Source organism: Canis lupus, chromosome X (assembly GCF_003254725.2).
Source record: "Canis lupus dingo isolate Sandy chromosome X, ASM325472v2, whole genome shotgun sequence".
In the NCBI taxonomy this organism is placed as follows: Eukaryota; Metazoa; Chordata; class Mammalia; order Carnivora; family Canidae; genus Canis; species Canis lupus.
In genome coordinates this window covers 91,602,066-91,673,408 of record NC_064281.1, presented here as the reverse complement: position 1 = coordinate 91,673,408, position 71,343 = coordinate 91,602,066, and the positions used below count along the sequence as shown (strand labels likewise).

The 71,343-nt window shown below is 45.5% G+C and overlaps 1 protein-coding gene across 7 annotated transcripts; it reads left to right on the top strand.

Moving 5' to 3' along the window:
* Positions 1-11,577: 11,577 nt before the first annotated feature.
* On the top strand, positions 11,578-70,244 carry KIAA1210 (KIAA1210 ortholog). 7 transcript variants are annotated; one of them, XM_035712082.2, is made up of 12 exons: positions 11,578-11,732; positions 33,029-33,099; positions 38,637-38,805; positions 42,393-42,519; positions 42,836-42,973; positions 46,428-46,583; positions 55,131-55,334; positions 57,981-58,089; positions 59,089-63,918; positions 65,089-65,147; positions 66,456-66,564; positions 68,265-70,244. In XM_035712082.2, the coding sequence occupies exons 1-12, from the start codon at positions 11,698-11,700 to the stop codon at positions 68,435-68,437; spliced, it is 6,180 nt and encodes a 2,059-aa protein (XP_035567975.1). In that variant the 5' UTR covers positions 11,578-11,697; the 3' UTR covers positions 68,438-70,244. The 7 variants fall into 7 exon arrangements, with proteins under 7 accessions (XP_035567975.1, XP_035567974.1, XP_025287286.1 ...); XM_035712081.2 differs by having other exon boundaries at positions 11,579-11,732; positions 65,089-65,279; XM_025431501.3 differs by having other exon boundaries at positions 11,579-11,732; positions 59,089-64,065.
* The last annotated feature ends 1,099 nt before the right edge of the window (positions 70,245-71,343 follow it).

Below are 71,343 nucleotides of genomic sequence, written 5' to 3'. Positions count from 1 at the left end.
GGGTCCTTGGCTAGGACCATTGCTCTGAGGGTCAGGACCCCAGCATTTAGATCCCTCTCTAAGTCAACACTGCCTCTCCCAGGAGATGCAACGACTCTGTGAAAGAGGGCCTAAGGACGTTATTGCTTCCACCTAAGAGATGTGGAAACTGAGGCCCAGGGAGGGTAAGTAACATGCCTAAGGTCATGTAGCTAATAAGTGCTACAGTATCTGGTTTCAATATCAATATTTTTATCACTACATCAAGCTACCAAGCTGCCAAAATGCCCTCCTTGGTGTGTGTGTGTGTGTGTGTGTGCGTGTGTGTGTGCAACTTAACCATCAAAGTGCAGTATCACAATGCAGTTGGGGACAGTTCAGGTGTGCCAGTATAGACATTCTGGGAAGCCCTGGCCAATGGCAGGGAGCATGCTGGAGTGGGCAGCTGGCTATGTGCTATGGCATTGAGGGAACAAATGAAGCTGACCCAAATGAGAACCAGAAGAGGCTATTGACTTTGAGCTTTCTATACAAGAGAAGCAGCCACCATCACTTGGCTTTGGCAGAGACTCAAAGGCAGGTGGGGGATTGGGAAAGCTTCACAGTGAAAGGAGGGAAGACTTCAAGTGGAATCTGATTGGAGGCCTTTGGCATGGGGAAGTTGGCGGTGGGCTATCTAGAAGCAAGGAATCCTATATGATTGGTTGGTGAAGCCTATTTGGCTTCCTCTGGCTATTCCTGAATTAGGAGAAGGATGGATAGTGGCAAAAAATAGGGAATCTTTGATCCCTGGGTGGCTCAGTGGTTTGGTGCCTGCCTTCGGCTCAGGGTGTGATCCTGGAGTCCCGGGATTGAGTCCCACATTGGGCTCCCTGCATGGAGCCTGCTTCTCCCTCTGCCTGTGTCTCTGCCTCATTTCTCTCTGATCTCTCGTGAATAAATGAATAAAGTCTTTTTAAAAAATAGGGAAGGAATCTGGGGGTGATCACTGAGAGATTGGAGTTTGACTTCCTTGTTGGCTGCTGTAGAGGCATGGGTCAGAGTTCTACTGTCATATATGGTCTGGCTATTGTCCATTTGTAGATGCACTCTCTCAAAATGAAGGAGTGAAAAAATTGTCTCCAAATGGAAAAAATCTATTGCAGTGGTTGCAATGTCCATTATCAGAATTAAAAAGAATGAAAACAATTTCCTAAGGTTGTTAAAAATATAATTTTTAACAATTTATAATGTAATTGTAATTACATTAAAATTTTTATTAATTTTATTTATAATGTAATTTCCCACAGGCTTAAGGTACTATGATGATGGAGATTTTTAATACCAACCTTAACAAAGTTTGCATTCTTTGATTGACTTTGATTAACCCTTATGTGCCTGTCACTGTCCTGCATCACAAAGCAATTTCCTGTGCATAGAAGAAGAGATTTCAGATAAAAGATTGTGTTTGATGAGGGGGTTTGGGGGTAGTATCTGGGCTCCTGGAGCTCTGCTCAGTCTATTGAGACTAGGCTGGGGATTGAAGGAGGGCACTCAGGAATGAGCACTCCCGAATTAAGAGGGATGGGCATGAAGGAGACTCCAGACTCCATTTGGCTTTTCCAGAATGTTACCTAGTTGGAATTGTACATTACATGTAGCCTTTTCAGATTGGCCTCTGCCTTAGTTCATTTGGGCTACTATAACAAAATGCCATGCGAGTGGCTGATGAACCCCAAACATTTCTCACATTTTTCAGCTGGGACTGAAACCATTCAGAACAACTTTATAGCAAATAAATTCTTTTCATTCCTCCATGCCATGCCTCCTGGTGACTTTTTTCCCACTTACTTAAATTAACTTTTATAAAGACTTCAGTTTTTTTAGAGCAGTGTTAGGCTCATAGCAAGATAAAGAGGAAGGTACAGAGATTTCCTATATACTTCCTGTCCTCACACCTGCATAGCTTCCCGGATTATCAACATCCCCCATCAGAGTGGTACATTCATCACAACTGATGAACCCACACTGACACATCATCAGCACCCAAAGTCCATAGTTTACCTGAGGGTTCACTCTTGGTGTTGGACATTCCATGAATTTGGACAAATGTATAATGACATGTATCCATCATTATACTGTCATATAGAGGACTTTCATTGCCTTAAAAATTCACTGTGCTCTGCCTATTCATCCGTCCCCTGCCTAAATCCTCACAACCACTGATTTTTTTTGTCTTCTTTAAAGATTTTCTTTATTCATGAGTGACACAGAGAGAGACGCAGAGACATAGGCAGAGGGAGAAGCAGGCTCCATGCAGGGAGCCCGACGTGGGACTTGATCCCGGGACTCCAAGATCACGCCCTGAGCAGAAGGCAGACACGCTCAACCACTGAGCCACTGAGCCACCCAGGTGTCCCACAACCACTGATCTTTATACTGTTTCCACACTTTTGGCTTTTCCAGAATGTTACCTAGTTGGAATTGTACATTACATGTAGCCTTTTCAGATTGGCCTCTGCCTTAGTTCATTTGGGCTACTATAATAAAATGCCATGCGAGTGGCTGATGAACCCCAAACATTTCTCACAGTTCTGGAGGCTGGAGCTTCAAGATCGGGGTACCAGTATGGTCAAGTGAAGCCCCTCTTCTGGGTTCTGGGTTGTAGAATGTTGACTTCTCAGTGTGTTATCAGTGAGGTGGGAGGACTGGGCTAGCCCTGGAGCCTCTTTAATAAGGACCCTAGCCCCATTCATGAGGGCTCTGTTCTCATGATCTAATCACCTCCAAAATGCCCCACCTCCTAATACCATCACCTTGAGCATTTAGGTTTTCAACATATGGATTTTAGGGGGATATAAGCATTCAGACTACAGCAGCTTCTTTCATTTAGCAATATTAATTCAAGGATCTTACATTCTTTTTATATCTTGGTAGCTCATTTCATTTTAGTGCTGAATAATATCTCATTGGCTATACCACAGTTTATCCATTCACTTATTGAAGGACATCTTGGTTTCTTCCAAGTTTTGGCAATTACAAATAAAGCTGCTATAAACATGTGAATGTACGTTTTTGTGTGGGCATATGATGTAGAATATCTTTTCATATGTTTCTTTGCCATCTGTGTGTCTCCTCTGGTGAGTTGTCTGTGAAGATCTTGGGCCCATTTTTAAATAAGGTTGTCTGTTTCCTTACCACTGAGTTTTCAGAGTTCTTTGTATATTTTGGATAATTGTCCTTCATCAGATGTGTCTTTTGCACATATTTTCTCCCAGTCTGTAGCTTGTCTTCTTGTTCTCTTGATGTTGTCTTTCACGGAGCAGAAATTTTTAATTTTAATGAAGTTTAGTGTACGAATTATTTCTTCCATAGATTGTGCCTTTGGTGTTGTATCTGAAAGGTCATTGCCATACCTATGTCATGCCATGGTCATCTAGGTTCTTTCCTATGTTATCTTCTAGGAGTTTTACAGTTTTTGTATTTTATATTTACGTCTATGATTTATTTTGAGTTAATTTTTGTGAAGGGTGTAAAATCTATGTCTATATTCTTTTTTTAAATTTTTATTTATTTATTTGAAAGAGAGCGAGAGCTTGAGCAGGGGGAGGGGCAGACAGAGAGGGACAAGTAGACTCACTGAACGGGGAGCTGGACACAGAGCTCAATCCCAGGAACCCGGGACCACGACCTGGGCTGAAGGCAGATGCTCAACCTACTGAGCCACCCAGGAGCCCCTATTTTTTCTTTTAAAAGATTTTATTTATTTATTTTGAGGGGGGGTGAAAGAGACTCCTCACTGAGCAGACAGTCCAATGTGGGCCTCCACCCCAGGACCTAGAGATCATGATCTGAGCTGAAAGCAGACGCTTAACCAACTGGACAACACAGGTGCCATTAGATTTATTTTTTCATATGTGGCTGTCCAGTTGTTCCTGTTCCATTTGTTAAAAAGACTATCTTTGCTCCATTTTATTGCCTTTATTTCTTTGTCAAAGATCACTTGAGTATATTTATGTGAATCTGTTTCTAGGCTTTCCATTCTGTTCCATTGATCTAGGTGTATTCTTTACCAATACCACACTTTCTTGATTAGTGTAGCTTTATAGTAAAACTTAAAGTCAAGTAGTGTCAGTTATTCAACTTTGTTTTTCTCCTTCAATATTGTGTTGGCTATTCTAGGTCTGTTGCCTCTCCATATCAGCTTTAGAATCACTTTGTCGATAGCCACAAAATAACTTGTTGGGATTTTTATTGGGATTGCATTGACTATAAATCAAGGTAGGAAGAACTGATATTTTGGTAATATTGAGTCTTTCTAACCATGAACATGGGATATCTATCTATTTAGATCTTTGTATCCTGCAACTTTGCTATAATTGCTTATCAGTAGTCTTTTTATTACTTCAGATTTTCTACATAGATAATCACATTATCTGGGAATAAAGACAGTTTTGTTTTTTCCTTTCCAATCTATACACCTTTACTTCCTTTATTGTCTTACTGCATTAGCTACTATTTCCAGTATGACGTTGAAAAAAAAGTGGTGAGAGGGGACATCTCGCCTTGTTTCTGATCTTAGTGGGAAGCCTTCAAGTTTCTCATCAAGAATGATGAGAAATGTAAGTTTTTTTGAACATTATCAAGTTGGGAAAGTGGTTTTTTTATTCCTAGTTTATTGAAAGTTTTTTTTTATCATGAATGGGTGTTGGATTTTGTGAAATGCTTTTTTTAGATCTATTGATATGATCATGTGATTTTTCCTTTTTAGCCTGCTTATGTAATGGATTATGTTAATTGATTTTTGAATATTGAACCAGCCCTGAATACCTACCATTTGCTGTGGAATAAATATCATTTGTTTATATGTTGTTGGATTCAATTTGATAATATTTTGTTGAGGATTTTTACATCTATGTTCTTGAGAGATATTGTTCTGTAGTTTTCTTGTAATTTGTTGGGTTTTGGTATTAGGATAATGCTGACCTCATAGAATGAGTTAAGAAATAGTCCCTCTGTCTTCATATTTTGATAGAGATTGTAGAGGAGTAGTATAATTTCTTACTTAAATGCTTGGTAGAATTCGTCAGTGAACCCATCTGGGCCCATTGCTTTCTGTTTTGGAAGGTTATTATGTAAATAAGTAATTTAAATAGTGAATTTCTGTAATAGATACAGGCCTATTTAAACAGTCTATTTCTTTTTTTAAAAAAATATTTTATTTATTAGAGAGAGAGAGAGAGAGAGAGAGAGAGAGAGAGAGAGAGAATAAACCAGAGGGATAAGCAGACTCTCAACATGGGGCTTGATCTCAGGACCCTGGGATCATGACCTGAGCTGAAGGCAGACAGACGTTTAACTGACTGAGCCACCCAGGTGCCCCTAAATTGTCTATTTCTTGGAGAGAAAATGAGTGGGAAATATCAGTGAGGATGAATGAACATGAGAGACTCCTAACTCTGGGAAATGAACCAGGGGTGGTGGAAAGGGAGGCGGGCAGGGGGTTGGGGTGACTGGGTCACAGGCACTGAGGAGACCACTTGACAGGATGGGCACTGGGTGTTATGCTATATGTTGGCAAATTGAACTCAGATAAATAAATAAATAAATAAATAGTCTATTTCTTGTGTGAATTTGGCAAATTGTGGCTTTCAAGGAATTGGCCCACTTCATCTAGGTTATCAAATTTGTGGGCTTAGAGTTGTCCATAGTATTCCTTTAGTACCTTTTTAATGTTCATAGGATTGGTAGTGATTTCCCTTCTTTCATTTCTGATGTGAATAATTTGTGTCCTTTCTTTCTTTTCCTTAGTTGGCCTTGCTAGTTTTTAACTCTCAGAGTTGGCCACATTGAGACGCCATCATTTTGTTAGTTACAGTTCAGATTTTATTTTTTTCACTCAGGCACCCTTTCCTGTGGCAATTTCTGCTAGTGAATCTTAGCTTTGGGAAGTCATGTCTCCCGGAATTTGCTTGTCTGTCTCTCCAAGCTTGGGGGCAACGGTTTGTCTTAAGTCCTCCCCTCTCTTATAAATCCAAGAGGAGTTGTTGTTGATTTTGTTCAGTCTGTTCAGGTTTTAATTGTTAGGATGGAGTGGTGACTTCAATATATATATATATATATGAATGTATATAGATATAGGAATAGATATAGATATAGATATAAATGATTGCCACAATAAAGTTAGTTAACACATTCATCACATCACGTAATTATATATTTTTTGTGGTGAAGGTATGTAAAATTTACTCTCTTAACAGCTTTCAAGTATAGAATACAGTCTTGTTAACTATAGTCATCATAACTGATGTGCAGTTAGTAAAGAATGAGGGACACTTTTTTGGCCTGGGAGGAAGAGATTGTCAAGATAGCTAGGTAGAACAAAAGCAAATACAAGAGCAGTGTAGAGCATGATTTGTTTGTTTCATTTTTGTTTTTGTAAATAAATAAAAACCCCAAATATGTATACACACATGCACACACATACACACACACATATATGTTTATACATTCAACTTTTTTCTTTCCTGAAAGGAAGCCAAAAAGTAGGGTATGGACTTTGGGAGATGAAGGTTGGAGAGGGGCTTTCATCTTTCATTATTTTATACCTTTGGGTGCCATTAGAATTTTTTAACCATTTTTTTTCTTTTTTGGGGAGTTAGAGGCCAGCTGCCCTGGCTACATGCCTTTACTTGTCCCACTGACTCGTCATTCAACTCGGGATGCCAAAGGCCTGGGAGGAAGGACTAGGAACTCCCTCTTCAGGATGTTAAGTAATGGAGGAAATAAAATGACAGCAGGAGGCTGTTTGGGTAGGCTAGTGTGAATCACTGATTCCAGCCCAGGGAGGTCGCTTCCCTCTCAGCTGCCTGGGTGAGGAATCCAGAACGGGTTCTGTGTCTGGCTAGGTGGTAAAAAAACCATTTACCAAGTGAGTCTCCCTCCTCCAGTGGAGGTGGCATTCCTGGCTGAGCCTGTGCTCCTTGGGCTGATGGTTAGATGGAGGGGAGCATGCAAGCTTTGGATGGTGCTGCCCTTAGGGGAAGTGATGCTTGGCAGGGTCTCTGACCAGGAGATGGCAGCTGTGGGGCTCCCACTGCCTCATACCTCCAAGCTCTGGGCTAAGTGAAGTGTGAGTGATAAATGTATGTGCTTTCTCTTTCCTGGTGATTTGCAGGTTGGAGATCATTAGTTTGGCTGTCACTGGAGGTGAGGGAAAAGAACGTGGGTTCCTCCTCCTTCCTGAGCTCTGTCCCACCCCCAGGCTCTTGAGGGCCAGGGAGAAGGAGAATGGGGAGGGGATCATTGTGGAGCTTTCCCCTGGCCAGGGGAAAGGAAATGAATGCATCCAGCAAGGAACTGGCAAGGACCTTTCACATCCTTGCACCTTCACTCCCAACATCATTGGCTTCAACTGAGCTCCAGTTTCCACTTGAGAAAGGGAAAAAAATCTGAAAACGGGCCAATCTAACAGGCTGGTGGACGGATGGGTGTGTGTTTAGAAACATTCCACGACATCTATTTACAAACTCTTCTCTTGTCTGTTTAGTCAGGTCCACACCTGGAGCCAAGTTTGTGTTATTGGATATATAGCCTGAGAGTAATAAAACTACATTCTAAACATTCTATATGACACAGACTTCCTCCAAATATGATTGCTCTTCCCCACTGCAAGGACCAGCCTAGAGCGTAGCAAGTGATGGTAACTTTCATGGTTGTACCCTCTCCTCCCTGATCCAAGGTGTCCAGGCAGAAGGAGATACATAATGACTCTGAAAACTACCTGATGGAGGGGGAGGGGGATGGGGAGGAAGTAGACAGGACTGAGAACTAGTCTTAGCAAATGCCTGCTACGTAAGCATTCCGCCTTTTATCCTTCCAGCCCCTCCAGAGTATCTTACCAGGTTCCCCCTCCCCATTCCTACCTCCTCCCCCCTGAATGCCAATTTACATCAGACTTGGCATGTTTATAAATGTTGGGGGTTGGGGAGAGGTCCCTGCCCCACCTGAGCATAGTTTTCCCCAGTCCAGCTCCTTAGAGATGATCCTGGCTCTGTTGGTCTTTCATTCCTGAATCCCACTGGCCTGTGGACTCCCCAGGGTGTTGTGAGGGCAGATATTCTGAAGGCACGCTGAGAAGTCTGCATGAATGGCTCTGTGGAAGCCATAAGCCAGTTCTCTAGCTTATCCTCCCAGGCTTTGTGAGATGTCACTCCATCTGGGATGCTGCAATCAGCAGGGTCACATGGATACAGACACTAAACTGCTTTGTCTCTCTCATTTCTAACCCCTGAGCCCACTGCTTCTTTGCCAGCCTTTAGCAGGAAGGGAATTGGTTCAGCGCGCCTCAGGAGCTAGGACCGAGGGGAGATGGAAAGAAGAAGGAAGGAGACAGAAGCCAAAAGGAAAGGGAGGAGAGAGAAACAGGGACTGAGAAGAACCTTCTGGAATGGTTTACATCTGCTCAGGAGTGAAGAAGTCTCACCGTTCTCCATTTCAGGCTCCAGTGCTTGCAGAGATTTTTTTCAAGACCTAGATGTTTAAAGGCCCTGGCAGGATTTTTGAAGTTGGTCTTGAAGGTTTCAGTTGAATTTATCCTGCATGTTTGAGACTCACTGGGATCAACGGTTGGAGCCAGGAAGACCACATTCCTTCTGCAAGCGGTGGAGGCATTTATCCAAGAACTGGGGTGGGGGTGTGGTCACTCACAGTGTCTGTGCTCTCTCCTGTGTTGGGAGGGAGTAGCTATACCTTGCCACTCCTGGAAATCTATTTTGTTGGCCTGGAATCCCAAGGATGCGCTCAACTTGCTTAGTAGAGGTCGTCCTCATCCTGCGAGCCAAGCAGTGGAACAGAAGCCCTCCTGGGATTTAAAAAAGGTGGGCGCTCTTTCCAAAAGTCTGGCTGTGCATGAAGGTATATATTATCTTCAATCTGAAGAATTTACGAAACCGATTCCCCAGTAATTGCCTTGGTAGTCCGCCTTCTCACCCAGCACCCACCTTCCGTGTGATGCAAACATTCTCTTCTACCCATCTGTCATCAGTAACGCTGGCCCTTGGGCACGTGATCATTTTCAAGGCAACGCCACAGGAGTACAGATTTCACAGAACAGTGACATCAGAGTTAACTCAACAAGGTGCACTGTTCACTAGCTCTGATTTACACCGTGCCCGGCCAGCTTCTATGGTAGAGACAAGAAAATGTGGAAGTAATGTAGTTTGCCCTCTGGAGGCTTAAAATCAGAGTGCAGGATATAGGATACCTGTGTATGAAACACGAGAGGACAGTAAGAGACAGTATATAATCACATGTTAAGTGGCAATGGCATGATAATAGCAATTGCTAGTAGTTATGGAGGCCTTCCTCAGGGACAGGCACCATGTTAAAGGCATGACATTTGTTCACTCAATTAAGTCCCCATAAACAATCCTACAAGGGAGGTTCTTCATACATCCATTTTCAAGCCGAGGGAATTCAAATTTACAAGGAGTAATTTGCTGCTAACACAGTTGATCAGGGCAGGCAGAACTAAAATTTTATTTCCCACTTCTAATTTTGAAAATACTTCCAAACTACAGGGAAGTTGAAAGAAGAGTAAAATGAAGTCCCATATAGGCTCACCTAACAGTCACCGAATGTCAGCATCTTACTGCATGTGCCCCATCATTCCATTCTCTGTCTCTCTCTCTCCACACAAACACATCCCTACCCATTTCTTCCCCCTGACTTACTTGAGCATAAATTGCAGACAGTATTACACTTCACCTCTAAATACTTCAGCATGGACCTTCAAAGAACATTTTCTCACAAAATCCTGATTCAGCTATCACATGGCAGAAACTTAGGCAGCATTTGAACCCAGCTCTGGTTCCAGAGCCCTGACCACAAGCGATGCCAGAGTTTAGGAGAAGGAGCCATCAGTGAAGTCTGGGAATTCCAGGATGGATTTTCTGTGGACCCTCCACTCCTGATTCTTCATAGCAATGGAAGAAAGTAATTGGCCAAATGATCACAAAGTATGCAAAAAAAGTAGTAAAAAAAAAAAAAAAACCAACCAGAATTCTGTGGTTTTCAGTGTGTGTTCAATTTGAGAGGAGAATAGTACGAATTTGCCTTCCTAATTAGCTTCTTCTTTGGCCAGTATTAAAACTGGTCTTTCCTAATAATAGCAATAGTAAAAATAATAAAATTGGTCTTTCCTAACCACCCACTGACATGACAACTAGGGTAGACAGCAGTCATGCTTTGATTAACCATAATTGCAGAAAATCCACTAAGTGGGTAAGCCACATATGAATCTTAGAGAACTGATCATAAATTCTAGCTAGAAAGGAATTCTTGCCAGAAGTCTTAGCCACAGGTGAGGATTCAGCACGTACAGTGTAAATCTAGTCCTTGGACAGTTATGCTCCCCCTTCACCCCACCAACTTATGAAGAGAGGGGCCCATGCACTGCCCTGCTCCAGAGAGCCCAGTCTACTCACCCAGTGAAATTTCAGCAGCAGGGTGTTGCCTATTGCAGACTGAAGGGGAAAGAAGGTCCCCTGCTACAGACTGGCTAAGACCATCCTGAGGGGCTGGGACCTGGTTTTCTTCTTCTTTCTAATCCAAGGTAGTCAGATTTAAAAAGGCCATCAGGTTAGGCTCAGTCATGCAGTGTTTAATGATCCCTGCTGAATGCACACACAGGAGAAATCTTGACTTTTAAAAAAACCCTTGATTTTTCACAGTAATTTTAAAAAGCCAAAGCCCGCATCCACATTTGCCTTGCTTTTCACACTGTCACCAGACACTTCAAAAATCAAAACAATTGCAAAATATTGCAAAATCAAATATTGCCTCCAAATTTCAGATGCTAGGAAGGGATGCCTTTTTAGTGAACTGGGGTTGGGAAAGATGCCCCTACTGGGTCTTTCAGGCAGCAACCATTAGGTGGCACTTCTGCTCTTTCTCTAGTTCTTTTCGGGTTTTCTGCAGACACAATCTGATCAGCAGTATATCTGAATCCATGTAATGTAAATCATGTTATAATAGGGATCCACTGTGTATGCACAGTCTTTGCTGGGAACCTCAATCTGAAGGGCATTGAAATTTCACAACTTTAAGGACATTCGTGCTTCTTTTTCTTCTCCCTCCCCTCCCCTCCCCTCCCCTCCCCTCCTCTCCCCTCCCCTCCCCTCCCCTCCCCTCCTCTCCTCTCCTCTCCTCTCCTCTCCTCTCCTCTCCTCTCCTCTCTCTTCTCCCCTCTGCCCCCCCATTCTCTAGCCTGCAGAAGCTAAAATGCCAAAAAGTGACTTATTCACATTACCTCCCCAAAGCTGTTGAGTGTTCCTCCCTGCCCAGGTAAAGGTCTCGGCTAAGCCCCGAGGGCTTCCCCTCCTAAAGATCTCTCCCCCCCCGCCCCCCCCGCCCCGGACACTTGTTAGCTTTGCGGGGATACAGACAGCCTAAGACAGAGCATCTGGTATTTTGCACCAAGGATGCTGTGGTCGTGTGAAGCCGGAGGCAGAGGGGAAAAAGGGGAGTTAACAGTTCCTGGCCTTGTAAGGAACAAGCCCAGCCTTTTTTGGACCCGATTCAGAAGACAACAAGAGGTCTCGGAGCAGAAACTTTATCTGGATTAGTGCATCGGCCCGCAGACGTGGGCTGCATGCGTGTGACCGCCCGGCTGCAGAGCTGTCCGGTCCGCACGCCCGCTGCGCTCGCCCCTGGGCAGTGTGGCGCTTCCGAAGCACCATGGCTGGCTTCTACAGCTGCCTGAGGGCTCCAGAGTAAGTGGCGGGCGCAGGCAGGGCTCCGACTAGCTCCCCGCAGCCGAGGGCGGCGGAGCTCTAGGTCGCCGCCGCGGGGGGTCTCTCTACTCCCAGACCTGGCGCTCGCCGCCCACCGGGCCCGCGCGGAGCCGACCGGGGCCGGGGCTCGAACCCTCCGCTTGGGGACAGCACGCGCCGGTAGTCTCCGGCAGGTGGGCGTGGGAAAGCGGCGCCGGCCTGCTTGGGGTGGCGGTGGGGGGAAGCGTGGGCGCGGCGGACTCTCTGTCCCTTGAGGCCGGCCACACCTGGCTCACCTGCGTCCCCGTGGGGAGGCGCGGGCCGGGCCGAGGAGGCGGGACGTCCCGCCGGGGCCGCTGAGGTCATTGATTGGTCTCCTCGCAGAGGCTAGGAGCGCCGCACCGTAGGGCAGAGGCGGCGAGGGGCGGAGATGGCCCGGGAGTCCCGCTATTCCCGGGGACTCCTTCCCCGCGCAGCGCGCCGCCCCACCTCCCTCTCCCGGGCGGGGGACGCTGGAGCGTGCGAGGAGTGGCTCGAGGGTCTGAGAAGGGACAGCTGCACCACCAGGATGTTCCTATCACAGGCGGGCCAGGAGAGAGACAGACGAAGGCAGAGCTACAGGTTCCGATGTGCACTTGTCGCTAAACCTAGCCCATGTCCTCTGAAAATAAAGCACCGCACAGCCCTGGATTTTACAAGGCTAAATTTCGTGGACTGAGAGCACCACTGAAGTCACCTTCGCAGTAATTGTTCGGTGAAATAATGAATGGGTTTCAGGGACGCCAAGCGTTTTGATGTGGTCAAAACCTACCTAGGTAAAAAACATACATAGTCAGCAGCCAGTGGGGCTGCCAATACAGATATTGGGGGTGCGGAGATGCGGGGGGGGGGTTGGCGAGCAAGGAGTGAGAGACACAGGACAAAGACAGAGATGGAGAGAGAGAGAGAGAAGAAGAGAGAGGAAGAGGACAAAGGAGGACAAGAGGGATGAAAGAGCAGAATTTGGATGAGTGGAGAAAATCTCTTTAACATTTCTGAGTTGCCTTAATTTTCTAAAGTTGGTGTCAGCCCTAGGAACTGTGTGCTCCTAGTTACTGGGCAGGGGTGGAAGGTCAGCACCGAGTCCTTTACTGTCCCTGTGCACCTATGGGGGTGCCTTGGGATGTCGTGTGTGCCTATTGCCGGCAGTGACAATAAGATCCTCAGCAAAATGGATCCAGGCCCATGGCTCATTAATGGGTCTGCGAGTATATAGGATTATTTTTCTAGTTTCTTCTGTGAGGCTGTCACAATCTGGAATCACAGCCAGAAATTCACCTCACTCTCACTGTAGACCTCCAGCAGCACCTGCCCCCTCTCCCCCCACGGAAAAGCACTGATTAGCCTCTGGCCTTCAAGGCCCCAAGTGGCCTTCCATGTGATTTCCGCTCGGGCTCCCTTTGGAGTGCTGACAGGAGGTGGTTAGGGCAGGGAGGTGTGGGGAGATCCACCGTCCCTTCTGCTGCTGCTGGGAAACTGACACCGCAGCCCGCTCCTGCTCTTGATGGTGAATGAGTGGGCCTGGAGTCTGGGCCTGTGAAGTGTCCTGGCAGCTCTTTGAAAACCCCCACTCCAGGGCTCCCCTGAGTGTCTTGCCCTCCACCACCTTGGAAACCATCCAAGGCTTTCTCTGCGTAATTCCTTATAGCCACCAGATTGCAGAGAGGTTGGTCTGGAGGCCTTGGGAGGCAAGGGTGATAACACCACTGCCATGAGAGGTGACAATGATAATGTTATCACTCCCAGGTGAGTGTCCTGCCCTTCTTCCCTGGTGTACAGTGCTGCCCCCTTTATATTAGATTCTCCTGCTTGCAGATAATAGAGGGGGCCTTTCTCTGGGCCCTTCATCCTGATGTCTGTCTTCCATGGCAGGGGTGGGGGGTGGGGGGGCTGGTGATCCGGGGCAGTCTGAGATCTTTGGGGTGGAGAAGACACACTCAGGGGGCTGATGGCTATTCCTGTAGCCACAGTTGAAGGCCTGAGCTCATCTGACCATTTATTGAATATAGGCTGAAGGAATGGGAGAAGTGATAAGGAGGCATTTGAGATTAAGGAGCCCCAGCCTCTATTAGTAAGTGGCTTAAAGTCCCTTGAAGGACCTAACAGGTATAGGTAGGTCATTGAAAAGTATTGTGTACCTGCTCTGGAGCAAGTTTTGTGCTCAACACCTTCCGGGGGGAAATGCGTGCTTTCCTTGCCTGGAGCCAAGAGAGCATGGTGCCTGGCACGAGCGTTTGTGTAACGCATGTTGTCGACTGAACCAAGATACCCTCGAGAAGCTTGCCTTCTTATGGAGCGCCCGGTAAACAGCAGTTTGCCAGAGGTGGGGTGGGAGTTCTGTAGAAGCTCAGTCAGAGAGAATGTAAAGGAGGATGGAGGAGCCGGCCCGAAATGGGAGAGCCTGGGGGAATGAGACAGAAAGGGCAAGCGAGAGTGGAATTTGAGGTGAATGGAGAAAACACCTTACATTTACTGAATCATCTTAAGTTTTCTAAATTTCTTCAAAGATGTACAAGATACAGCCTCTCAGTTACCGGATGTGGCGTCAGGGTCCTCTTCTGTGAGCCTTTCCCAGGCCTGCTGCAAGTCACGGCAATCGTGCTGCTCGTTCACTGCCTGCCCGGGAAGACTTTGATTCTCTCCCACCCTCCATCCTCCCAACAACCCCCTGCCCAATAAGAGGGTTTCCCAGAATCATAGCTTGGCCATATAGGGAGGGTTGTACCCTTTCAAGGAACCCCAGGAGGCAGGCCTTGGGAGTTGAAATGCAGGGTGGAAACACAGGCTTAGCTCAGTTCCTCTCCAGCTCACACTTGCAGTGTAGATTTTATCTATAGGTGCGTGCGTTTATTTTATGGGTTGGAGATATTTGAGGTGTTTGGCCCGTGGTGGAAATGGGTATATATTCAGAGCCACCCATACCCTTGTAGGCCTTGACTCCCTGCCACCAGCCTCATTGATACCTTGCTCTGCTCCAGCCACTCAGGGACCAGTTCTGGTGTTAGAGTTCTGAACTGGTTATTGTAGGTATAGTCCTATAGTTGTTTGAGGTAACTAGCTATCAAGTCCTGTTATTTTCACAGATGCGGTATGACAGCAGGGGACTGGAATTTATCAAGGGATTAGTGAATATGCTTATGGGTAGAAAGGAGAACATACTAGTAGTCTTGAATTATGTGTCCTGATGTCTCCCTTCCCCAGAAGCAGTATGGACTCTATTGGAGACCAGAGGCCACAAATACTGACTTTTTAGGAGTTCTAGTTGCAGGTATTCAGGGGACCCGTGCATTCCTTCTTCATCCTGCAGAGGCTCCTGACACCCAGATGCTGGAAGAGGTCTCACCTCATAGATTTGATCAGTAGCCTGTTCTGCTGAATACAAAGCCAGGCCCCGTGTGAGCTTCCAGCTGGGGAAGGCAAACATAAGCTACCTAAAAGCACCATAAATGTGTAGCTGCTACTACTCAGCCTCCCAGCTCAGACCCACCTTCCCACCTTCCACTCCTCACTGCAATTAAGCACTTGAGAAGGTCATTAGAGATCCCTGTGACGCTTTGCTTCCTTCTCATTTTCTCTTCTTCCCAGTGTTTTTCTTTCTTTTTTCTTTTCTCCTCCTCCTCCTTCTCCTTCTAGTTTTAGAAGAAAAGCTCTTAAGTCCAGTTCCCTGGCAAGGGACCCCGACTGGGTATTGCATTTTGCTAACCTGCATTTACCCGTGACATCTTATCAGAGGCACTTTCCATTCATGAGAGCCATAGGAGAGCTGGTGAAGTAGCAGGTGCCCACCATGGGGAGCACTGTCCCAGGTCCCCAGCCTCACCCGGGGACCTTTCTCAAATAAACTACCTGACATATCTACCAGTTTACCAAAAGTTTGCCTTTTTGGACTATTTGTAAGATAGCTAAACTTGTTAAATCTGTAAAAATTCATTAGGAGGAGATGGTTTTAAAAGCTTAAAGCTTTTGGAGGGGCTCCTGGGTGGCTCAGTCTGCTAAGCATCTGCTTTCAGCTGAGGTCATGATCTCAAGGTTCTGGGATTGATTGAGCCCTGCGTTGAGCCCTGCATCGGGGTCCCTGCTCAGTAGGGAGTCTGCTTGTCCTTACCCCTAGACCCCTGCTCATGATCTCTATCTCAAATTAATAAATAAATCTTAAAAAAAAAAAGCTTTTGGAGATTTCTCTGGAGACATAGTTGGTGGGTTATATTTGGTCTCTAGCAGCATCCTGAGTGTTCCATTTGCTGCAGGGAGGTTTCATTTCCTTGGGAATATATTTAAAATGTGGAAACATACATTATTTCATCAGTAACCAAAATTTCAGCATTTTATATGAGAATATTTATACTAGTTTCATTTGAAGCCTTTGAAAGCCTGTTTTCTGTTGGGCCAACTTTAGCATTTGGGGGATTCTTTTGCTAATTTCTCAAGTGGCACAATTTCTGTTGTTTGTTATTTTTGGAGATCAGTAGCCAAATGTAGTATGCCATATGGCTTCTCCTGTCATTTCCTAATTGATTTTCTCCCTAACATTCTTCTAGCTTTTAAAAAATAATCCATTTTGTATCTTTCCTTTTTTTTGTATCTTTCCTTTATAAACTCATAGTTATTGTTGGTGGCTAGGAAATTTGAGGAACTAATCATACAGGACATTACAGTAATCCCCTCTTGGCATCTTCACTCATGTGCTGCTGCTTTAAATGCCTTTATTCTTTTCATGAAATCTCCGATAGCTATTAAAACCACACATTCAATGCAAATTGCTATAAATCATGATTCAGTAGGAGAAATGAATTTGGGTGAAACAGCTTGTTTTCAGAAGGCCAAGTTAAGGTAGTGAAAGATTGGCCATTTACTTCACTTATTATTTTAAATACATTGCTAACCTTAACCCAGAGATTCTCAGCAGAGACGTGGGAAGTGGTTTTTGCTCCCCAGGGGACATGTGGCAATGTCTGGAGACACTTAGCTGTGACAACTAGGGGGAAGGTATTCTACTGACATCTAGTGGGTAGAGGCTAGGGATGCCGCTAAAAATCCTGCAGTGCTCAGGAAAAGCCACCTCCTTCCCCTTACCACCTCTCTACCCCCCCTCCACACCCCCCCCGCCCCCCCGCAACAAAGAATTTTTCAGTCCCAAATGTCAGTAGTGTCAAGATTGAGAAACCCTGCCTGAAACTAATAACATTTTACCAAAGTAGATGTCCGAAGAGGAGCACCCTAAGTGTTTAGACCAGCATTATCCAATAGAAGCTTCTGTGGTGATGGAAGTTTCTGGGGTGTTCTCTATCTGTTCTGTCCAGTAATGAGAACCATCAGCCATGTGTAGCTAATGAGCATTTGCCGTGTGGCTAGCATGACCGGGTAACTGAATTTTTATTTTATTTCACTAAAATAAATTTAGACTGAAATAGCCACATGTGCTGAGTGGTTTCCATATTAGACTCAACTTTAGCAGCACGGCGGCCCTAGTGGAGTGTGGCTCTGGGACCAGAGAGTCTTAGGTCTGTGTTCTTGGACCACCACTGTCTAGCTTGACAGTCTTGAGTCACCTAAGCCTTCTGAGCCTCAGTATCCTTATCTGTAATATGATGGTAATAACGGGACCTCCTCCTTGGAAAATTATGAATATCCAATCCAATAATTCATGAGCTATAAAGTATGTAATGCGTTGCCTAGAGCAGTAAGCGTTTGAAAGATGTTAATTATTGCCAGGGATCTGTGGTCAGTATAGTAATTATCGTCATGTAAGTGGGGCTTCCGCAGGGCTTCTAAACAAGACCTCCTCTGCAATATTTTTGAAAGGCCACCTCCCAGGCAGAGCCCTGACTCTTGGTCCTCACTGCACGGCCACAGGCGTGCCTCTTTGGGCTTTGCTTTTCTCATCTGTAAAATGGGAATAATAAAAATGATAAGCACAGCAATGCTACTTCCCTTGCTGTCAATGCCACAGAATTGCTGGGAGGGCCAAATGGCTCTGAGAGTGGTTTGAAGACGACAAAGCCCTCCATAAGCGCAAGGCTTATGTTCTGAGTTTGCACGCAGGGGTGCTTTTGTTTAGATTCGGCACAGAAGTTCTGCTTTGGTGGAACTATCGTACATTCGAAATGAGAGTTCCCGAACCGGGACAGTTGTATTGGAGAGTAGCGGGAAACCAGGAGGTCTTCACAATGTCAGGTCCTTCTCCCTCTGTCGCCCAGCCAAACATGTGCCGGGAGAGTCCAGGAACCACTTGAAGGATATATGGAAGCTCTGCATTTGGAGTTGGGGAATCAGAGCAGTGTAGGGGCAGGCTGGCTCCCAGGCTGCTAATGAAGGAGCAAGGCATCTGGCCCGGGGGGCCCGGGAGGGCCTCACAGCAGCTCACGGTGTGCCATCAAGGCCATGTCCTCCAAGGGCTCGGCCACCTAGCACAGTGTCTGGCCTGAGAGGCACACATGCTGAAAATCATGGGCACCCTATAGTGGAAGGTGCATGATGCCTTGGGGTTAGACATGGTTTTGAATCCTCGCGGTGTTACTTACTAGCTGTATGGCCATGGGTGAATGAAGGCCTTAAGCCCGCCTGACCCTTACTTGTCTCCTCTATAAAATGGGTATAACGATTCCTACCTCCAGGGGTTGTCATCAGCAGTAAGTCAGGTAACTGATGGGCACGTGGCTAAGCCCTCAGTAAACATGAGTTCCCTCACCACCTGACGAGCAACTTTTAGCCACTTAATTAGTCAGAATCCCACTTCTCTTCCTCTGGGATGGAAATGGCAATGAAGGTATTGGCTGATGGTGTGGGAAAGCTGTTTAGGTCTTTCTTGAGAGGAGGAAAGGGGGACAGGAGTCTCTTTGCCAGGAGCCAGGAGCCTTGCCAAGCCCAGAAGAGCAGTCCAAACCATTTAGGGACAGAGGAGGACAAAGGATAAAGCAAAGGCCTCTGAGTTAGTCACAACTACAGTGTTCATGAGGAGCCTGGGCAGCCTTGCCTGAACTGGGGAGCACCCTGAAAGAAGTCATCATGCTCCATGTGCCCAGAGAGAGGCTTTCTGGGGACAGTGGGTTTCCCAGGCATCAGGAATTTAAACTCAAGCCATATCTGTGGCTGGAGGATCCTAATGAGCAAAGGGCACAGGTTGGATCCTGCTGGCTTTCGCTCATGTAGCCATGGGTCCCAGCCCTCAATGCAGATGGCCATTTTACGCAGCAGGCCACCAGGGGGCCACCGGAGACAGTATGGCTAAAGGCAGAAAGTTTTATCCCTTACTTTTGGGATAGCAGAGAGGAAGAACAGGGGACCTAGGTCCTCAACACCATGGGGTGAGAATGATGATGAGAATAGCCAGCACGTCCTGAGGGCTTACTATGTGTTATGCCACACGCCCAGAGCATTCTATGAGCTAGTTCATCAACTGCCTGCAACACCAGGACGCTTTTTCTTTTCTGATCTTAAGCAAGAGCCAAGATCCAAACCTGGATTTGTCCAGCTCCATAGCTTAACCCTTTTGCAACCATATTATGCTTCCTCTTCAGAAAAACAAGGTGCCAGATTTCTCTTTCTGCAATAAAGGAATGTCAGCTCAGACACTACTGGGTCACAGAATCAAGAGCACCACAGAAAGACATGATATTGTGACCTCCATACCTCCATCCTACCTCCTGCCTCCACGTACCACATTCTGTCTGCAGGCAGATTCGTTTCATGGATAAAGAAACTGAGGCACGAATAAATTATATGACTTGTCCTGGGTCACATAGGATGTAGCTCTTCATTAGTTTGAGTTTCTATCCTTAAAAGACACAGAGGCTGAGAAGGAGAGGAAGAGTTTCATCTATTAGGGCCAAGGCTAAACGGGGGAAAAAATTAACAAAGGGTTCCATATTGTTAAAGCAGCTGACTTGAAGTTTTTTCTGAAAGTAGAAACATAAAACATTTTATTCATCTAATTTGAACACTTGAAGCTGTATCCGTTGTTACAAACACAGCAAGATTATAACAATTTAATTCATTTGTCCGCTATAACATATAAGGGAGATGTCCAAAACAAGGAATGGAAACAAGAGGGGAGAAAAAGAAGAGATACAGGGCATGAGAACATCTAGATATGGATAAGGAAAGAGCAACAACTGGTAGGCACTGTATCTCACAGAAGACTGCTACTGAGGATTGCTGAAGCCATGTTGCATTTTTATACCAACAAGGTCATTTCTCTTATTTTCTGTCCCGTGGACCTCAAAGGCCAAAGACCAGCCCATCCTATAAGCTGTGGGTCATGTTACTTCCCCACCCTGCTTCAGATCTTGCTGCTTTGATCTCTCCTTTCCCTAGGCCCAAGCGTTCTGGAAAAATGGGGAGAATAGTAAGTCAAAGGGGGACTCGTCTGATGTCCATGGGGTTGGGGAGCCCAGGCACATCTGCCTCTCCACATGTTCAGCAGAGCTCAGAAGAGAAGGCAGAGGAAGTCTGCTCTCCCTGAATTTGCATAAAGCACATGGACAGAGGTTTCTGTGTTAGTTCACTATTCATGTGTGATACTTAGAGGGGGTCTCTAGAAGCCCTCTAAAGGAATGAAGTGAGGGGAGATTCCCACTAAACCTCCATCACCTGTTTTTGAAGAAGCTAATTTTTCTTTGATGTGTGAGGAATGTTGGTTTCTTTTTTTTTTAATTTTTATTTATTTATGATAGTCACACACACAGAGAGAGAGAGAGAGAGAGAGGCAGAGACATAGGCAGAGGGAGAAACAGGCTCCATGCCCTGGGAGCCCGACGTGGGATTCGATCCCGGGTCTCCAGGATCGCGCCCTGGGCCAAAGGCAGGCGCTAAACCACTGCGCCACCCAGGGATCCCGGAATGTTGGTTTCTTCTGTGCCTATGGCTCCAGAAGCCAAATGTCAAAGATCCAAGACCTTATTTCATGCTGAGAAGGCCTGTGTTCACTCTTTCAGACTTGGAGGAAGCAGGAAGCTCTTTGGGATGAGGTAGTTAGCTCCCTAATAGTGATGGATTCCTGATTTGAAAGGTCTTAAAAATATTTTTTTAAAGGGGCGGAAAGAATAAGTGGGGAAGCTTAAGTCAAATCTCCTGCAACCCTGTGCAATTATTTTGTTATTTTTTTAAGTCAAAGTATAATTAACATACGGTGTTATGTCAATTTCAGGGGTATAATATAGTGATTGCACAATTCTGTATATTACTCAGGGATCATCATGACAAGTGTACTCTGAATCCCCTTTATCTACTTCCCCACCTACCTCCCTTCTGGCAACCACCAGTTTGTTCTCTGTATTTAATAGCCTGATTTTCTTGGTCTCGTTTTTTTCTTTGTTTATTTGTTTGCTTTGTTCCTTAAATCCTACATATGAGTGAAGTCATGTGGTATTTGTCTTTCTCTGACTGACTTATTTCACTTGGCATTATATCCTGTAGGTCCATCCATGCTATTGCATATGGCAAGATTTCATTTTTTTGATGGCTGAGTAATATTCCATTATATATCAATCGATCGATATATCACATCTTCTTTATCCATTCATCTATTGATGGACACTTGGGCTGTCCCCATATCTTGGCTATTATAAATAATGCTGCAATAAACATAGGGGTGCATACAGCTTTACAAATTAGCGTTTTTGTTTTATGTGGGTAAATATCAGTAATATTCCAGTAATGGAACTACTAGATCATATGGTAATCCTATTGCTATTTTTTTAAGGAAACTCCATACTGTTTTCCACAGCCTCTGCATTTTTAAAATGGAAAAAAAAAAACCCAGCTTAGGTTTCTAAACAATCTGCAAGTAGGAGAGTTTGCTGAAAATATCGACAGGCTTCTGAAGGGTCTGCTCTGAAGGATGGTCCCCTCTTGGCCAATGCAAGCAGGGCTTGTGGTGGGCCTCTCTGGCCTTTCTGGGGATGAACTGGGAATTTAGGTAGATTGTCTCAATGAATCATAAAATCCTAGAATGCCCGGGCTAAAAGGAATCCTAGACTCCAAGTCTAATTGGATTCCTTAGTCCTTAGGTGAGGAAACAGGCCCAGAGAAGGCATTTGGCGTGATCAGGCCTCATGGCTAATTAATAGCAGAGCTGGGAGGTCAACTCTCCAAAAGTTTCTGTGGGCCTCATCGGAGGCTCAAATTTTAGAGATGTTTATTAGAAAAACAAAATACCTTCCTTCACGGTCACAGTTCTCTCTAGACATCACTCAGATTGTTTTTTCTATGCCATTGGGCCTTGCCGTTTACTTCTTATGGCTTCCCACTCCAGCTTTTCTGTCTTGGCCATGTGCACTGTCCAACATGATTCATAGCAGGATTTCTTCCAAGTGGGGCGCCTGGCCCCTCTACCTCAGGATTGCCCGGGAGCCTGTCAAACAAGCAGATCTCTGGGCCTGTCACCATTGAGGAATCAGAGTCCCCTCACCCATGAGTCTGTGTTTGGTAGACAAGATGTAGACTTCTGCCTCCAACCCATTTCTCATGCCCTCGTCTCTGTCTGCTGTAGTTGTTTCAAAAATCCCACTATTCAGTGAGCCCTTTCTTTGTACTGGGCTCTTTTTCATGCACTATCTCCTTTATTCCTTGGACGCCAGCTGTATACTTCCCCGTCACTCTCAAGTATCCATGGGGGGGAGGATGTGGGGGGAAAGTGTCGGTACCTCCCACCCTCACTGAAGCACTCCTCCCAGGCCCTCCTCCCAGTGTGTCCTTTTCTTCTTATCCCAGGCCATTCTGACTAAAGTTTAAGGAAGCCTGGTAGACTTCTACTCTGCAAGTTCTCCCTGCCACTCTTCTTTTCCTCTGAGCTGGTGATCCCATTGGGAAGAGCTCGGCACCCATCACTTACTTCTTCCAAGTGGCAATCCAACTCCTTTCTCTGCCAGAGAGTGGCCTGGGCTGAGTGAGAGTGTGAGTGGGGGTGAGAATGCTTGACAGAGACTGCGCTTGGGGATCCTTTCTGCTTCTGTGGTCAGCAGCGAACATAGGGAGAAGGGTACCGGGAATCTTCGTTCTGCCCTTGGCCATCTTTCTCTTCTCCCTAGGCTAGCTGCCTTCTAGCCTGGCCTGGCTCCAGGCCCTCCTTCCGGAGGTCCCTCCTTCTCTGGTCTAGCGCTCCATTTTTCCAAATCAGTTGTTGTCCTGTGTCCCCCGGGCCTACAGCCTCCTTCCTGTGGCCTGTCAGGATTGTTCCAGGAGCTTCTGGCTTCTTTTCCAGGCCCTGGACCACCAAAGAGGTATGAGAGTCAGGTGTGAGACCAGACCAGAGCCAAGAGAAGAGGGATGGAAGGGAGGCCAGCCCCACCTGTGCCCTAGCATATCCTTGGGGGCCAGAGTCCTTGGGCTCTTCCCCATCACCCAGGGTCTGTGGCTGTCATCTGCCTTCTCTGTCCCCACCCCCACCCCGACTCACCTACGCTGACTTTTAAGTGCCTCAGTGCTTAAGCTGTCAGTAAATGTTTCTGCCCAGCAGATGGCCCCTTTTGACGTGGGCCTCATCTGTCAGGCCTTTCATGATTACTCCAGCCTGTGCGGCTAGGTCCCTCTTTGTCCCTTGTACTGCTTTAAATGGAGCTACCCACAAAATCACCCTCTAGAACTTTCTGTGGTCACACGCCTCCCATTCCCCGATTCTTCCACCTGCTCTTCCCCATCACTCTCCCCTTTCCTTGTTCTTTTACTTGGAGATCTTAGCTCTCTGGCTTGGCTTGGTGATGTATTTTGGACACACTTCTCTGGCCTAATCTTGGCCCCTGGCATCCTTTCCGCCCTCTGCCCCCCCCTCCCCCGTACTGCACGTACAAGCCACGCATATTCCGGCTTCCTGTTCCAAGACTCCTGGGGCCTACAGACCCCTTCTATATGCAGTCAATACCCTAGAGTTTAGCTTTTGGGTCCTTGTCATAAAATGCCATAAGAGAACACGTGATAATTTAGTCTCACCTCCTGATGTGACAAATGTGGGAACTGAGGTCCAGTATGGAGGAGGTATGACTTTGTGGCCAGGCCCCAAAGATAATCTGTTGGAAGGGCAAAATTAGGACCCAAGCCTTCTGGTTCCTAATCAAATACTGCTCTCAAATTCTTCACGTGGGTTTATTTCTTGCCAGCAAGGGTCATTTTATGTAGCACCTATGGGCCCTGGAATCAGACTCTCTCGCCTTGCCTGTGGACTTGTGTGTGACCCTAGGTTGTTACTTAGCCTTTTGGGCTCCCTCATCTACAGAATGGGGAGGACCAAGAATAAATGGTACTAGCCTCATAGGATTGTTCCGAGGATCGAATGAGATGATGCATGCCCATATTAGCTGTCCAGCAAGTGTTAACTGCCATATTTTGTCATTGCAGGTCTGAGCCTGTAGTAGGTCTGCATAAAGACCTTGGGGTAGCAAAGAGGAATCTTAGCTTTCTGGCTAGGAGAGGCCTTGGGAAAGACTGTTCTGACTTTGTTGCCTGGTTCAGAGGGAGTGATTCCAATGATGGGTATCCGAGGCCACATGGAAAGAGAGGAACAGTGCCATGGATAGGGGAAGGGGAGAGATTTGTGGATCAGGGAACCTTTGGGTCTCTGCCTGCCTGCAGGGATGTCTGTGGGGTTAAGAGTTAAGGAAATCTGGGGCCTTAGGCTCTCAATATCACCTTGACCAAGAATGGCCAGGGCTCTTAGATTTGTATGCATTATTTCAAGGGGCACGTGCCCATTGCAGGCAGCTTCCCCCCACCCCCTGCCTTGCCCATCCATCCCCTCCATGTTAAGGCACAGTGCACTCTGGGACCTCTGTTCTGGGAACTGGGAGGCTGAGGGCTATTTATCATAACCAGGAGGTAAAACTGAGATTGCCTGCCCCAACCCCCACCCCGCGGGTTTAAGATGAAACTAAAAAGCTACAAGTTGCCTTTGTAAAAGACACGAGGCTTGGCATGGGGGCAACATTCCAGTGGCTGGATTTTCTCCCTCCTTTATCTCCTCTACCACCCCTGCCAGAAGACGAATCCCCATGTCTCCTCTTCTAGGGGTGTTTCAAATTCAAAGGTCAGGAAGCATCCATGTTGTGGCCCACAGAGTCCAACCAGCCATATGGAACTCATGTCCTCACCAGCACCACCACCCTCTTTCTCCTTTTGCCCTTCCTCCCGCCTTGGAGATTTTTCACACAATCCTCCACCTCCAAACTGATGGATTATTGACTGCTAGGAGCTGTAATAACAGCAACCTCAACAAATATCTCATACAATCAAAAGCCACAGACACACTCTGCTTGGGGTACACTTGAGCTCAGGCAGAGAGTTGGGGACCAGAGCTCTTGGCACCCGACACACACACCCAAAGGTGTGAATTCCATCCTCAGGGCCCCTTGACTCAATTCTGGCTCTACCTTGAGCCCCCCAGGGTCCACATGCTTCTTTCTCCCCCAGCTGGTACCCTACCTCAGCCTGGCTGCCCCAGGGGCCCATGTGATGGATCATTGCAATATGTGTGTCTAGTGAGCCATTTGGGGCAATATTCTTCATTGTTAAAATGGCCAATGAATCTTGTCAAGATGGTAGGGGCTGAGAGTGACCTGGCTAGTTGTCCTATTTTGCCCATCCTGTCATAGGCCAGTATGTGAGATTCTTTGGGGGCAGGAGAGGGTGAGCATTTAATGCTCACCAGATTTTGCTGACTATAGACTGTAGTTGTAGAATCATTGGCTCTGAAATCCTCCAGAACTGGAGGTGAGTTCTAGGTCTGTTATATACTATGTGTGCAACCTTGCGCAGCTTACCTCATTTCAGTGAGACTCAGTTTCCTCATTTGGGAAATGGGGATGAAAACAATAATGCCCACCTCATAGGGCTTTTGTGAGGGTTCAGTGAAGAATGCATGTAAAACCAGGGGTTTTTCTTTTGCTTTTAGATTTTATTTATTTATTTGAGAGAGAGGGTGAGAGAGATGGAGCAGGAATGTCAGAGGCAGAGGGAGAAGCAGACTCCCCACTGAGCAGGGAGTCCGACATGGGGCTCAATCCCAGGACCCTGGGATCATGACCTGAGCCAAAGGTAGATGCCCAATCGACTGAGTCACCCCGACACCCCTAAAATCAGTTTTCACGGTGCTTGCCTGGCACAGAGTAGGGGCTCCACAGTTTTGTTATTGTATTAATTGGGTAATATTTTTTAAGATTTTATTTATGTATTCATGAGATACACACAGAGAAGCAGAGACATAGGCAGAGGAAGAAGCAAGCTCCCTGTGGGGAGCCTGATGTGTGTGGGACTTGATCCTAGGACCCTGAGATCACGACATGAGCCAAAGGCAAATGCTCAACCACTGAGCCACCCAGGTGCCTCTTAATTGGGTAATATTAATCACCCTTGACAGCAAGAACAGAAACTTTATCATAGGATATGTGGGCTGACAAGACAGAATGGGACTCCCCATCAGCTAGGCTTCGAGGCCACTGGAGAAATGGCAGAAAGAAGCTTTTAGGCCAGGTTCTTTGCTTTCCCTAGAGTGTGCTGAGGCATTTGCTGGATGGTTCTGGTGGTCAGACACCCACAGGTGAGGCTGTGGAGTGTAGAGAAGTGACCGTCTATCCCTCTTGCCTGCCTTCCTCCTGACACCCATGGGCATTCGGGGTTGTGGCTTTGCGGAAGTCACTGAAGATGTCACTTCATATAAGGTGGCCCCCAAGCCATGTGGCACTTTCTGCTTTGGGCAGCTGTCTACCCAAGGACTCTCAGACCAGGATGAATGACCATCAAGATTGTTTTCCTCCACCCAGGATGCCACGAGGGGGCTCAACTCTGCTCCTGGGAGTGTAAGCCAGAAGTTCTAGAACTACCCTGGCTGGGGGAAGGGAACAATAATCCCCTCAAGGGCTATTTACCAAGTTCTGGGTTTCAGCTGACATGACTCCAAACCCTACCCCATTTCTGCCTTCTTCCTCAACTAGAGCTGGCGCCCCTCGGGCTCGTGTTCATTTTCTATTGCTCTGTAGCCAGTGACATTTTGGTGTCTCACACAGTATAGATTTCCTCCCTCTCAGTGTCCGTGAGGCAGGAGCTTGGGCTCTCGCAAGGCTGCACTCAGCGGATCAGCTGTGGCTGGGGGCTCATCTGAGGCTCAAGGTTTTATTCCAAATGGACTGGTTGGAGGCTGCATTCAGGTTTATGAGATTGTGAAGGTGGACTGAGGTCCCCACTTTCTGGCTGGCTGTCAACTAAGGCTTGTTTGCCTATACCGGAGGCCACCTGCCATTCCCTGACATGTGGTCCTTACTCACCACGACATAGCAGGGGGTTCCTTCAAGCCCAACAAGAGAGTATCTGCGTGGCTTCAAATCTCTCTGACTTCTGTATCCAACCTCTGGACATGCTTTTAAAGAGAGCTTACCTGATTAGGCTAGGCCCACCCATACTCAAGGGGAGGGGATTTGCAGGATAGGCACGCTTAGAATTCTTCCCACCACAGACTCTATGAAAAAGCACCTTGGCCTATCAGATTATTTTCTAAACACCGAGGCCAGCTGCTTTCCATTAGCATTCCCCACTCTGGGAAGGCGGCTAAGCTGTCAAGCAAAATCTTCTGAATCCTTGAACCTGAACCTGGCTGTGGTTAAGACATTTCAACAGCCTCAGAAGACAGACCTTATTCTCGTGTTGTTTCTCTTTTTCCCCCTTGTTCAGCCCTCAAGTCAGATATTTTGAGAAGCAGAAGGTAGCTGTGAGGCCTATGTGTCTAGGGTTGGCCGAGAGAGAGCAAGCAAGCCTTGAAATGCTGACCCATAATGGAACTTTATGCCTCTGCTGGGCCAGGCTTCCTGATGACCATTATTACATGACTTTATGCTCCCTGGAAGTGCTTCTGAAGGCCTCTCATTTACAGGATAAAAACATACATTACCTCCTCTTTCCTTACTCAGCTTGACAGCTTTTTCATGGATTTCGTGCGGAGGGGATTTTTACTGAAAGCCTGTCTCATATTGTCTCCATGTGTTTAAAAAAGGGGACCATGTAAAAAAAAAGGGGGGGGGACCATGTTTCCCACCGATTTCCTATTTGTTACTGCAGTTCCTCCCCTACTCCCTGCTCCTGCGTTCATCCATCCATAAAAAATTGCAGCGAGCACCTTCTGTGTGCCTGGTACTGTGCTAGGTGCTGGTGACATCCAGATAGGCAAGATGTGGTCCCTGTCTTCAAGGTGATATAAGCTATGAGAGAGGCATGTGCAAAGGTCCGAGGGCGTGGGACATGGGTGGTGACCTTTGAGCTGGATCTTGAGGAACATGTAGGATTTAAAGGATGTGGGGATCAGGGGGTCAATGTTCTAGGCCAAGTGGACAGCCCACACAGAGCACTAAACGTAAGAGAACATGGTGTGTTTGAGGAATGACTGGTAATTCTGGCCATGAGGGTATGAGTGGGGGTGGACTTCTGGTTCACTGGAGGGGAGCAGGGGAGACCAGGTTGCAGAGGGCCTTGGATGTCAAGAACTTGCCTCCCATCCTGCCAGCAGTGGGAAGTTGATAAACTAGTTTAAGCAGGGGAGGGTCTGAGTCAAGCTGGTATTTGAGACCAAACATTGTGACTTTTTTGAGATATCAGTGAGCTGACAAAGAGTTTTTGCTAAATATCATATACAAAAGTAGAGGCCAGATGAGGTGGTCGAAAGGCCACTCTGAAAGAGCCCTGCTGTAACAAAGGAACAAGGTCACTTTAGATTTCTATTAGCCACAATGAGACACATGAAAGAAATACAATGATGTCCCTATGAGAAGCCAAGTTCTGGTCAATAAAGTTAGTCCGGGGCGGGGGCGGGGGCAACCGAAAAGAAGTTTTGCCAGTGGGAGAGTAGGAGGAGGCAAGGTGCCCATTCCTGAAGCCTCCTCCGTGAGGTTCTGGGTCCAGCCTAGTGTAGTGGGGCTCTCTACTAGGATGCTGGTGGCTGGGACACCTAGGAGTGGATTCTCTACACCGAGGACAGGGGGGACCCAAATGTGCTTGGTTCTGGATGGCGAATAACCTACGAGTGGGGCCCACCTGGCTAGGAGTGAAGTGAGGCCTCAAAAAGGTGGGAATCAGGGGGTCCCTCCCCCAGGCCAAGTGTTCCTCTGCCTCCAACAGTATGCCTCTACTTCTAAGAAATTTCTGTCCACAACGATGGCTCTTACATTCCCTGTCCTTCTTTTATTGAATTTAGGCATTCGGGCAGCAATCATTTATTGAGTGCCTGCTGTGTGCTAGGTACCATTCTAGGGGCTGGGAAATCCAGTGATGTACAAAATACACAAGCCCCTCGACCTTATGGAATTTACACTCCAGCAGAGAAGACAGATGAGAAACAAGTAAATTAATATAAAATATAATTTCAAGTAGCACTGAGGGCTATAAAGATGTTCAGAAAGGGTCATGTGATGGAGAGAGACTGGGGGCTCTAACTAGGGTGGTCATGGAGGTCTTCTCTGGGAGCAAACAACTGAGCTGACCTGAAAGCTACAAAAGAGTCAACCATGTAGCTAGCTGGGGGAAGAGCCTTCTGGGCAAAGGGAGCAGCAAGTGCAAAGATCCTGAGACTGAAAGGGCCTGGTGCAGTCAATGAGGCTGCAGCAGAGGGAGAAAGGGTGGGGGGAGGGAGCAGAATTGGTAGTCAGGAGGCTTAGTGTCAGATCACATAAGGCCCCAGGTGTAAGGAGCTGGGACTTTGCTCTGAGCATGGTGGCAAGCCACTAGGGGGTTTTTAGCAGGGGGTACATGTGACTGATTTGGCCACCGTGTGGAGAATAGGGAGGCAAAAATGGAAGCCGGGACACAAGCTAGATCATTGCTGTGATGCAGCAACAAGACAATGACAGCTCAGACGAGGACAGAGATGGTCAAATTATAGAAATATGTGCAAAGAGGACTCATAGGATTTACTGTCAGATTAGATGTGGCATACATACAATGGAAAGAGAGGAATCAAGAGCTCCTAAATTTCAATCTGAAGTTTTTCAGAGCTAGGGAAAACTGCAGAGGATGGGTATGAGGCAAAGCAAGAGTTCCATGCACTGTTAGTTGGAGGTGTCGACCAGGCAGTTGGTTATAGGGCTCTGGAGTACAGAGGAGACATCCAGGCTAGAGAGAGATACCATGGAGTCCAGTATATAGATGGTACTTCCAGTCTGAATGAGACCACTTAGGACGTGGTAGCCACTAGCCACACGTGACCCTGAGCCCTTGAAATTGGCCAGCTCTAATTGAGATGTGCTGTATGTGTGAAATGCAAACCCGATTTCAAAGACTTAGCGTGAAAAAATGTCAAATGTCCCCTTGATATTCGTTTTGTAATGATTACACATTGAAAGGCTCCTATTTTGGTTCTGTTGAGTTAAATAAAATAGGATAATGTTTCGGCTCTACCCAACGTCACTGATTTCTTTTTGCTTTTTTAAACGGGGCTACTAGAAGCAAGCTACACAGTGGCTTGCTGTTGTGGCTCATGGTCATGTATCTACTGAAGGGCCCCGGTTGAGGAAGCAGGAATAGATACAGAGGGCCAAGGACAGTGCCTTTAGGAGCAACAATATTTCGGATCCAGGGAGAGGTGAAAGATCCAAGTGAAGGAGTTTGAGGAGGAACAGCCAATGAGATCGGAGGAAAATGAGGGGAGTGCAATGTTCAAAAAGGCAGAGCAATGAAGTTATTCAAATAAGGAGGGAGTGGCTGATGTCACAGGGAAATCAAAGCACCCGTGGCCTCATTTAACAAGAATCAGTTTGGTCGAGGGCTTTGTAGGCACTTTGGGTCTGGAGCCCGAAGAGAGCGAGCCCAGGAGAATAAGCGAAGACAGAAGGATAGTAAGTATGGATGACATGCCTCTTGTAAGCTCTGCTTGAAAGAGATGCGGAGACGTGGAGTGGTAAGAGAATTTCAAATCAAGAGGAGGTGTGTGTGTTTCCCTGTGGTTTTCGGTTGGTTGATGGAGACAGGGAGACAGCGCAGCTGATGGCGGTGCCTTCTTCAAGGCATTTGGGATTTGCTTGGGAGGATGAGGCAGGTGTGCCTTGCAGAATCGGAGACAGTCTACACTCAAGAGTTAGTCAACTTGAGTGACTCTAGTAAGTGCCCTAAGGGATTCAGATGCTGCCAAGATGTCCTCTTTGTTCTCCCTGTTGGCTTCTGTATTTTTCTCTTTGACTGTTGCTTACCTTTCTTCTAGCCCTGACAGTGTTGGATGGGTTAAGGACAATATTAGCCTACTGTGGCCCGGTATTTTGGAAGGCAGACTCCCTTTCTACGGACTTCTCCAAAGCTCAGAGACAGTTTATTTCCCCAGTGTCGAAAAAGCCTTCCTTAGTATTGGGTGTGGGAGTGCTGCCATGTTTATGAAGGTGGCCCAGGATCTCACCCGTGATGTGAATTGCTCCTGGCCCAAGGAATTCTCCTATCCTCCCTTGGAATTTCTGAGGGGCCTCTGAACTTTACTATCCCTTTGCTCCTCCCAAATCTCCAGGTAGAACTTTTGTGTGTGTGCATGCGTGTATGCGTGTGACCATTAGTGAGGATTGTGTGGGCTTGGGATTAAGTCATTTTCACGCAGAATTGTGATTCTAGCTCATAGAACTTGAGTGACTTGAACGAATGTCAATACCTTTCAGCCAAAGCCCACCAGGATCACACCCGTCGTCAAACGAGTTGTGTTTATTACTCATCACGATAAGAAAGAACACACACTGTAGGAAATATTAGGACTTCTTGCTAAGAGGGTCTGAAGCCACCTTAGAGCCTACAGGCATCCCTCTCTACCTCTGGAGATGTATCAGGGGCTTATGGCTGGAGGGCTGGACCACACGGGCCTGGAGTCCATCCACGAAATAGCAATGGCAGTTTAACTATGTCTGGGAGCAGAGCAGATCTGGGGTGGGGAGGGAGGCTCCAGAACCTACTTAACCCTGCTGCTTGATGGTACTTCAGTCAGATCAAGACCCTAGGGGGAGCTCTTATGAGGCCCATCTCTGCCCGCCTTTCTTTCTTTTTTTTTTTTTTAATTTTTATTTATTTATGATAGTCACACAGAGAGAGAGAGAGGCAGAGACATAGGCACAGGGAGAAGCAGGCTCCATGCACCGGGAGCCCGACATGGGACTCGATCCCGGGTCTCCAGGATCGCGCCCTGGGCCAAAGGCAGGCGCCAAACCACTGCGCCACCCAGGGATCCCCTCTGCCCGCTTTTCTACAGCTTCCAAGCTGTGTATGAATATAGAGCAGGCTTTCTCTGGGTTAGGGTACTGATCAGGTCCCCCTCCTGACCCCACACAAACTCCCATAAAAAATGTCAGCATTGATTTATAAATATTGGATTATCCACAGACACGTTTCCCTAGGCCTGTCGACCCTAGCTTTTGCTAGAAGGCTAGATTAAATGGAAAATTTACAGTTGATGCTCAATCGATGATCTGTACTGATGGAGAAAAGCACAAGGACAGGTGATTCTCCCATGACATAGAATAAGAGTCATGGGAGAATTAGCCTTTTAATGGCCATTTGGATTGTTTCCCATTTTTGGTTATTTTAAAACAATGCGGTGATAAAAATTTTTGCATGTATGTTTCTGTGTACAAGTGTGAATATATCTACAGTGTAAAGTTCTAGCAGCAATGGTACTGGATCAAAAGGTATGTGCATTTTAAGGACTCTTGATTCTGCGAAACTGTTCTTCACAGAGCAGTTTACACTCCATAGTGTATGGGAGTGTTTATGTTTCTTATCCTTGTCGGCAATGGACCATCATTAGAATTAGAATGTCAAACTTTTTTGACAATCTGATAGGTGGAAATATTAACCTGATCTTTTGATTTACATTTCCTTCATTAGGAGTGGGACAGGGTCTTTCTTCATGTGGTTATTAACTATTGGTATTTCTTTTTCCATACACTGCCAATTGTATCCTTTATCCTCTTTTACACGGAGTCATTTGTCTCTTGTTGATTTATACGTGCTCTTGACAAATTAAGAAGGTTGGTCCTTATATCTATATTTGTTGCAAGTAGTATTTCCTAGATGTATTATTCACAAACAAACCCATTTTCCCAACCCCAAGCAAGACACTTGCTGTGTCTATGTATTTGCCTGTTCTAGACATTTCATATACATGAAATTATGATCTTTTAAGGAAGGGTAATTTTCCCTAATGGCAATTCTCTTTGTCTGGTTTTCCTTGAATGGTTTAAGAGTCTAATGGAAGAATAAGGGGTAGGGTAAAACTACCCTGGATATCAAATAATGATCTTTTGCTTTTTCACTCAATATTTTAGTGATACTAGTATGGCTGAATCACTAAGTGAAGTTTCTGGAAGTCTGGAGGTTCTGGAGGCCAGCGAGGATGGTAAGTAGCCCAGTAATATCTTGTAAACTAGAACTAGATTTGTTTACTATATTTAACTCCTAAGAAAAAATCAAGTCACAAGCAAACTTTTTGGGTCCAACTCTGATATCAGAAGAGGTTTATCTGAGGCCTTCAATCTTCTTTTGGGATGGTTACCAGGTTCTGCATACTAAGGTAAGAGAAGTATTTCTGCTTAATCCGGGAAAAAAAATGAGAGTAGACCATGTCTGAGAGATTCAACTGAGGTTGTACTGTAGCTAGTGATCCAGATTTAACCAACAGCTAAATTTGTAATTTGAGGAATAAAGGGAGAATACAAACAAAAGATGTACCCACAGGCTTTGGCTAAGTAGGACTAAATTTACAAAACTTCTTCTGTAAAACTTACTCAGATGTGTGTCCATTCCTTCATTTGAGGAACCACCTATGAGGGATATGCGACCATGAGGGAGGTAAAAGTCACTAGACAATGATAAGCTTCACTGACTCCACACCCCTGCCAAAGGAACCATTGGACATAAAATAAGACATTGATTAAAGACAGAATGAAATGTAACAGTTCACTGTCTTGTTCTTCAATTTTTGTGGAAGTAGTGTGTGATGTGGAGGACGTGGTCTGGAAGAACAGAATGGAACCTTCCTGTGGTTTCCTAGAGGCCTGATTTCACTGATGATGTGGGGCAGGGGATGCCTAACCTGATGCATAGATCCTTGAGGGCAGGGTTTGGGTCTTCATGTCTGCGTCACCATTGATTAATTGGGTCTCAGAGAGAGTCCTTCGGTACCCCCAAATATTTAATCAATGAATGAATAAATAAATGAATGATAGGCCTCTACACCAAGACAGCCCCAATTACCAACTGACCTATCTTTTTGGATATGAGCTAGACAGATGCCTACAAAAGAAGGTGGCAATGCGGTGCATCTTGATAAAGAGTGGAGGTAAGGAAATGCCTTTTCTCTGTTCCCAAGGTTTTGTTTTTTAAAAGACCAGACATTTGAGTGTGTTTTGAGAACTAGTCATTGCTAGCCAGAGAATAACATGGCTGTTCAGAGGTCGATGGAAAGAAAGGCTAAGGTAGAAATGTTTTCTTCCCAAGCAGTGATATGAGGGAACAAGGTACCATTATGTGATGCATTTTTAAAGCCCATTAAGGTCAACCCAGGTGGGCTGCCTTTATGCTTGGTGGATAAGCACATATATAATCCAGAAGCAATGATTTCTTCTTTGGAGTTAATGGTGTTTTCTTCTCTGGGGGTAAAAACCTGCCTTCTGGGAGCTATTTTCTGGAATGTGACACACAGTCCTCATTGGATGAAGATGTGGAAAGCTACTGCCTGTTTTGGAATCCATAGTGCAATCAATGGCTTTATTGTAGGAGAAGTTCAGACAGCTGGCAGCCACTGACCACCACTGCTGTACCTGACAGGGCATGAGTTACCCTGTGTAGAGGCAACCCTACATGAACATTGCTGGATACAGACGTTTCAACCCTCACTTGCTCCCTAGGTCTATCTACCCTTTGGCACTTCAGCAGCTTTGAAAACCAGCTTGTGCAGGGGTCTCAGCTGCCAGGCACCCCTTTACAAAAGAAAGCTTGGGAGATTAATTCATACGCTTGAATATATGGCAGCCGTCCCAGATTTCATTATGGTTTCAAAAGACATAGTGTGTGGACAGTTCCTGGATTTGTATCTATTTCCTAGAGCTGGTCTCCACACGTGGGGTCCGATGTGGTTGGTGCTGGAGGGGTCTCCCAAGCCAAAAGACGCCAAAGACTTGGACCCTTGCAGCTGAGATTGGATGTGTGGTAATGGGTTATTCGGTAAGGCAGTGTCCAGCTTCCAAGTCACCATCCTAGGTCAGTGAGCAACCAACCTGCCGAGTGTGGTGGTCACCGGCTCTCAGCGTACCCCCAACTCCGCCAACAAAGCGCTCGCACCCCCATCCTCAGAGCTCCCCTGCAGGACCGAATGGAAACATTGTTTTCTTTCTAGTGCCCATGGTTGAAAGAGACTCATATTACTGAAGGTATTTTTGATGCTTGTGGGAAAATATGTTGTGGTTTTTGCCCAGCAAAATGGAAATTCGCGGGAGTCAGGATGGGATTGAAATACACGCGTAAGTAAATTTTACCACCTGTTACAGTTCTGAAGTCACTAATCATTTTGCTAACTTAGGGACGTGAAAGAGTGTCAGTGCATAATAATTTTTGTCTGCCTGTACAATGATTACATTTGCTACGTTCAGTTTTACAGCCTGGAGAGTTTTAAAAGTGTTTTTTTTTTTTTTAGATTTTATTTATTTATTCATGAGAGACACACAGAGAGAGGCAGAGACACAGGCAGAAGGAGAAGCAGGCTCCCCGCAAGGTGCCCAATGTGGGACTCGATCCCAGATCCCAGGATCACGCCCTGAGCCGAAGGCAGATGCTCAACCACTGAGCCACCCAGGCATCCCTAAAAGTGTTTTTATTCAATTATTAAGTGTTTCTAGATTGTGTCACAAGTGCAGCTACCAGCTGCTGAGAATCACCTCTCTGCCTTTGCCAGTTTATGAGAAGCAGGTTTGCCCTCCTCCCTTCTAGTCTGGGATTTTGAAGCGAAGACGGGCAACAATCTGTGTTTCTAAACACATTGAGCATAAAGTTGTTCCTCTTTCAGAAGGCCAGGAGGAGACCACCCGTCGAGAATCTGTAACTCTTACTCCTTGTGGGTGAAAATGGGGGGCCTTTTACACCAGAGAAATAGGCAGATACCACAGAGAAGGGCATTTCTCCCCAGGGGTCCAGTTGGTAAATCTTTTTCCAGCAAAGAACTGATTTCAGTAATTGGTATAGTAGAGGAATGCGCAGTCATTTTCGAGCATCCCAAGCATCATTCTAAATGATTTATGATTATAGAAATTAGTTGAATTTTTTCCTGAAAAAAAAAATACAGAAGGAAACTCGGTTTCCTGCTGTATCTTCATGTTTTATTCTTTTTACTGGTAGGACTGGTAAGTTGGTCCCAATTGTGACCCTATTTAGATACATCCTAGTAGATGAGAAATTGCCCAAGCCATCCCAACTGCAATGAGTTAAGTGGTGATTATCAAGCAAACAGTCCTCTGGTCTTGCATTGTCCCACCCCATGCCGGCTTCTGCTTCTAATCATGCATATTGCACATGCATGCAATTTACTATTGAATGGTAGATGTGGGGCTGCTTCCCCTTATCTATAGATAGAAGTGATAGATCGATTCTACAGATAGAATTGAATCTGGCATAATAAACAAGTAATTATTGGGATACCTGGCTGACCCAGTCAGTAGAGCATGCAATTCTTGATCTCAGGGTTGTGAGTTCAAGCCCCACGCTGGGTGTAGAGCTTATGTAAAAAAAAATTTTTAGAGAAATTAATATTGATTCCCTAGTACTAGCTCACATTTATTAGCACTTGCACCACACCAGATCCTATGCTAAACTCTTTACTTACATTTTTTACAATTTATATCAATCCTGACAAGGGCCAGTGTTTAAATTATACGATGCTCAGTGATGACTGCTCAGTGACCTCAATTTAAGGGAATTGACAGTCGTGTTGGTATTCTGCACTCCTCAAAGGGCTCAGTGGTTTCTGGGGTGCTATCGCATGCCTTTCACTGTGCTGGTTGCTAATGAGGATGCTAAAGAGGGCCTGCCTACAGCCTTGATGTAGGGGTCGGTAGCTAAGACACAGAACTGTATCTTATTCCTTTCTCATTGATACCCAAAACATAGTAAGTGCTTGGTCTTAAACATTTGTTGGATGGATGGATGGATGGATGGATGAACAGACTAGAGAGCATTCAGATGTAAAACTTGAAGGGCCAACAGTCAAGTTTCAGGTGTGTAGAGAGAAAAGGGTTGATTATTGAGGTTGGTGGGACACTGGACTGAAGGCAGGCCTTGAACTTTAGAAACCTTTCTAATAGGTAGGCTTTTTAGGAATCAGTATACAAACAGGCCATAGGATTCCAGAGCTAGAAGAACCCTACTGTAGCATTTCCCAAAGTGTGTTTTGCCAGACATTCTGCTTGCATGCATTTGGGAGACAGTATTGTGCCCAGTATCTTAGGGCTTCACCATACATATAGGTATGTTGAAGTTCCAGAAAAGTCTTGTTGGAAAGCAGAGTCCTAAACTTTGTCTAACTCAGCATTTCTCAGAATGACTGGCCTGCAGATCCATGCAATAGGCCTATGACCACCCTCTGAACAGACTTTGGAAAATGCTGATTATTGGGATCCCTTTACTTCCCTGCTGAGTTCCAGAGAGGTTGAGTGATTTACCCAGAGTCACAAAGCTAATTGATAGCAGAGGCAAGCCAAGGATTCCAGAGTGTTCTGACTCTTGGGTGGTACTTTCCATTATCCCACTAAGCCTTTCTAGTGGCAGCCTCATTGGCAACTACCTTGCCTGGGCCCTTCCCTGCCAGCGCAGCCCTGTTTTGCTGGCAGGAGGCCTTCCAGAGACCAGACTGTTGAGAATTTGGATGAGACACCTACGCTGGTGAATTACTGCATGTAAAAGCAGTAAGAGCTGATTCCTTACCTTTGAGGAATGCAGCACCGACTCCCCTCCCCTTGCCCATCTTCTGCTGAGCCCCAGTAAAGATATGTGTGCTTGTTAGGAAATTCACAAAAGCCAAATAGAGCCTTAGGAGCATCTCAAGGTCCCATTCCTCACTGCTGCCCCGGTAGTTAATGTAGATAGAGCAAACTTTCAATTATTTGCATGTGCAGAGGGCAGTAGCCCTGTAGATAATCCAAACCAGCCGGCAATAATTGAAGAACACATACAGCGCACATAGCACACACATGCACACATGCACGCATGCACTCCTTGCAAAACCCTGTGGTATCTGATTGTCATGACTTTTGCACAGGCAGCTTCTTTACCTGGTGGCCCTTTCTTCCCAGCCCTCTCCCTTGCTCCTAAGTTCCCTCCTCGAGGATGGCTTCCCTCACCGCACTGCCCTGACAGCACTCACCCCTTGGATGTGTGTCCTTCAACACCCAAGGTGGGCGGTACCAGCTCCCACCTAGAACTCTGGGGTCCCCAGGGGTTTTTTCCCCTGTGGAAGCTTGGCTCCCCAACTGGACAGCAGTGATCCCAGCCACCAGAGGGAAGTCAGGGGGTAGTCCCCAGTGATTCTGTGGGGTTCAGTAATTGCTGCACATGAATGAGCTTCTTAGGTCAGGAAAGAGGTGTGTGTTGGAGTGGAGAGGCAGGTGGATGCCTGGTGGGTTGGGCATGAAGAGAGGCCCCTCCGAAGACCACGAGCTGAGCCTGAGCTTCTGCTCACCCCAGAAACTCAGACACTTTGTCATAATGAGTTGTGAAGAAGGGAACAGGCCAAGTGGATGGTGTTGTGGGCTTGGAGAGTGGTGGCGAGGGCCAGGCCTGCAGGGCATCGGGGATCACAGTCCTTGTTCCTGTCACAAAGGCCCTGTTTCCTCTCCACCCTCCCTTCCGCTGTCATACTCTGCTTTGCTTTTGTTCCCTAACTTCCAGGAAAGAAGAAATCCAAATTTAAAGCCTTCAAGAACTTTTTTGGCAAGAAGAAGAAAAAAGAGTCTGAAGATGCCCAGGGAGGGAGGAGGCTAAAACCAAGCTTGTCCAGCAGCAGTATTAACATCTCTTCTCTGGAGCCAGTTCGAGAAGGTCAGCGAACTGAGCCCAGGTAAGCTCAGGGGGGCTACAGCCACTGCCAGGGGGCCTTTTCTGTGCTCACACGTATGCTTGTGGTCTGGGGTGCATAGCTCAGTAGGTTGGGCAGCTGCACACCCCTGACCCCGAGAGCACTGGATACCAGTAGATGAGGGCAGAGTTTCCCATCACAGCCACATGGGGCCTACCACTAGTGAGGAGCTGGAGGCCTCTGTTTCAAGTAAAGACATCCTACCTCATTTGGGAAGCTGGGCCTGGTTTGCCTGCCTGGCCCTCAGAGTATAGGTCTGTGATTTCCCCAGAGGGGTTGAGGGGGAGGGAGCTACATCTCTTAATGTGTGATTAAAATCTCAGAGACAGAAGCCTCTAGCTGGGTGGAGGCCAAAGCTTTAAATCACTTGTGTTAATGTAAAGACAAAGAAACAAGCAAACAAACCAAGAACCCCAAATCCATTTCTCCCTCCATCACAGGAGACAGAGGGGGTATGGAAAATGCTGGAACTGGTCCCGGAATGGGGGAGCCTCTTTCTCAGCCACCTCTATTCAGATTTTCATCTGTGATGCCCCCCTTCTGTATCTGAACGTCCAGTACCCCCAGCTGTTCCTGTATCCATCAGATCCCCGCCTACGGAGTTCCACTTGAGCCCAACTTGCCAGACTTATTTGGGCTGCCCATAGAGCTCACCCGTGCTGTTACCTTTTCCCTCAAGGCTTTGCTTGCTGGAAATGGGACGCTTAGTAACGTGTTATACTTGTTATACTACTCCCTGACTGCTAACACCTAGGTTTCCTTAAGGACCTTAATTAGTGCATTGAACGTGAGGAATCTCAGAGAGCAGGAGATGGTTATGGACAGAGGGGCTTGTTTCACACGTTACAAATGATGCCATTGTATAGACCACAACCTTACAGCTCTAAGTGAGGCTAAGACTAGCCCTGCTATAAACTGGGGGGGGGGGAGGGCAAGGAGAGGGGATTTTGGGTCTACTATGTGTCATCTCTACAAATAGCAACAATCTATATGTTTATCCTCATGCCAGTACTCACTATCTTGATGAAGGTAGCTTTGAAGTACGTTTTGAAATTGGCAAGTGTGAGTTCTCCAATGTTGTTCTTACTTTTCAAGTTTATCAGTATGTAACCCCTTACATTTCTCTATGAGTTTAAGGATAATCTTGCCCACTTCTGCAAAAGAATAACAAAAAGGCAGCCAGAATTTCAGTAGTGATCACCTGAAATCTGTAGATCAGTTTGCAGACTTTATTGCCCTCTTGACAAGATTAGGTCTCCCAAACCATGAGCATAGGTTGCTTTTTCATTTCCTTAGGTTTCCTTCTTTAATTTATTTCATTAGGGTTTTAGAGTGACCAGAGTATAATTTTTAGACACTTTTCATTAAATGTATTCCTAAGTGTTTTATTCTTACTGATGTTATTGTAAATGAAAATTGGAAGTGGTTTTGTCATTTCATTTTAGGATTGCTCATTGCAAGGATACAGAAATACAATTGATTGTCGTATATTGGTCTTTTATCCTGCAACCTTGCTGAACTCACTTATTGGTTCCAGTAGTTTTTATTGGATTCCTTAGGAGTTTTATACATGAGGTTGTGTCATCTATGATTAGAGATAATTTCACTTCTTCTTGTCCAATATGGATGTCTTTTATTTAATTTTCTTACCTAATTGCTCTGGCTGCAACCCCCAGGACAATGTTAAATAGAAGTGGCAAGAGCAGACATCCTTGTCTTGTTCCCGATGAGGGAGAAAACATTCAGTCTTTCATCATTAAATATGACATTAGCTGAGAGTTTCTCACAGATGTCCTCTGCCAAGGTTGAGTGTATTTATTACGTATTTGGACTTTACAAATGCCTTTTCTGTATCTGTTGAAATAACTACATGGTTTTTGCTTTTATTCTGCTGATATGGTGTACTACATTGATTGATTTTCATATATTAGAAAACCTTATATTTCTTGCAAGTTCTACCTGGTAATAGTGTATAATTCCTTATGTTGCTGGATTCAGATGACTAGTATTTTATTGAAGATTTTTACATCCATTTCATAAGAGGTATTAGTTTTTAGTTTTCTTCTGATGTCTTTGGGTGAAATTTTTAAAAGGTAAAATATCTTCCCACATTCCAAAAGGAGTCTTTTGTGCCTTTAGCCTTTTATTTGTTTCTAACTTTCCCCTGATTTATCTTAGCACTTAATTGTCATCAATCTGTCTTCATTCCCAATCAGAGGGTATTTCCATCTGGGTTTAGCAAGATGAGGGTGGGGGTGAGGTAGAGTAGGTGCATAAGATAGCTTTGAAAATCAGACAGATGTATCACGGAACCCTCATGTGAAAGAAGAAAAGATCTAGTGAATGAGAGCCTCCAAGATCTGGGCAGATGTTTGATATTTTAAATCAAAACAAAAACACTAGAGAGAGGGATCCCTGGGTGGCGCAGCGGTTTGGCGCCTGCCTTTGGCCCAGGGCGCGATCCTGGAGACCCGGGATCGAATCCCACGTCGGGCTCCCGGTGCATGGAGCCTGCTTCTCCCTCTGCCTGTGTCTCTGCCTCTCTCTCTCTCTCTCTCTGTGTGACTATCATAAATAAATAATAAAAAAAAAATAAATAAAAGACTCTTTAAAAAAAAAAAAAAAAAAAAACACTAGAGAGAAATTTGGGTGTGAAAGATCTTTGACAACTCTTACCTTAATAACAGAAAGACTCAGGGTCTTCCCTCTCATTCCACGGGGTTGCCACTATTGAATTGTAGACTTTTAATGGGTGAATTAGGGAATCCCTGGGTGGCTCAGTGGTTTAGCGCCTGCCTTTGGCTCCGGGCGTGATCCTGGAGTCCCGGGATCGAGTCCCACATCAGGCTCCCTGCGTGGAGCCTGCTTCTCCCTCTGCCTGTGTCTCTGCCTCTCTCTCTCTCTCTCTCTGTGTCTCATGAATAAATAAATAAAATCTTTAAAAAAATAAATGGGTGAATTGGATGGTATGTAAACTGTATCTCAAAACTATCATATAACAAAGATATGTGTTGATAATTTAAAAATCAAAATCATACAGAAGTACATAAAGTAGGAAATTAAAGTATTTCCTACTCCTGCCCCCAGTGCCATTCCTCAGGGGGATCTACCACTAATTATTTGGTGGATATCCTTTTGGATTTTTTTCTATGAACATAAACTATATATGTGTGTAATAAGCGTTATTTATTTATTTATTTATTTATTTATTTATTTAAGAAAGAGAGAGCATGAGTGGGAAGAGGCGAAGGGCAGAGGCAAGCTCCCTGCTGAGTGGGGACCCCCCTGACACAGGCCTCGATCCCAGGATCCCGGGATCATGACCTGAACCAAAGGCAGATGCTTAATGGACTGAGCCACCCAGGCGCCCGTAGGTGTATATATTAAATGAGACCATACTATTCTTTATTTTTTGACTCAATATCTTATGGAAAACTTTCTATGTCCACACATGCACATCCTTGCCCTCTTTCTGAAGTAACTGTGATATGTCATACTATGCATATACACATGTCTTTAGTTCCTATGGCCCTTGCACTGCTTTCACAGACCTTTTCCTTCCTGTTCAGGATCAAGAGCAACATGGGTAGCAAATCCCTGTCCCATGACAGCATCTTCATGTTGGAACCCGAGCCTGAAAGATCAACCCATCAACTCTGCCCCTCTCCAGAGCCCAAGAGAGGCAGACCTCTACAGGTAATAGTGAACTCAAGCATCAGTGCCTAATTAGACTACTCCTCTTCCATTCCCTAGTCCTAATCTGCCAAAAAAGCAAGGAGTGGGGAATTTGGCCTTGTTTCTCAGCTGATTCTACCCCACAGAGTTATTGTAAAGAATGGAGAGTGTATAAATATATGGTGTGATTACCTAGTGCCCAGAACACAGTGTTGTCTGGCATAACCATATTCACTTTTCTTGACGCACCTCAAGAATGCTTTAAGTATTAAGACGGTGACATTCCACTGTCAATGTGCAGGCATTCCAACTGCCGTGTTTTTTCTTTCTTCAACAGCGAACTCAGGTTTCCCGAACTCTGCCTAGAACTGGAACTAGTAATGTGCATGGAGCTGTTTCTGGACTTATGTTTGAGGCTATGCCCCAATATGTGCCCAAAAGTGGAATCTGGGTTGGAGGCTCCAAGGCCCCTGAGGTAATAGAGTGGAATTGTGCAAAGTTTGGCAGCTGAGTCAAACAGATAGACCTATGCTTGAATTCTCGTGCTACTTGCTGGTTATGTGATCTTGGGCTGATTGCTTAACCTCTCTGAGCCTTGCTTTCCAGTGTATATTAATATTATACCCACTGTATAATATTAATATTAATATTAAATTTAATATCTACCTCAAACGGTTGTTTGTGAGGCTAGAATAAAGACTCAGAGAGGTTAAAGAAATTGCTCAATCTCACCCAGGTAGTAAGTGGTAATCTGACCCAGATGCGTTGACCTCAAAACCCATGGTCTTTCTAGTATCCCAGTCTTTCTAGTACCCCAGGCTTTAAGATATTCAGTTTCTTTGTACCTGCCTCAACAGGGAGAAGGATATACCTTTAGTCTTCATCAGATGTAGCCTATGCATAGAACAGCCTCTTACCTCCTGATAATCCTAACCATTACTCAGACTCTTCTGGAGCTCTGATCTAGAGATGTTCTAGGGGGAGCTGGAAATATTGCCAGGGACATAACCCTCAGCAGCTACCTTTCTCCTTCTCTCAGCTTGGGGGTGGGATGATACCCAAATATCCCTGTGTGACTGAGAAGGCCATACCAGGAGGAGCCCGTTTTCTACTTTCGCATTTGGCAAAAGGTGACTGGGGCTTATTTCTGATATGTCTGCTCAAGACTCTTTATCTCCCGTTCTGGTTTCTGTACTGTATGTGGCAGCTCTGCTGGCTACATTAACCGTGGAAGGTAGAGAAGCAAACACCAAGATGGTCGCCAATGGTGCCCATCTTATGGTTGTATAGCAGACCCTGGGTCAGCAGACTGTTGCCCTCTTGCACCACAGCAGCAAAGGTCACTTCTGCAAACTTTCCTGTCCTCAGTCTTGAACCTCAACACGAGCTTTTACTTGTCTCCACGGCTGCACTCCCTCACCACTCAGGGGCACAAATCCAGATGTGCATGACTGAGTGCTACACAGTTGTTTCTCACATTCAGAAAGGGGAATTCTGCTTCCTGGATGCCTCCCTCTCTCCTTCTTCTCTTAGTCCCAGCAACAGACAGGGAGATTCTCATAGCAGAGACATGCTGTTTCTCTAAAAAGGTGATTTATTGGGGGTGGAGGGGGAGGTGTGAAAATTCAAGGTAAAGATTCTAGGGGCATTTCCTCTCACAATGAAGGGGTTAGGAAAAACCAAACAATAGTCCCAAGGCAATTTTTCTCAAACGATTGGTTTGGGCTCACTCCTCACATCTTTGGCTTGTTCCCTCAGTCCCTCTTCTGAGAAACAGAGCTGAAGACAGGGTATGGTGTTAACAGAACCTGAGCCATCAACCACCAGATCCACCTTTGCATGGGAATCTTCCTTTTGGTGCCAAGGTGACAACCCTCCATGACAGGGTCATTGAGAGCATTAAGTTGAGGGTCCTGATACCCCATGCTGCATAGAAGCTGAGAAAGTATGGAATTGACCAATGGCTGGGTCCCTTGAAGGGGCAGGAGTCATAATGGATTCTGTGACATTCAGAGCAACTGGAAGATTGTGGGAGACAAACTCCCAGTGTACAGTTCTGTCAGAAATACTGAGACTGAACCAGCGTTTTATCCCTTGACAGATTTTCACCTGATGTCTTATCTGAAGTGTTAGGAATGTGCGTGCCTTGATTATTCTCCAAGACATTTCATGTTCCTTTTATTTGAGGAAAATAGATGAGAAGATTTACTAGCAGATTGTTAGCATCTTCTTGTGGAATCAAACTGAATTCAGTAATTTAGGAACAGAGGGTGCAAAGTCACAGACCTGGGTCTCCCTCTGAGGCCCCCTCTTTTTAAGATTTTATTTACTTATTCATGAGACACACAGAAAGAGGTGGATACATAGGCAGAGGGAGAAGCAGGCTCCTCACAGAGAACCTGATGTTGGACTTGATCCCAGGATGGCAGGATTATGACCTGAGCCAAAGGCAGATGCTCAACCATCTGGTTCTTGCCCTTAAACTTCCTGAACTTGAGCATGGGACACCCCTTCCGAGCCCTTATAGTTAGGAGATAGGAGTGCACAATAGTTAAGAACATGGACCATAAAGGCAAGCAGACCTTTCAAATGCTTGTTCTGCCACCATGAGAATTAGGGCCAGTCACGTCCTCATTCAGACCCAGTTTTCCCCACCTGGAAGATGAGGATCACAAGATCAGATGCTTCAAAGAACTGTTGTAAAGTTCAAATGAAATACATCTACCTAGAGTGCTCCCTGCCTGACAGGGAGAAAGATCAAATCAATAATGTAACTGCCTACCTCTTCACCTGAAGGAACTTAAAAGAGGAGAGCAAACTAACCCCAAAGCTAGTGAGAGGAAGGAAAGAATACAGATTAAAGCAGAGTAAAGCCCTCAGTAAAAGTTAGTTGTCATGATTGCCATTATTGTTATTAGAATTGGACTTGGGGTTGGTGAATCTTTGAGACTTCTTCTCAAGAGCCCCCAGCAGGCCTGGTAGTAATAAGAGGGCACCTTAGATTCTAGCCAGGAGTGCTCCAGGGGCAGAACCTTGGAAAAATCCTCCTTTGGCTTTGAGAATTTGAGGACCATCTGTCCTGAACAGGAGCAGAGACTATGACAGAAGAAAGCATGTCAGTTCCATGACAGCAAAGATTTTGTTTGGGTCATTGCTATAGGCCCAATGCTTACAGTGGGCTGTGGCACACTGTAGATGCTTAGCTGGCATTTGTTAAAGATAAAATCAGAGATTCTGATCCACATCGAAATGACCATGGCAGAGACCAGTGCCTCAGATTCAAGTGTACTATGAAGTTCAAGTTGGAATGAACTAAATTAGTCTGCTGAAGCCCAAGGAAAATCCAAATGATCAATTTTTATCCCCTTAGGAAAACTAGTAAAACAGTTCTAATCAGGGCTAGTTCTGTAGATTTTCTAATAATTACAGAAGACCAATCTTGACAGGATTAAGATAAACAACCAATAGAGTCAAGATATGATCCAGACAATTCCTGGAATGACAGGAGCAAGGGTTATAGTTTGGATGCGAAGCCTAGATCTTAACCCTAAAACTTAACCTCCACAAGAACCAGACTTCCAAAGACAGGGCCAAAACCAAAACAAAGATCAGACCGAAATAAGATTTATAGTAAGCATTAGTTGAGAGATAACACCAGAATTCTGATTTTGATCAATTAAGCAATTCAAAATTTCTGTTTCTGTTTGGGGACTGGCAAAAGTGTGCAGCAATCCAGGGCATGACCCAAGGCTATTGGTCTGGTTTGCATAGGTACAAGAAGTGAAGACAAGGAGGTAGGAGATTCTTTTCTTGGCTTGTTTTCTCACTTTGGGTTCTTAGTCTCTCCATCCATTAAGCAACAAGAAAACACCAATAATTTGGAGGAAAGCACACAAGTTTTAAATTTTTCCTTATACTGTCCTTGACAGATCCCAACACGGCGCCCACGCCAACCCAGCATCAGCCCACCTCTAATCCAATCTGACACAAATTCTAATGACTTTGAAGTAAGCTCTGTTGATGAAGAGTCACCTAAGAGCTCATGGAGGAAAGCTTTACCACACAATATCTTGACATTGAAGAAGGTGAGTGTTAGCCCCATCCTAATTGGTAGGTTTTGTTGGGGAGCACAGGTCAGAGGCATAATCTCTTGCACTCCTTCTACTGTGGCTTAGCACTAGGGGGGCATCTGAGGAAGCCACGGCCATTTTTGACTTTTGATTTGCATGGTGATTTACATTTTCTGTCCAATTCTACAAACCGAATAATCAGCACTTTTGTTTGAAAGCAAGGGAAGACGGTATTATAGAAAACAATAATAGTTTGCAGATATTTTCAGTTATTTTAGGAAGAAAACAAGGGAGATTTTTATGGAAGTAAATCCTCTATGTTTGTGAATGCCAAAATCTCAAAGGTTAGGGCATGTAGTATTGTTTAGTAGATATACACCTATATGAAAAATCATTTGACACATGAGAGGGCATGTATGTGCATTTTATACAGGTAGGTTTGTCAACCAATAATATCCAATACAATTGGAAAATTAGTAGATTGTGCCTGTATCAGTACCTCCATTCTCAAACTAATGTGTGGTTAATTTAATTGGTTGTTATTGAACTTGAAAGGAATTTTAGAGATTTTATGTATGTGTATATGTATGTATGTATGTATTTGGGAGAGAGAGCAGAGGGGCAGAAGGGGGGGAAGAGGGACAAGCCAACTTTGTGCTGACCCAACCTTGGGCTCAATCCCACGACCCTGAGATCATGACCTGAGCTGAAACCAAGAGTCAGATGCTCAACCACCTGAGCCACCCAGGCAACCCAAACTTAAAAGGACTTTTTTTTTTTTTAATAATTAGGAGATATTTATTTTTTTAAAGATTTATTTATTTATTCATAGACACACACACACACAGAGAGAGAGAGAAGGAGAGAGAGAGAGAGAGAGAGAGAGGCAGAGACACAGACAGAGGGAGAAGCAGGCTCCATGCAGGGAGCCTGATGTGGGACTCCATCCCAGGTCTCCAGGATCACACCCCAGGCTGCAGGCGGCACCAAACCGCTGCGCCACAGGGGCTGCTCTTAAAAGGACTTTTAAAGTGAAATGGAGTTTAGAATAATTAACCTTTGGGACTTAAAAAGTAAACAGAAAGGTAATTGATAATGATGATAATATGCCAGTCAGCACAAAACTGTTTTGATGTTAGAAGATCCTATGGAGGGAAGCAGACTTCAGTTAGATGTGTCAACAACAAAAAAAAGCGGTCAAGTTAGGAACAAAGTTAAAGCACAGGCAGGTGTTAGGTGGATAAGGATGCTCACTGATTTATGGATCTAGACTGTATGTATGTTCTGCAGAATATGCTAAATCAGACCAATTAGTCTGAATTGGTAGGAAGACTGAATTACATAACATTTCTACTGTGATAAAATATACATAACAAAATTTATCATGTTAAAGTATACAATTCAGTGGCATTAAGTACTTTCACAATGCTATGCAACCATCCCCACTGTCTAGTTCCCGAATAGGTTTGGTTCCCCCAAACAGAAGCCCCATACTTATTAGGCAGTCACTCATCATTCCTCCCTCCTCTCAGCCCCTGGCAACCACACCAATCTGCTTTCTGTCTCTGGATTTGCCTATTCTGGACACTTTATATATATGTAATCATACAGTATATGGCCTTTTGCAAATGGCTTCTTTCACTGAGTACAATGTTTCTGAGGTTCATCCATGTTGTAGTATTTCAATCCTTTTTGTGGCTGAATTGCACTCCATTGTATGGATCTACCATGTTTAGCTATTCATCCACTGATAGACATTTGGGTGCTATCTACCTATCGACTATTGTGAATAGTGCTGCTATGAACAATCATATACAAGTTTTTGTTGGAACACTTGTTTTCAAATCTTTTTTTTCCTAAGATTTTATTCATTTATTCTTGAAAGACAGAGAGAGAGGCAGAGACACAGGCAGAGGGAGAAGCAGGTTCCATGCAGGGAGCCCAATGTGGGACTTGATCCTGTGACTCCAGGATCACACCCTGGGACAAAGGCAGGTGCTAAACCGCTGAGCCAGCTGGGCTGCCCTTGTTTTCAAATCTTTTGTGTGCCTACCTAGGAGTGGAACTGTTGGATCGTATGGTAATTCTACATTTAACTTTTTGAGGAACCACCAAACTGTTTTCCCCAGCAGCTACACCACTTTACATTCCCTCCTGCTGATGTGTAAGTCTTCTGATATCTCCAAATGCTGGCCAACACTTGTTATTTTCCAATTTAAAAAAAATTATTCTCGTGGCTGTGAAGTGGTATCTCATTGTGGTTTTGATTTGCATTTCCCTAGTGGCTAATGATGTTAGTTAAGCATCTTTTAATGTGTTTATTGACCATTTATAGATCTCCTTTGGAGAAATGTCTATTCAAGTCCTTTGCCCATTTTTAAATTGTGTTTGGGTTTTCTCTTGTTAAGAGTTCTTTATATATTGTGGATACTAGACCCTTTTCAGGTATATGATTTGCAAACACTTCCCCCATTCTGTGAGTTGTCTTTTTTAACTCTCTCAAAAGAATAACATTAAAAAATTTTTAATTTAATTTTGATGAAGTCCAGTTTATTGATATTTTTTCTTTTAGTACTTGTACTTTTGCTGTCATGTCAAAGAAACCACTGCCCATCTTAGATCATGAAGATTTACCCCTGTGTTTTCTTCTAAGAGTTTTAGCTCTTATATTTAGGTCTTTGATCCATTTCAAGTTCTTTTCTATATATGGTATGAGATAGGATCTAACTTCATTTTTTGCATGTGGCTATCCAGTTGTCACAGCACCATTTGTTGAAAAGACTTATTTCTTCCATTTAATGTTCTTGGCATGCTTGTTGCAAATCAGTTAACCACAGATGAATGGATTTATTTCTGGACTTCCAATTCTATTCCATTGATCTCTATGTCTGTCCTTATGCTAGTACTACACTGTCTTGATTTATCTAGTTTTGTAGTAAGGTTCAAAATCAGGAAGTGGGAATCTTCCTATTTTGTTCCTTTTTTCCCCTTTAAGATCATTTAGGCTTTTTGGGGTCCCTTGCAATTCCATATCAATTTTACAATAAGTTTTTCTTTTTTTTATTTTTATTTATTTATGATAGTCACAGAGAGAGAGAGAGAGGCAGAGACACAGGCAGAGGGAGAAGCAGGCTCCATGCACTGGGAGCCTGACGTGGGATTCGATCCCGGGATCGCGCCCTGGGCCAAAGGCAGGCGCTAAACCGCTGCGCCACCCAGGGATCCCAATAAGTTTTTCTATATCTTCTAAAAAGCACATCGGGAAGGTCACCTGATCTCAGGGTTCTGGGATCGAGCCCCACGTCAGGCTCCATGGGGAGCTCAGTAGGGAGTCTGCTTCTCCCTCTCCTTTTTCTGTCCGTCTCTCAGCTTGTGTACTCTCTCACTCTGTCAAATAAGTAAATAAAATCTTTAAAAATATTTTTTAAAAAGCACATTGGGATTGTGATAGGGATTGCTTTGAATTTTTAGATCACTTTGGGGAGTTGATCACCATCTTAACATTAAGCCTTCCAATTCATGAATGGGATGTCTGTCCATTTATTTAGGTCTTTAATTTCTTTCAGGATGTTTTATAGTTTATAGTGTACAAATCTTGCATTTCTTTGGTTAAGCTTATTTCTAACTTTTTATTTCTTTTTGATGCCATTGTGAATGGAAGTGTTTTCTTAATTACCTTTTTAGGTTATTCATGCCCAATGTATAGAAGTTCAACTAATTTCTGTGTGTTGATCCTGTATCTTTTAATTTTGATTAATTCATTTATTAGCTCTTGTAGATTTATGGAGATTCTTTAGAATTTTATTTTTTGTTAATTTTTTAATTTCTTTTTTTTCATATTATACCTTTTTTATTGACTTCTCTGTATAAATTCTCTTGGTATTTTCTTCTGCTTTTATGAAGAACGTAAAATCTATCTGGGAATTTTTTTCCCCAAACACTGTAATTTTCAATTTTAGGAATTTCTGTTTGGTTGCTTTTTTAAAGTTTGCATTTCTCTTTGAAACCCCTCACCTAAAAAAAAAAAGAAACCCCTCACCTGACTATTCATTATAATTGTATTGACTATATCTATCTATCTATCTATAATATATATAATATAGTATATAATTTCCTATTAGTATATAATTTCCTATACATAAGATCAAGTCATTTGTAAATAGATTTGGTTTCACCTCTTCCTTTCCAATTTGCATGTTTTTGTTTCTTTTCCTTGCTTAATTGGCTAGAACTTCCAGTAGAATGTTGAATAAAAGTGGCAAGAGTGAACATCCTTGTCTTATTCCTGATCTTAGGGGGAAGAATTTAAGTCCTTCACCATCGATTATGATGTTAGCTATAGATTTTTTCATATATACTTTCCACCCATATTTTGTTAGGTGTTTTTAGCATGAATAGGTATTGGTCTTGGATTTTGTCATATGCTTTTCTGCATCAATTGGGGTGATCATGCTACCTTTTCTTCATTTTATTAATACAGTGTATTACATCGGATGATTTTCATATGCAAACCTCCTTGCAATCCTGGGGTAAATCCCAACTGGTCATGCTATACAATAGCCTTAATATGCTGTTGGATTTGGTTTGCTAGCACTTTTGCATGTGTTTTTATGAGGGATATTGGTCTCTAGTGTTCTTTTCTCATGATACCTTTATCTGGCTTTGGAATCATGACAATGCTGGCCTTGCAGAATAAGGAAGTGTTCCCTCTTCTTTGTCTTTGAAATATGTAAGGATTGGTTTTAATTATTCCTTAAAAGTGTGGTAGAATTCATCAGTGAGGCCATCTGGTCCTGGTCTTTGTTGTCGTTGGGAAATTTTGATTACTGATTCAATCTCTACTTGTTACAAGTCAATTCAGATTTTATTTTTCTTCTTGGGTCAATTTTGGTAATTTGGGTGTATCTAAGAATGTATCCCTTTCATCTAGGTCATCTAATTTGTTGACATACATTTATGTATAGTATTGTCCTATCGTTCTTTTTGTTTTTTTTTTTTTAAGGTCAGTAGTGATTGTCCTCTTTCACTTCTGATTTTAGTAATTTGTATCTTCCTTCCTTTTGCCTTAGTAAATCTCGCTAAAGATTTGTCCATTTTGTTTTACTTTTCAAAGAACCCATTTTTGGTTTCATTGATTTCCTCTATGGTTTCTCTATTCTCTTTTTTGTTATCTCCACCTTAATCTTTACCGTTTCCTTCCTTTTGCTAGCTTTGGGTTTAGTCTTCTCTTCTTCTAGTTCCTCACGGTGGGGAGTTAGGTTATTGATTTGTGATCTTTCTTCTTTGTTAACATAGGCATGTATATCTGTGAATTTCCAGGGACTGCTGTTACTGTATCACATAAATTATTTCATGTTGTGGTTTAGGTTTTATTCACGACAAAGTATTTTGTAACTTTCCTTTTGGTTTCTTCTTTGATTTATTGGTTGCTTAAGGCTGTGTTGTTTAATTTCCACCTATTTGCAAATTTCCCAGCTTTCCCTCTGTTATTGATTTCTAGTTTCTTTTTTTTAAGATTTTATTTATTGATTCATGAGAGACACACAGAGAGAGGCAGAAGCATATACAGAGGGTGAAGTAGGCTCCCTGTGGGGAGCCCAATGCAGGACTCGATCCCAGGACCCTGGGATCATGACTTGAGCCAAAGGCAGATGCTCAACCACTGAACCACTCAGACGCCCCTGATTTTGCTGTGCTTCTGTTTGAAAATGAGAGCCTTCTGTCACACCAGAGTTAGGAGTGATTCACAACTCGGAAAACTCACTTGGAGAGCCTGTTAAGCCTATTATAAGGCCCCTCCCATGATAGTCTTATTCATCAGGTCTTGCTATATCTTTTGAAATGTATTTTTTTCAGTATTCACTACAGGTGACTCTGATGCTGGGAGTTGGGAGATCCTAGACCATATTTTCACTGCCCAGAGTTCCAGAGGGTCTATTTGAATCATTGATTTTATTAACTGTTTATTTAATTCACTTATGAGTTTAAGGGAAGTTGTAAAATATACACATACTCTATAGCCAGATGACATACTCTAAACTCAACAACAGAGATTCCCTTAGGGCTATTTTGAATCACATGCTTGAACTTGAGTGCCATAGTCAGGTGAGGATAATGCTTGATGGCTCTGCTCTCTTATTTTTAGCCCAGTTTCGAAGATAGCTATGGGTCTGTGTTTAGGTCTAATACCTAGAGATTTCTTAATGAGAGCCAATCAGGCATGGCGAGACTAGTGGCTATTTTTAAGTTTGATGGACTCTTGGTTTAAGCTATTGCTGGGAACAGCTAAGCTCTCACCTGCACACACTCAATCTACAAGTTGCCAGAATTTTGCTGAGCCGGATTTCGTTGTTATGCTATAGAGTCTCACTAAACAGTGCTTTTGTCTATAGTGCTTACACCATAAGGTTTAGGATGCCAAAGAAATTGAAAAAAAAATTTTAAATTAAATGTGCATTTACTTGCTGTCTAGGCATCATAAGTTAGTTTTCATGAAAAGCCAGTTACATGGTGTTCCTTTAGGGCTTCTGGATCCATAGACCTCCTTGACTTTTCCATTTACCTTCAGGTGGAACTAGTGAGGTCTCAGAAAGAGTAACTAAAATGATACAGAGAACAGAGGGGCTTTCTCCAAGCAATTTCTCAGAAAGGAAACATCTGGCGGAAACATTTAGCATAATCAATTTGCCAGTTCAGCAAACGTTTATTGAGCAACTACTATGTACCAAGCACAGTACTAGGGGTTAGGGATACTGTCATGAATAAAACAAATGAAAACTCTTCTTCATGGAGTTTATATGTGTAGTGGGAGATGTGGACAATAAATAAGATACATAAGCAAAATATACAGTATGTTAGTGATAAAAGTGCCAAGGAGAAAAGAAAAACAACATAGGAAGGGGATGATGAAGTGTCAGGGTGGAGGGATACAATTTTAAATAGGTTAGCCAGGGAAGATGTCACCGAGAAGGTGGCTTTTGTATTGGGACTTGAAGGAAGTGAGAGAGGCAGCCACATGTACATGGGGGAAGAGCATGCCCAGCAGAAGGAAGAGCATGCCCTTAGGGAGGAGCACACATGGAATGTTTGAAGTTCAGCAAACCAGCAGTATGTCTGGAACAGAAAGTGATGGGAGGCATAGTCACAGAGGTAACAGGGAGATAGATTATGTGAGGTTAGTGGGAGTATGGACCTTATCATGTAGTCCCCAAATACCGGAACTATAAGATTGCCCTGAAGTATGAACACATTTCAGAACAACAAAACAAGAGACCTTACTCTGTACACTGAATGTTAAATTAACAACTCCACCAGATCACACAAGCAAATATATAGTACCCAGAAGAGGTGTTCTATAAATTCATGGATGAGAGTTGCATGAACAAGTTAGAAAAGGCCTCCGGAACCACTTTTAATTCTGTGTGACTGACCCCACAAAAGATAACTAGCATTCCATTCCTTCCCCTTTTCCTAGAATAAAAAACAGAACAGTGACCTGGATCTATCATTGGCCTGACCCGTTAGCACTGTGTTACACCCCAGGCATTGGAATCTCTGGCCATAAAAGAACCATATTTGGAACCAAGATAGTAGCTAAGGTTATCACTGAACCAACATAAAGTAGTGGGGGGTGGGTGGAATATGAAGAGATGTGAGAGCTGCAAATACCAAAGGGGACCCTAGTGCTATGTAAAGCTAGTTTGGAAAGAGCTAGTGAGTAAACAGAAATGAAGATTGTGTCCACCTGCTCAATTGTATCACTTTCCATTGGTGTGCAGGAGAGAGATGGCTTATCACCTGGCCTTCCAAGGGGCTCTCCTGACGCAAATATTGGGAGCTTCTCAGGAGTGGGAGGTGCTCTGGGGTGTGTTTTTGAGGTGTAGAAAATGCTATGTCAAGAAGCCTAGAGGAGAGTAGTTTGAGGCTCCTAGGAGGAACTCAACTGGGAGCCCCAGGGACCAGATAGTTCAGAGAGGTAGAAGCCAGCCATAATGAGGACAAGGTGACAGGCTCCATCCTCACCTCATTGGGGGTGGGGGTACTCAGGTCCTCCCATCAGCCTGGCGCCCTTGAACAGTAAATTTAAATAAAGGTAGTGTGCTGTTTCTGCAAATGCAGCTTACAGACAAGCCCTCTTTGAACCTGATTTTCTCCCCTCTACCCAGCCCTCCTATGGAGAAACCCCACAGCCCTGATGGGTTTTCCTGACACAGACTGTGCCTCTCACCCCAATCAGCCCCTCCTGTTAATTAAAGGGGTATAGGACAAGGGAAAACACAAATCCTTTGACCTTGTGAACTCCATTAAATGGTTGAGTTCCTGTCCTGAGGGCAAAAGGGAGCTCCTGAATCCTTTTTAAGCAGGGGAGCAACCTGAATTCATTTCCCCTTTCTTGTTTTCACCTACAAGGGACCCAGCAGAAGTGTGCGCCTTGCCTCTAAGGAGTCTATTGACCAGAAGGATTTTTTTCTTTAGGAATTCTTCAGCCAGAGAAGTTTCCAGCTTTTGAGACCAGTGGCAGCATAGGGAGATGACTCATTCCTTTTCTCCCCCTCTCTCCAGAGCTCCTTTGAGCCCTCACCTGGACCGATCCGCTCACAGTCGTTGACCACGTTTGCCATGATTGCCTCTCCTGGCAGCACTCACCTGCCCATGAGTTTCAACACCCCGGCCACCACCAAGGGCTGTTTGGATTCTTCAGCTGCTCGACACAAGATGGCTTTAAACCCCCGGAAACAAAAGAAAAAGAAGAACCCTCAAACCAGTGTAAGTCCTTCAAGAGGCCTAAGAACAAACTCCCATATAGTGAAAGAGGAGTTCCAACCTTCACAAACTGCTTCTTGGGGAGTGGTATGGTTTAGGGGATCCATGCCCTAAGTAAGGATGGTAAAGTCAAGGGCACTATCCCAAGTTTGACAACCCCTCACCCCGCCAGAGGTGAGCAAACTTGTATCTAGTGGGTAGGATGTACTACCCATGTGGTATTTACATAAAATGGACTGAAGAAAGCAGAAACAGTGGCTTAAACCCCAGGAATTGCTTATTGGCTTAGCGTCTGGGAATTCATTCAGCCCTCTTTGTAGAGGACATTCAACCATGGCCCAGATCAGGAAATTATTAATCAGGTAAGACCCATGAGTTACAAATTGCAGCCCCATTCAACTCATTTGGAGGCAAGGCTTCCAGCAACTCCAAGCATTCAGAATTCAGCTATTAATGCCCCTAGAAATCTCATTGTCACATAGATGTCCCAAAGTTGTGTCACATGATTTTCTAGCAGGCAAAAATACATTTAGGCAAGCCAATTATGTTAAAAACATGGCCACGAGACTCAGAGATCTGACAACAAGGAGAAGTGACAGTTGATAGCAGAGAAAGATGGCAGGAATGATCTGGGGCCATTTAGTAGAGGGATCAAGAACCATGCCCACCTCAGTAAATCTAAATCTCTCAGGGCCACACCATATCATAGTCCAGTGTAATCGATCATGTTCCTTATTTATCCAAGTCATCAAGAAAAGTTTATCTGTGTTTGATATCTGTTTAAGAAGATAGGGAAATAGTGCCTTTGGAAAAGATTTTTACTAAAAGGTAAAAGATATTGGTGTTGTAAATTTTAATTTGCTAAAAGATGTTGGTGTTTAAAAAGATGTGTCAGTTAGCTGGAAGATTCACTTTGGTCAAACACTCAATTCTTCAGTGACTCTGGGGTATAAGTAAAGGGTTGTAAATTGGAACTGGAAGACACTAAAAGATTTTGTAGTTATAAGCATTTTACAGGGGAGGACATTAAAGTACAAATAGTTGCCTAAGGTCACACACCCAGATGGTAGTAGAGCTAGGGCCAGAACCCAGTGTTGACCTCCAGCCCTGTACTCTTTTCACCCCACAGTGCATCAAGCTTAGACACCTCAATTTAACTTTAGAAATTAGGTGGCTTAGTTCATTAAGCATCTGACTCTTGATTTCAGCTCAAGTCAGATCTTGGGGTTGTGGGATTGAGCCCCGCGTCAGGCTCCCAGTTCAGCAGGAAGTCTGTTTGGGATTCTCTCCCTCTCCCTCAGTCCCTCCCCCAACTTGTATGCTCTCTCTCTAAAAATAAATAATTTTTTTTTAAAAAAAGAAAGAGAACAAAATATGAATTGAAGAACAGTCAGGGACAGCAGGTCTGGGGGGCCCTCTGGTGGCCCTGAGAGTATCTCCTTGGTTGGTTGTCAAGCAGAAGGTGACCAATTACTATGCACTAAACACTATACATGCATTATCACCTGGACGTCTCACCACAAACCTGGGAGATGGGGAATGTTGGCTCAGGGAAAGGATGTATGGGCCTCTGACTCTCTTCCTTCAGCATAGCCTAATTAAGAAAAGGCCTGGGCATCACTTTCTAAGAAGGTCAGGACATCTTCTTCCATGTGACTCTCCCTGACACATGGATGAATATGAAAGGGTCCAGGATCATGTTGGACACAGAGGCTGCTGCCACTTGCTCCTTGCTTTGGAGTTTCTTAGGTTCCCCCTCACCCCTAATTTATGGAGGTGGGCATAGAGATTTAGACATAGATGTGGGCATAGAGATTTAGAGAACAACCTGGCGAGGCTCACACAGTGAGTAAATACTGGAGCCGATATTCGAACCCAGGCCTATCTCAACCTCATTCATGCAAAAGTAAATTACTTTGAGCTGAGTATGTTTGCACAGGCACCCTGAGTAGTAGCGTAAAGAGTAGGACATTTGCTTTTAGATGCATGGCAGAAAGGCTCACATGAGGCAAACTCTGGTAGCCGTTCAGTGCAGTGCTACTCTGACATTTCCAAAGCTGCACTGTAATCATCTGCAAGCCTTGTTTATATGAAATCAATTTCAACTCTTTCAGCATAAGGGTTGAACCCTTCATTATTTTCCCTCTACTTTCCCAGCAAAACCCAGATTCTCTTTCTTCTTTTGAGCTGGAAAGGCTTAATTCATGCTTTCATTAAATTCCCTGAAAAGAAGCCAAATGGGATTTGAGTTTGGCTCCCAAATCTGCTGAAGCCAATTTGGGAATTCCAATGTTGCCAAGAATATGATTGCCATCAGGCCCAACAACCCCACTTTTGGATTGATGGCCTTGTAGTGTGGTTCAGCAGTTTCCGGGGTGTCACAGAGGGTTCTCTGCAGCATATCACTTAGAGACCAGAAACTTCCAATCTAGGTGAATCACTTCCAATAGGTAAAATGATCACATATAGTAGGTGAAATGATCACCAGGGAATTAATGCCATTGGAAATAATTTCTATGGTTATTGTTATGCTCCCAGCAGAGCTATTTGGATATCAAGAACTTTTTTCCTAATGTTATTTTCTTTGGCAACCATGGAGGGGTGAGTGGGAAGCACTTCAGTCTGAAGCTCTTTCTTTCCCTCTTTCAGGCAAAACCAAAGCAAGAGGAGTCAATGCTTCTACTGGTTTCTGAAGAAGAGAAGAGTACAACCAAACCAAAAGAAGCTGACCGAAAGAAGCCGAAAAAAGACAATCCAGGTTGGCACAGCCGCACACTCATTCAGAAATGTGTATTATGAATTTAATTGCACAGTGCTTTTTGACAGGAGCTATATAAGATTTACCCAGGCTGCTGTCTGCCCCTGGTCCTCAGAGAGCTTTCAACTTAAGATGCATATCAAAGTGGTCCAGGTTTCTCCATCTATACTGCCTGACTAATACCATTACCACTTGCATGGGATTAAGGTAAAAGATTCTACCTGGATCTCTATCCTATCTAAGTGAATTTCTAACCAGAGAGGTATTTTGCGCTTGCTTGTTTATCAGCTTGTTTAATCCATGAAAACTAACAAAACCACAAAACTGTCTTGAACACACACACACAGAAGAAAATGAAATGAAAATCAAATTTTCTTTCTTTTAAATATTTTTCTCTTACTTATTTTTAATAGTTGTCCCTTTTACACACAGAGGCTAGGACCAATTCTGTGTTTGTGGGGGCAGTTACTTTGGTTTTCCATATAATCACTGGATAATGGGGAATTGACTTGCAATGTGTCTCACAGGTAAAGGTGGATCCAACTACTGATTTGCTGTTGATGAGCTGACCTTGTAATCAGTTCATAAAACTGAGATTTCAGTTTGATTTAAAAATTTCCAGGTGGCTCAGCGGTTTAGTGTCTGCCTTCGGCCCAGGGCGTGATCCTGGAGATTTGGGATGGAGTCCCACATCAGGCTCCCTGCATGGAGCCTGCTCACACACCTGCCTGTGTCTCTGCCTCTCTCTCTCTCTCTCTCTCTCTCTCTCTCTGTGTGTGTCTGTCATGAATAAATAAATAAAAAATTAAAAAAAGATCTTCAAAAATAATTTCCAACTGCAGAGGCTAATAGTGACCAGGTCACTCACTTTCTTCGGAATGGCTGCTTCTCTGTAAGGAGGAATTCAGTAGTGAATAGGTACCCGCTGGGCCAGGGCAGAATGTTCAAATTTTAGGAAGTGAAAGGCATGTATATTTTTCCTTTCCTTATTTTTCTTAGGTACAGGTGTCTCAGGCCTGGAACAGAGCAAGAAAACTGAAACTTACGATAAGAAGACAGTAGATCAGGCCGCAAGTGCAGATGCTGCTGGGAGTCAGAGCTACCCATTGTCAGCGGCACATGGAAGACGAGGTGCAAAGAAAGGTTCGAGTGCTTCAGGAACTAGTGAGTGTGTGCCCAGAGGAAGAAGCTTCAAACAATCCAGTCGAGGGCTCCGCAGTGATAGGGCGGGATCCCCACCTGCCAATCAGAGTGCCAGAGATCATCTTCTCTGGAACCTGTCTTTGGAGCAGCAAGTTCTGGAGCAGCCCACGACTCCACAGGCAGAAAGTCCTACTCCTCAGGAGCTTCTTTCAGGTAAAGATGCCACCAGAAAGAGAGGTGCCGGTGTCGATTTGAAAGTCAGAAAAGTCTTGGCCTCACCAGCCACCCCGGAAGACTCGGCAGAGTCCACGGTCAGCGATCCATCGCCATGCCCTGAAGCCGAGAAGCCAGCAGCCAGAGCTTCTCTGTCCACAACCCAAGAAGATGTCATCTTCTCAGTTGCAATGGAGGCTCAAGTGTTTATGGATCCTTCTCATATCCAGTCAGAAAGGGAGGAAGCTTTCAGCTTTGATTTGCAAGCCATCAAATTTAAAATGGAGTCAGTTCAAGATGTTCCAGCGGTCTGCAGAGAAAAGTCTCCCGGAAGCATTCTGCGGGCCGTTACAGCCAGCATCTCGGGTCCCACGAGCACTCAGGCCGAGGGGGCCGTGTCTGCAGAGAGGCTGCCTCCCAGAAGCCTCTCCTGGGTCTTGGCGGACCTCGAGGCTGAGGAGCGGTCCTCGGCTTCAGAGAGCTCCTCAGAGGAGGCCAGCGGGTCTGAGCTGCAGCTGCTTCGCGGCCGTTCGTTCCAGGCTTTGGCGAAGCCCAGAGATGATGACCAGAAATTCTTCACAGAGTCGGAAAGTTCGGCTGTGGAACTGAGCAGGCCGGAGCAGCCGCTGGCTCCGCGGTATTCTTCCCTGATCCTGACAATGCCCAAAGTTCAGGAAGCATCCTCGGATTCGGCCAGTCCCTCAGAGGGCGAGCGCGACTCGGGGCGGCACCTGGCCCTCAGGCACCCCTTGCAGTCCTTGGGGATGCCTGAAGATTACCTACAAGTCTTCTCAGTCTCCAAAAGCTCCGGGGACCCGAGGGCTTCAGAGGGGGAGCTGACTCCCAGATGCGCGTCCCGGGCCTTGGGGGAGGCGGAAGGCTGGGCCTCCTCCGCCGAATCCAACAGCTACGGCGCGAAGTACAGCAGCGCTGACGACTGGAGCACCTCGGAGGAAGATGTGCGCCCCAGGCCCCCTGCCCAGGCCCCCGGGAAGCCCACAGACGTACTGGAGATCCCCTCGGGTTCAAAGAGCGCCCCCGAGGACTGGGGCGTTTCCGTGGAGGGGCTCGCTCAGTCCTTTTCGAGGCCCAAGCTTCAGCAGCAAGTGTCGTCGGAGAGGAGCAGCCTGGTGGAGCCGGCGCCGGCCGGGAAGGTTGTCCCGTCCTGGCTGCACCCCCAGGCCGAGCATCAGGCCCCCGGGGGCCGCGAGAACCCGGCTGAGGACTGCAGCATTTCTCTGGAGCCGCTGCCCCCCAGAGTCTCCTCTAGGCCCACCGGGCAGCCCAGGATCGAGCAACCAGTCGCCAAAGGTCCAGAAATGGCGACTGCCGTAGGGGGCAGGGCCGCGGAGCTGCTGCCCCCGAAACAGCCTTCTCAGCCCCCGCTGAAACCCGAGCAAGCCGTCCCCGAGAGGCCCGAGCGCCCAGTCGTGGAGGGGAGCGTCTCCGTGGAGGTGGTGCCTCCCAGAGGTCCGTTCCGGGCCTTGGCGAGACCAGCCGTCGAGGAACAAGTGTTCTTGAGCGTGCCGAGCGCCCCGGTCGAAGAGAACGTCGTGGTGGAGCCGCTGCCGCTGCCCAGACATGCTTCCCAGCGCCCGGCGCCGCTTCTGGTCCAGGGGCAGGTCCCCGCGAGCGCGGGAAGCGCCGTGCCCTTTGCTGAGCCCCAGCCTCTGCAAGTGCTTGTGCAGCCCTTGGTGCACCCCAAGGTGGAACCGGACGTGTTCTCCGGCCTGGAGGGTGCCGCCACCGAGAAGGTCATTGCAGTGGAGCCACCGCTCCCCGAACATTCTGCTCCTCCGTCCTTGCCGAATCCTGAAGCCCAGCAAGAGTCAGACAACGCCGCCGAGGAGGGCGCGTCTGTGGAGCTGCCGTCCGGGTTCCCGGCCCAGCCCTCGGTGAGGCCAAAACTCCAGCCACAGCTCCCTCCTCTGGACACGGCGGGCGCTTCTGCCGCGTGCAACCAACCCGCGGGGCCGGCGTCTCCCAGGAGCGTCTTGCAGTCCTGGCAGAGCTCCCCATTCGAGCAGCAGAGCTCTGCGAGTCTGGAGAGCGCCGCTCTGGAGTGGGGCATTTCTCTGGAGCCACTGCCTCCCAGGAGGCCTTCTCAGACCCGGAAGAGGCGGGCGGCGGCCCGAGCCGCCTCCCGGGAATCCAGGAGCCTTGCGGCCCGAGAACGGAGCTCTCCGGTGGAGCCAAAGCCTCCCAGAGGCGCTTCCCTGACCCCAGGGAGCGCAAAAGTCAAGCAGCCGTCCTGGGCAGTTCCAGAGGGCTCCACGGCCCAGAAGGGCGGTTCTATGGAGCAGCTCCCTCCAAGAATGTCTTCTCAGTCCCTGACCAAATCAGTGAGCAAGCAGCAGGTGTCCTGGGCAATTCCAGAGGGTTCCGTGGCCCAGAAGGGCGGTTCTATGGAGCAGCTCCCTTCCAGAATGTCTTCTCAGACCCTGACCAAATCAGTGAGCAAGCAGCAGGTGTCCTGGGCAGTTCCAGAGAGCTCTGTGGCCCAGAAGGGCAGTTCTATGGAGCAGCTCCCTCCAAGAATGTCTTCTCAGACCCTGACCAAATCAGTGAGCAAGCAGCAGGTGTCCTGGGCAATTCCAGAGGGTTCTATGGAGCAGCTCTCTTCCAGAATGTCTTCTCAGACCCTGACCAAATCAGTGAGCAAGCAGCAGGTGTCCTGGGCAATTCCAGAGGGTTCTATGGAGCAGCTCTCTTCCAGAATGTCTTCTCAGACCCTGACCAAATCAGTGAGCAAGCAGCAGGTGTCCTGGGCAATTCCAGAGAGCTTTGTGGCCCAGAAGGGCGGTTCTATGGAGCAGCTCCCTCCAAGAATGTCTTCTCAGTCCCTGACCAAATCAGTGAGCAAGCAGCAACCATCCTGGGCAGTTCCAGAGGGTTCCGTGGCCCAGAAGGGCAGTTCTATGGAGCAGCTCCCTCCAAGAATGTCTTCTCAGTCTCTGACCAAATCAGTGTGCAAGCAGCAGCCGTCCTGGGCAGCTCCAGAAGGCTCCATGGCCCAGAGGAGTGGTTCTACTGAGCAGCCCCCTCCCAGAGTGTCTTCTCAGCCTGAGACCAAACCAGTGGGCAAGCAACCAGCCTCGGCAGCTCCAGAGGGCTCTGTGGCCCAGAGGAGCAGTTCTACTGAGCAGCCCCCTCCCAGAATGTCTTCTCAGCCCCTGACCAAACCGCTGGGCAAGCAGCTGGCTCCTGCAGCTCTGAAAAGCGCTGCCATTGAGGGGGTTGCTTCTACAGAGAGAGGGCCTTCCAGGCAGCCTTCCCAGCCTCCCACCAGATACAAAGTCCAGCAAATGTCATCAACTTTTGAGAATGCTGTCCAGGTAGCCATTTCAGGGAAGTCAGTGCCTTCCAAACAAGCTCCCCAGCCCTTGGGGAGGTCTAAGGTTCAGGAGCTGTCCTCACGTCTAGAGATCACTGCTGCTGAAGGAGGCAAGTCTAAGAAAGCTTCAGTGTCCAGGCAGCCTTCCCAGTCATTTGTGAAGTTTATGGCAGAACAGGTCTTTTCAGAGAGGCCCACTGCTGAGGGGAGAAGCCCTAGGAATCCTCCACCTGCAAATCAACCTTCCAAACCTCTGCTGAGGTCAAAAGTCCAGTACCAAGCTTTCTCAGAGCTGGAGAATGCCAGTACCAAGGGAGGCACTTCTTCGAAGCTACTGCCTATGCCACCACACCCTATACAGCCCTCTGGGAAGCCTGAAGGCCCAAAAGAAGTTCTCTCACATCCAGAGAGTGCCCCCCTGAAGTGGGGCCGTTCCAAGGATCAGCTGCCCCCCGGACACCTTTCCCAGGCACTGGGAAAGCTGGAGTACCAGCAAGGGATCTCCTTTTCTGTCTCTCAGAGCTCTCATGAAGAACGGAAGAGTTCTCAAGGGCAGCTGCCTTTCAGAGGCCCTCCCCAAGCCAAAGAGGGGGCCAAATTACAGCCACAGCTTTTCTCAACAGGCCCAGTGAGTGTACCTGTAAAGCGGAGCAGGTCTGAGGAGCCTCAGCCTCCCAGACACCCTCGTCAGGCTTTTGCAGGCCCTGAATATCAGCCACAGGGTCGTTCAGGTCCAGTGTGGGCCGCCTCCACTGAGGGAACCATCTCTGAGGGCGGTTCTGACAGCTGGTCACAACCAAAAGGCCCAGCTTCTCCAAACAAAGCCAAGAAACATAAACAAGGCTCTGAAGACCCCATCAAGAATATCCTGACCTTTGCTACCAAACCAGTGAAGTTCACTACTGCTCCTGCCAAGCAGGTGCCCACTTTGGGGGGCACTGTCTCTAAGGAGGAGGGTCTTGAGGGCAGCAATCAAAATAACAGCCATCCAAATGTGTCCACCACTAGGGCTAGTGTGGAAAACCTTTTTGGAGTTCGCCTGAGAAAGGTCCCTTCCTTGAAGAAGTACAAGAGGGAGAAACAAGATGATCTTACCAAGCTTTCTTCATTCTTCTTGGGCCCAGTTTCATCTTCGGCAGGTAAAGAACAGCGAATCAGAAGTGCTTCCCAGGGGCTCCTGGGCACCGCACAGTACCTCACCTACCCATTTGAAGTTGCAGAAAAGCAACAGAGCAGGCCCAAATCTGAATGCTTCATCAAGAAGCAACCTGCTTACAAGGTCCCAGGTGAGACTTTCTCTTGCCAGAGGGCACATAGGTACCAAGTGGAGGAAAGAGCTAGAAATCAAAGTCTTGAATGCATGGGTGGGAGTAGAGTCTCTTCTAGACTTGCCTGCTAGTTGTTGCTTTGATAGGGCTGGATTGTGGATATTATGAACAGGATGGTGCCCCATTCTCAATTAATGGATTTGGAGATGGTTAAATTTTGAGTCTTCCCTCTCCCAAGGAGATCCGCCATGGACATCCATCCACATTCTGCGATGGACACATTACTATCTCCCTATTCCTTCTCCCCCAACCCTCTGTGCACCTTTCATTTAGATGGAATTTTATACTTTTCTCAAAACACCTTTACACATAGTATGCTGCCCCCACACCAGCATGTGGTTTTTAAAAGCCAACTCATTAGTAGAGCACTATGTTCAGCCTCTCAGCTTGAAATCTTACTTTACTATAAATGTTTATACTTCCATAGCTTCTTCACGCACCTAAAATGTCTATGAATCCAGAGTGAGGTGATCTTTTGGGGACTAATCTCCCTCAAAGCCTTTGTGCCTTCACGCTGACCATCACCTGGCCTTCATGCCTACAGCCACGCCCCTGTAGCCCCACACTCACATGAGAGACCATGAAATACCAAATACTATAGGATGTTCCTTGGAGTTAGAGGAATGACATCAACAGCCTGAGCTTCTGGCCTCCTGAGAGTTTCCCCAGCCCACCTGGAAACCATGGTCCTACCCTGATTTGGGGATAGGAAGAGGGATGGACAAGGGAGGGAATGGGACCAGTAAGAGGACAGTATGCAAACTTTGAGGTACAGCCTCTTATCTACACAAGTAGCTCCTGCCTAGCCAGGTTATGAGGATGGCATAAAAGAAGGGGGCCCTTTTCTATATGATCTCTATTTCTTTTCATCTGGCAATTAACAAGGACCCCATCTGGTACATGATTGCGGGTTAGGCCCCCACCTGGCTCAAGACCCTGTCTGCCCCACTTCAGTACTAACTCCTGTCTTTCCTTTCTCAGGAAAGGCTCCTGGTCGACAGGCAGATTATGGCACCTTCGAGCCAGCTTGGATAACCATGGTAAAGCAGAGGCAGAAGAGTTCCCAGGTCTATGTTCCTAAGAAAGAGGCAAAAACCAAGAACAAAGCTGGAGCCAGGGCTGAGGCCAAAGAGCCTAGAGGGGTAGAACCTCCCTACAAATCACTCCAAAAGGTTACTAGAGTTGGTTGACTAAGCTTGTACCTGGAATTTTGTCAAGTGTGCAGTGTACACTTTGGGTACATTAATCAAGGCGGTGGAGCGGGGGGTGCACTTCGGGGGAAGAGTCTTGCCTGGTACACATACAATAATGTGCCCTACTTTTGCTCTGAAAGAGTTTGTGAAATGTAATGAGTATGAGAAGGTTCTGTAAATAAAATCCTGTCCTAAATATTCTAGAGCAGGATTCCATGAAATTGATTGAACAGTGAGGAATAAGTTACGGGGGAAAAAACCCCCAAGGTTACCACTGAGGTGAGAGTTGAGTAACTATCCTTACAGGCATTTTATGCCTGTGAATATATGTATGCATTCAAGACAGTATAAATGGAATCAAAATATATGTACTATTTTTCATTTGACATTTCATTTCTGGGCACCTTTCTATATCATACATAATGATTGACCTTATAAAGGTAATGTTTGATATTTGGGGCTTTACATATTGGTTTGGTTTGGTGTGGCACCTCCCTGCAGGTTAGAAGCAAAGTTACGTGATGATCTAGACTAATGTTCCCACATGTGTACCAAAGATGACGGGATGATGTTTTGCTTTCATTGTCCCATTTGTGATGTCTTTGGAGGTACTGGGATGAGAACCCTTCTTGTCAAAATGACAGAACACTGACCTAAGAAAACATCACATGTACATATGAAGAGATATGCACTAGTGTATATAAACTCATTAATTTAGACCAGTTGTGGAGAGGTTCATTTGAAAAGCTTAAAAACTGTACAATTCTGAAGAGACTTGTAGCTACATCCCTTTCTAGTGCAAGGAGTACATGTTGGCTCGTTGTTAAGTGTTGGCAACATGCTAGGGAAAGGATTGTTCTCAAGTTAAATAATTGTTAGCCCATTTATGCTATTTGTGTGATTAGACAACCTTTCCTTCCAGATCTCAAACGTGGTAAACTTGGACCTAGCTAAGGTTTTGTGAACCTAAATTCTAAGCCAAGGTCCTCACAGTGCTATTTCCTTCCTTGTCTTTCTCTTTCTTTCCTTTTGACTAATGTTGAACTCATAATAGCCAGGGAACAGCACTTGCACTCTGTGGTATTCTGAATAAGTAATTCGCTCTTTTCCACCTTGGGACTTAACAAACTTTTTGTTTTCATTTTTATATTAAAGGGAGCTGGCCTTGCAAATGAAAACCAACCCAGAAAGATTTTTACTTCTGTTGTCAATAAACAGGAGAAGATGGCACAGAAGAAGCTGTCCATCAAGTCCATCAAAGCAGGTAAAAACACCTCCCCCGCCACCCCCCCCCCCAAAGAAGGAGCCCTAGCAGCATATTGGGCAACTTTAGCAATTTCAATCTCAGACAACATGTCTTTCCCTACCCCTCCCACACCTCAAATCGGCCTCATGATTCCCATGGCTCTTCCATTAGGTACAGATATTAGCTTGTTTCAGGAAAATCTAATTGTTAGGACTACTCTGAGTCCGGTATGTAACTTTCAGAGGGTCTCCTAGTCTTCTGCTGCATGGAGGAAGCTGATATAGGCACAGAGCTGTGATCACTCGGTAGAATGGTCCTGTGGCTGAGATTCAAGAGGAAAGCACCAAGCTACTTTCCAGTTTACAGCAAAGCAGTACTTTCTTACCTGCTACAGCCCCAGTGACACTTTAAAGTAATCCACTGTAAAGGCCCAGTGGTGTCCAATTGTTTCCTTTAACTATTTAAAAGTCTTGTTTCTCCAAGTCCAGCAAACACTGGACTGGGATAGAATAGAACATGGTCTCAATAGTAGAGTTGTGTCCCAGAGGGATTTTCTTTTCCATTGGAGCAGGGGGAGGGGAGAATGGATATGTATTGAATCATCTTTGTCCTCTCCCTTAGTCCCCTTCATGAAGAAATTAGACTAGGAATTTAGGAAGCCATTGTCTGGCCATGAAATAGTAACACCTGACCTGCTGATAGTTATTAATAATCTCATGGGCACTGTACTCCTGTCAAGTGGTTCTTAATTGTGCTAGAATTGCCTGGTGAGCTTTTTAGTTAGCTCCATTGCTAATTCCAGTAGTTCAGGAAATAGTGTGGGCATTGGCACTTTTATTCATTTATATATTTTTTAAAGATTTGTTCATTTATTTTAGAGATGGAGGGGAGGGGAAGAGGGAGAGAGGGAGAATCTTAAGGAGGCTCATGGAGTCTGATTCAGGGCTCGATCCCACAACCCTGAGATCAGGACCTGAGCTGAAATTAAGAGTCAGATGCTCAACCAAATGAGCCACCCAGGTGCACCTAGTCATTGGTATTTTTTTAAAAAGCTCTAGCTATATAACACCAGTCAGGCTTCTACCCAAATCTGTGTCTTCCAAAATTGCAATTCTAATTGACCAAATAAAAGTCTGGTTGCTTAAAAAAGAGAGAGAGAGAGAGAGAGCCCTAGGTGATTCTAATGTGTAGCCTGCACACTGGTTGAGTCTAAGCCACTGAGTCAGTCAGCCATAAAGCAGGATGAAGTAAGGAGTAGAACTGGGGGATGGGGCGGTTGTCTGCTTGGTCAGAGTAGGTGGTATGGTGTTCTTTAGCACAGACTTTTACTGGGTAGATCTACCAAGTCATTAGTCATTTCCTGTGACATGGATCAGCCAAACAAAAATAACATTACCTGATTTGAAATGTAAAAAACTGAATAGGTAACATATTGTCTGTTTCCTCTATGGTCTCAATTCAAAAATGTAAGATAATCTAATAATAACCACCCAAACTTTGGCCGTTCCAGCTCTAGGTATTTTCTCTCAGGCCTTCCCATGCCCAGGCCCTCATGGCCACAGCCATGTAGATTTTATCCCTTCGACACACCACCCATAGCAGTGCACATGCACTGACTTTTGGAAGCCAGAGGAAACCGGAAAGGAGGAAAAATTCTACTATATCCCATTAACATACCCGAGTGTCTCTGGAGCTTCTTACTTCTGTGGTTCTCATAGGATTTGAAGATCCGAAGATAGTTCAAGTGCCTGCAGTGGAAAAAGAAACCAGGCGATCTTCAACTCTCCCAGCTGTGCTCCAAGAGCCAGCACAGCCAGATGAGCCAGTTTGGTTCTCCCTGGCCAAGAAGAAAGCCAAAGCTTGGAGCCATATAGCAGAAATCATGCAATAAATAGCTCCTGGGCGGAGCTTCAGCATTTCAAATGATCGTTGCCAATAGCTTCATTAATGCCATGTAGTGATTTATTTACCATAACCACTTTTTATTAACCAAAAGACCCTTCAACTAAAGCTAACAATTATTTGAATGTAACAAATGCCATGAATGCCTAACTTTTAGTACAGTCACTGCCAACATTTGACAACCTAGCATCTCCTCTATAAAAACTGGAAAATGCACAGCTATAGAACTGGGAAATCTTTAACTTTGGACAATGAATGAATTTTAGAAGAGAGAAAGCAAAAACGTTTTGTGGGAGTAACAAAGAGGGGTTGGTCATTTCCCTTGATCAAATAAATTAATTTGAATGGAAATGGCCAAATGATTTGGCCCAAGGATTGGCTTTTAGGTTTTATGAGCCTGGTTAAATGCTTCAGTTCTTTGGTTGCTGCTTCAAGCTTCACAGAAGACCCTGAGAAGAGGTGGTGGAAGTAAAAATTCTGGGTCTTCAAGAAAAGTTTCACACAGCTAGTCCCCTGATTAGCCATTGCCTTTTGAGACACCACCTTGGTATCCCTGGAGCCCCCCAATGCCTCTTATAGAAAGCCCTCTCTGAGCATGCCCTGCACCACCAGCCTGGCAGCAGTAAGCACCTCCCTACGAGGCTGAACATTTCCCAGGGATTATAGGGCTCCCCTAGATGGCTAATTCATCAGTGCTTGATCTCTTGCCCCAATGCCACTGTGACTCTCTAGGTGCTGAGAAATGTACTGGAATGGCATATATATCTTGTTTTTTTTTTTTTTTTAACAAGCTTTAACTTTTTTAGCAGCTTTAACAGGGAACCTCCACATGCCCAGTTTCTTGTCTGTTCCCTCAGCAGCCTCTGTTTCAAAAGATTTCAACCCAAAGCAAGACCACAACCCCAAAGCCATAGAACAATTAACTTTCTGCAAACTAGAAGCCTTAGGTGCTCAAATCAGCCTAGCTTCTCCCTGCCCTCATTCCTGGAGCTACACACCTCACACAAGTTACTAGGCTAGACAGGTCCCCACCCCACCTCCCCGGCTACCCCGTCCCCCATGAACCACTCTCGCAAGTCCTTTCCTTCTAATTCATCCTGCAAACACACCAAACACCAACGGAGGCTTCCTTTGGGTGCCCGGACATACCTAGCTCATTTCCTTAGGAGACCCAGAAGCGTCTTGCTCTACCTTTCACTGTGTCTGCTTCTGTCACTACAGGGCCACTTTGCTAAAACAGAAATGTAAGCCGAGACAACTAACTGTGCCTTTAAATTCTGAGTGGGGTGCTGCCTCCTGCAAACAGATTCACTGAGGCAGTGAGGTGCCAGAGCTAATTTGAACCCGTGGTGCTTGGTTTTGCTGGGGATGCTTTAACGTGACTTTGTACGATCATATGCTGGATTTTGCATTTTCTTTATAAAGCATCTATTTTTTTCCTGATACTGTATCTTTGCCGTTCTAATAATGCTGGGTTTTTGATTGATTGGATTTGATTTCCTTTGTACTTCCACAGTGAACAGTTGATTTAGGTAGATGCCCTTTACCCAGGTGATCCCCATAATTAGTTGTAACACCTCCCCTACCCCCTTCCCTCAGAGTAGACCCCCATTAGCTTTTTCTCACTTTGAGAGCTCTTCATTAATAATTTCTTTTCCACAGCTAACACAACTGTTTTTAAGTTATGAAGTTAAGTTTTTAACACCTAAATGCGCATTCTAACAAGTTTTCACCCTCCTTCAGCGTTCTTGATTTTTAGTATGTATCTGCAAAGCAAATAAAGTCAATAAAGCTTGTTCCATAGTCTGTCTTTGTCACTTTGTCATGTGGGGAGGGAAGTTGACTAAGATATTGATAACTCAGACCTGAGGGTTGTCAGAGAAGCAAGATGTTCCTATGAGACTGTGCAGAGGACAAATGTGCCCTGACCATGCTGATGGCCCCCCCAGGTGGATATTTGTAGAGGGAAGTGGTATTAAAGAGAGGTTTTGTGTATAAACACCTGGCGAGCAAAGAAAGGAACCAGTGGGGAGTAGAGGGAGCTGAATGGTTGATGGCTGTCCTCCAGCCTGGACTAGGGACTAGAAGCAAGATTGGCTGTTAGAACAAGTATTTTTGGGCAACTCAGGTGGCTCAGCAGTTTAGTGCCACCTTAAGCCCAGGGCCTGATCCTGGAGACCTGGGATGGAGTCCCACATCGGGCTCCCTGCATGGAGCCTGCTTCTCCCTCTGCCTCTCCCTCTCTGTGTCTCTCATGAATAAATAAATAAAAAATTTAAAAAGAACAAATATTTTCAGAAGCCAGGGGCCTCACTATGCCCAGGTAATAAAGTGTAACATGGAGTGAAGAGGGGCAAGGGCTAATAGACCAGATACTTAACCTGGACTGGCCGTAACATTTGTAAAACTTGGAGGGGTCAGAAAAAGAGTTCATTTGGGGATCCACATACCATATATGTATATTTTTGAAATGTCTAGATCAGCATGTTTTATTGAATGGTTTATCTCCTTCCACGACAAGTGTATGTTCATAATGACCTGAAAGGATTTAGAATTCTCAGACTCTTCTATGTCCTGCCCCGATGGTGTAGGAAGAGCTGCCCCCTCACCCCGTGTCCTAGACCAGCCCTGTTCCCTGTTTCAGGCACAAAACCCCCTCCCCCTTAGGCCTGGGAGCACACCCCCCCCCCCCCACAGTGCAGCCAGCCCTGCCGAGGACAGCACCAAGAGGAGCACGCAGGCCCTGGCCACAGGCTTGGGACTATTCTGGGGCGCCACGTACCAGGGGCACAGGCTAGCAGGGGCACACCCCTCCTTCTCGTGAGCTGGGATCCTAGTCCTGTAGGGAGGGGGTGGATGGAAGAGGACCAAAGCGGGGCCTCTGTAGCATGGAGC

Bases quoted from the DNA above. Each gene is read 5' to 3' on its own strand.
- KIAA1210 (XM_035712078.2), top strand. From the start codon at position 11,698: ATGGCTGGCTTCTACAGCTGCCTGAGGGCTCCAGA. The intron at 11,733-33,028 runs GTAAGTGGCGGG...TCAATATTTTAG, and splicing joins AGCTGCCTGAGGGCTCCAGA to TGATACTAGTATGGCTGAAT. The intron at 66,565-68,264 runs GTAAAAACACCT...TGGTTCTCATAG, and splicing joins CATCAAGTCCATCAAAGCAG to GATTTGAAGATCCGAAGATA.